General features: G+C 36.9%; 7 protein-coding genes across 9 annotated transcripts; 4 read left to right on the top strand and 3 right to left on the bottom strand.

Moving 5' to 3' along the window:
• The first annotated feature begins 2,910 nt into the window (after positions 1–2,910).
• LOC120282028 (polycomb group protein EMF2B) lies at positions 2,911–16,155 on the top strand. 3 transcript variants are annotated; one of them, XM_039288748.1, is made up of 22 exons: positions 2,911–3,023; positions 4,417–4,494; positions 4,692–4,845; positions 4,988–5,043; positions 5,847–5,961; positions 6,243–6,402; positions 6,499–6,567; positions 6,954–7,093; positions 7,937–7,996; positions 8,068–8,186; positions 9,194–9,258; positions 9,691–9,743; positions 9,850–9,903; positions 9,982–10,041; positions 11,275–11,321; positions 11,422–11,558; positions 11,702–11,987; positions 12,128–12,176; positions 14,318–14,401; positions 14,799–14,878; positions 15,533–15,622; positions 15,756–16,155. In XM_039288748.1, the coding sequence occupies exons 2-22, from the start codon at positions 4,460–4,462 to the stop codon at positions 15,877–15,879; spliced, it is 2,037 nt and encodes a 678-aa protein (XP_039144682.1). In that variant the 5' UTR covers positions 2,911–3,023; positions 4,417–4,459; the 3' UTR covers positions 15,880–16,155. The 3 variants fall into 3 exon arrangements, with proteins under 3 accessions (XP_039144682.1, XP_039144683.1, XP_039144681.1); XM_039288749.1 differs by having other exon boundaries at positions 4,350–4,494; positions 11,425–11,558; XM_039288747.1 differs by having other exon boundaries at positions 4,350–4,494.
• A 537-nt stretch (positions 16,156–16,692) lies between these two features.
• LOC120282081 (CASP-like protein 2A1) lies at positions 16,693–17,886 on the top strand. Its single transcript, XM_039288814.1, has 2 exons — positions 16,693–17,014; positions 17,183–17,886. The coding sequence occupies exons 1-2, from the start codon at positions 16,806–16,808 to the stop codon at positions 17,574–17,576; spliced, it is 603 nt and encodes a 200-aa protein (XP_039144748.1). The 5' UTR covers positions 16,693–16,805; the 3' UTR covers positions 17,577–17,886.
• A 151-nt stretch (positions 17,887–18,037) lies between these two features.
• On the bottom strand, positions 18,038–24,322 carry LOC120282080 (vacuolar protein sorting-associated protein 27). Its single transcript, XM_039288813.1, has 10 exons — positions 24,093–24,322; positions 23,234–23,290; positions 23,047–23,114; positions 21,760–21,961; positions 21,568–21,683; positions 21,271–21,346; positions 21,082–21,141; positions 20,955–21,005; positions 20,428–20,506; positions 18,038–18,311 (listed from the first exon to the last, which is right to left on the bottom strand). The coding sequence occupies exons 1-10, from the start codon at positions 24,171–24,173 to the stop codon at positions 18,238–18,240; spliced, it is 864 nt and encodes a 287-aa protein (XP_039144747.1). The 5' UTR covers positions 24,174–24,322; the 3' UTR covers positions 18,038–18,237.
• A 21,681-nt stretch (positions 24,323–46,003) lies between these two features.
• On the top strand, positions 46,004–48,828 carry LOC120282653 (protein TIFY 3-like). Its single transcript, XM_039289490.1, has 5 exons — positions 46,004–46,323; positions 46,887–46,983; positions 47,091–47,367; positions 47,675–47,732; positions 48,499–48,828. The coding sequence occupies exons 1-5, from the start codon at positions 46,172–46,174 to the stop codon at positions 48,587–48,589; spliced, it is 675 nt and encodes a 224-aa protein (XP_039145424.1). The 5' UTR covers positions 46,004–46,171; the 3' UTR covers positions 48,590–48,828.
• Positions 48,829–49,215: 387 nt separating this feature from the next.
• On the bottom strand, positions 49,216–51,462 carry LOC120282655 (protein FATTY ACID EXPORT 2, chloroplastic). The gene is given in 4 exon segments (XM_039289491.1): positions 49,216–49,601; positions 49,687–49,792; positions 49,794–49,822; positions 51,260–51,462. Coding segments are annotated over 4 exon segments (339 nt in total). The 5' UTR covers positions 51,321–51,462; the 3' UTR covers positions 49,216–49,458.
• Positions 51,463–53,095: 1,633 nt separating this feature from the next.
• LOC120282652 lies at positions 53,096–54,711 on the top strand. The gene is made up of 2 exons (XM_039289489.1): positions 53,096–53,881; positions 54,016–54,711. Exons 1-2 carry the CDS (start codon positions 53,278–53,280, stop codon positions 54,102–54,104), a joined length of 693 nt encoding a protein of 230 aa, XP_039145423.1. The 5' UTR covers positions 53,096–53,277; the 3' UTR covers positions 54,105–54,711.
• A 139-nt stretch (positions 54,712–54,850) lies between these two features.
• On the bottom strand, positions 54,851–59,499 carry LOC120282144. The gene is made up of 12 exons (XM_039288896.1): positions 59,053–59,499; positions 58,734–58,808; positions 57,895–58,011; positions 57,606–57,800; positions 57,385–57,504; positions 56,780–57,275; positions 56,636–56,675; positions 56,389–56,488; positions 56,110–56,169; positions 55,932–56,024; positions 55,714–55,833; positions 54,851–55,458 (listed from the first exon to the last, which is right to left on the bottom strand). The coding sequence occupies exons 1-12, from the start codon at positions 59,185–59,187 to the stop codon at positions 55,126–55,128; spliced, it is 1,884 nt and encodes a 627-aa protein (XP_039144830.1). The 5' UTR covers positions 59,188–59,499; the 3' UTR covers positions 54,851–55,125.
• Between the last annotated feature and the right edge of the window lie 4,114 nt (positions 59,500–63,613).

Genomic DNA, 63,613 nt, shown 5'->3' with positions numbered 1-63,613 from the left:
TTATATCTTGGAACCCTTGTGGCGCTTGTGGATTGTATATATCTTAAACTCTTTTATCTGATTATGTTGTTAATGCTTCCCCTGCATTTCTTTGAGCTTCATTATCTTGTATATTTCATTTAGTATCGTTGTTCAAGGGATTTTGTTAGCTTTAATGCGACTCGAGGGTAGAGTGGTGGGGGTATCCCTCCTCGGGTTGTCACGACGGTTGTCGCATCCCAAGGCCCGCTGGTCGGGGAGTGACATCACAATTAGAAGTAAGTATATGATTTATTTGAAAATCATATGAAAACATACTTTGTTTGGTATGTATGCCCCACTCTCTTTTGCCTTTTTAAGCCTAGCTCTCTTTTGCCATGGCGTTTCTCTTGTGATAGCAACCTTACATCCTCTTATATTATGGTCAGCTTCGTGACAATTTCCACATAAGACATTATTACTAGCCCTTGAAACCTTATATGGGTTTTTTGGTTCATTTTGGATTTTTTTTTTTTCTATTCCTTCTAGGTCTACATGGGGGCTTCTTCACAATACATGGGTGAATGTCTGGTAAAACAAAATTTTCCATGCATTTTGGCTGGGAACTAGTTGTATGGAATGCTTGTACACCTCTAAGTAAGTTGACTTGGTGAAGAAGTGATGCACATATGACTATGGCTTCTTCTTTGTTATTGTGGATTGTAGCTATGGCATGTTTGCATGGAATTCCTGTGAGCTCCCACATCCTACATATGCATGTTCTTTCTGCCAATCTCACAACTGATGTTGTATCATATAAAAATCAACCTCATAAACTCCTTGACCATCAGAAACAATTTCTGCTTTGTAACTTAATTTTTTCTAGCATGTCTTTATAGTTGGGGCAAATGTTACCCTGATAATTTTTCATGCCAATTAGCTTCACATAAAACCTTTGCATCAATTTCTTCCTAATCCATTCAAACATTCTCAAAATTGGTAAGCTCCTTGCCTTTCTAATATGAGAATTAAAAGGCTCACATATGATATTTTGTAGAGCATCTAACTTAGTGTGGGTTGAGAAATGACATCTTGCCCAAGTTCGTGTATCATGTTGCATACACCATCTATAGGCATTTTCATCCTTTTCCTTCATTCCTACCATATGTATCTCAAAATGCTTCTTAGTTCCAGCAGATGCAGCTGCCCACATCAACTTTTTATACTCAAATCCCTTAAATTTTTGTTTCCAGTTCTCATACATGTGTTTACCATAAAATCTATGCTCCACTGTGGGCATTAACTCCTTGAATGTTTGTATCAATCCCTAAAAATCATATCAAATCACATGTCAGTAGATGCAAGAATTTATGTAACTCAAGTTAAATGCAAGAATATACTTAATTCAAACCTTTAGTTGGTTGGATATGAAAACCCAACCTAGGTCTTTTGGCGTGCTAAAATCTTCACACAACAAACTGAGCAATCATGACCATGATTCCTTGCATTCATCATCAACACAAGCAATTGCAAGGGATAACATGTTTTCATTGCCATCTTTGCCTATGGCATATAACATACGACCCCAAACTATTGTCTTAAAAAACAACCATCTAGATAGATCAATGGCCTTAAGCCAGAAAAATAACTCAGCTTATGACCTCCAAGTCTCATGTACATATATTGGAATACAATTAATTCCCTAGGCAACATTGGTTTGCCATCAGTTGGCCTTCTTCCAGTCCTTTCCCTCTCCTCTAGAGTTGCATGGAAAACGAGATTTATTAACTCAATTTGGTTTCTGGAAATCTTCTAAGTGTGCGCATGATAGGACTCTAATTGTCTCACGTAACGTCTGATAGAGTTAGTAAATCTCTAAAGGATATGATAAACCACCGTGACTGGTGCATAGAACATGTATGTTCCTTGATAACTGGCGCTTGTCTCTTTTGTGAATAATAATAATAATAATAACATTAATTATATATTTTCTCAACACCATATGGTAAGTATCTATTAATTTTGTAATACCACTATGTTGTGTGCCAAGATTTTTGCTCTAACATAGTCATGTATTTATTTAGTTACAACATAAAGGTAGATTTAAAAGGTAAATATATTTTGAGTGGGTACAGTATAATGACTAATTTTCACTTTGAACATCAAACTTTAACTTATATCATTTCAGTTAGTCAACATCAATTTGGTTTTACTAGAGGGCACCAAGAGATTTATGGAAGAAATTTGATGATATTATTACTGGAATTGCCTTGTTAGCACAATTTACAATACTATTTGCTGATGTGTACATGCCACATCATTAACGATGCCCATGTTGTCACTTATTATGTATGTGGGGACATCTTTAATTTGCATAATCGGTGGCTATATTGATATCGTTAATGATATGACATGTACTTGTCAACAAATGACTTCGTGAAATTGTTATTGAAGAGGCAATCCTGGTAGCAACATCATCCACTTTCTCCTAGAAATCTCCTGCAACTGTCAAACTAAATTGAAATTAGATAACCAAAATGATACATATAAATTAAAGTTTGAGGTTCAAAATAAAAATTGGCATTTACCGTAGCTTTAAACTTCAAAAACTCCTTTTTCTCCTCAGAAATGACACAAATTAAGAAACTTAAATTTTATGAGTTGTTCAAAATTGCGAGGCACATGATTCGTTGCATGTGATGTGTCGTGTAATATCTAGGTACATTCACAAATTACATTTGACAAATATATATCTCTATATGATAGAATATTTAAATATTTTAATGAATGGTAATTTGAAAATAGGCCCGTTTGAAGAGAGAGCGTGTAAACGAGGGTAGTCTCTCTGGTGGCGTGCAACTTGTAAATAAGGGTCGAAGATCCTTTTTCAGAAAAGCCCATTCTTCTTTTAGAGCCCTAACCCTGTCATAGTTGGAACACCGCCCGCCCCCCGCGTCTCGCTTATGTTCTGATTCCTCGGTGGTGACGCTTGGGGAGATCGGGGACCGCGTCTGATCAGCTCCACGGCCTGCGACCTTGCTGCCAGCCCTCCTCAATAGTTTCCGGTGAGCCTTCAATGCTTTATTGCTGTAGACTGTTTGGAAACCCTTGGTGCTCATCATTCTGTTTGCCAAATTCCAGTCTGATTATTCATCAGATTCGTTTTTTTTTTCATTCTTTTAAATATATCGTTGAGTGTTTTTGCTTTGATGTTAGTGAGCTTCCTGGATGTCATTCTCCCAATTCTCGGTGCTGTTGTTCTTTTTAAGTCGTGATTTGCATTTTGCGGATTGGAGTATTGTTGGGAAATAATTCCTCTATGGAAGGAGATTTCTTCCTTCTCCTATTAATCTCGTTGAGTTAGATGGCGAGAAAACGTCCATGTATATGTGCCTTGTTTTGCGGATCTGAACTCCTAAACATTAGGGTTTCATCCAAATATTGTTGCTACTCGCCCGCCCTAGTTTTAGACTAACCACTGGAGACTATTTAATAAGCTACACATCTGTTGTGTGTATTGTTTATTCTTGGGTATGACTTGTTCATGCTTGGGTATGACTAGTTAGTCTGCAATGATCTCAACTCCTTCGATGGGGGATAAACTATCATTGTCACGCCACAAGTTTCTCACTGCTGGTTTGAAATGTGGGTTTTGATGGGAGAAATTCTTGGCTACACTTAGTGCATTGCACCACAACCACGGTATGTGTGCCACATGCTGGTTCATACGTACCTTTGTTATCAAGTGGTGCTCATTCAATGGCTTGTGCAATAGACCAGGTGGAGGTAAGACTTACTTAGCATACTTGCCATATGACTCTGCAAACCGAAGATCAAAATCCTTTCTCTAAATAAGGTGTGGTTTTGACGCTACATATTCCCAAAACCTAACTTTGGTAATCACCATTGCATACTTCATTTTCAACAGCTGTTGAGCCTCTGAGATAATTTGTATCTACAAGTCAAAATAGATCAATTTTGATGCAGTACTTGATAAACATGACGTCTGATTAATCGGGTCTTTGAGTCTAATTTGCATAATGCAATATCTAGAGATAGATTACCAGATATAACATACAAATATTTATCTATGCTTGATGGTTACAAATGCAGATATAACGTTAACCATGAACGTTCATGTGGAATGGCACTATATTCCCTTCCATTGAGGGATAAATTCAATAGTTGGTATTGGGCTGTTGTGTTTGTACCCATTAGAATTATTCTAGTAACATTGTCTTGCTAAATGCCCAAGATTGCATCTGTAGATTATTATTTGTTGTAATGTAGATTTTCTGTTTTTATTATAGTGTTACTAAAAACATAACATTATCATTTATCATCTTACCTTTTCATCATGTGTAGTGATTTATGTTTGTGGCTTTGTACAGCTGGAATTCACACATAGGGAATGCCATTCTTATATCTTAATGGAAACTCTTCAACATTCTTAATCAGGTGATAACTATGAAAACATATATTTGCACAAACTCAATACAGAATGCCAGGTCTGCCTCTCCCAGCTTGTGAAACTACGTAAGTTTTTACCTAAATATGTCATTCCCCTTCTATTTTTTTTTTTCTTTTTCTATGTACTTCTGTTGATTGCTTTTAGAATGTTATTTTTCCATTCTGTTGATATTCCATTGGTATAAATTTTATGGCTTATAACAAGAAGTAACAGCTCTCATATTGTGATGAGTGTGCTTATGTCATGCATGACCCGGTCACAGTTGCAGCCAGTCTAGGACAGCAGATCACATGTGCCTTCAGCATGCACGGGTGCGTTTAAGTGAGGAAGAAGCATTAGTAGCAGAAGAAAGTCTATCCATTTATTGTAAACCAGTTGAACTCTACAATATCCTTCAGCGTCGAGCTATACAAAATGTAAAGTTTTAGTCAAACATTTCCACTATTCAATGTCCTATGCAATACTTTTTGGAATAATTTGTTTTTTTTTTGTGCATTTTCTGTTTTTTCAGCAAAAATTGTTATTCTTAACAGAAATCGTGGTTTTTTTCTGTTACAGCCATCATTTCTCCAAAGATGTTTGAGTTACAAGATACAGGCAAAGAGAAAAAGAAGGTTTTATGCTTATTCTGCCATTCATTTTTTCTTCTGAAGTTGTTGAAGTGTGCTCATTGTGCTCAGTATTCATGTTTCTAACTCGCATATTTGCATAATATGCTACATCCTGCACTTACATCCTTTTCTTTCATCAGAAAATTTACATAGAGGAATGAAAAGCTATTTACATAGAATAATGGGAAAGCTCTTTTTCTTAGTGTGGGTTGCATAAACTTGTGAATATTCCAAACTCTTTATTGGTGATCAATCTGAAATTTCATTTGTTTTTGGTTTAGGCTTGCAGCCTTTTATCTGTCATTATGCTTGGTGCATTCCTTATTTCCTTCTAAATGTAAATTTCTCTTTTGAATTTAGAAGGCAGGTGCTTGTTAGTGGTTCTACACAGTGTGATGTTTGTAGAACATCTAAATTTAACATATTGAAGCGATGCAAGATGGTTTAAATGAAAAATGAAAATTTTCCTATTTGAGCAGTTTTACTGTCCACTGCCCCTAGATAGGTGGTGCAAGCATAGTATGGAATTTCTACCTTAAGATATTACATGCTATATAACAGAAGTACATTATGTTTTCAGCCCTTCCAGTATCTCTATTAAATAAGGTACCACCAATTTTCTTCAGATATTATAGCACAGAAAGATCTTTCTGTTTTGGCTTCTATGTTTTAATGCTAGAGCCAGTTTCATGCTTACACAATACTCTTTGTAGATTAGTATTTTAAGCTTCATCTTTCTTCCTTGTGTTTCTTATGAATTTGAATTATAATTTTGACAGCCTGATGGAGTCCTTTTGCATATGCAGGATCCGGATTAGTGTTTCATTCCCTGGGAATGTGAACAGTGAAGTACAACCGCAAAATTTATTTCCTCTTTATGTTCTATTAGCTCAACCTGATTCTGATACCAATAACTTGGAGGTATGGCATGCATCTGGTCTGTCTATCTATTACTTCTCTATCTTTCTGATAAATTAAATTCTTTAGTTGGACCAGATGGATTATTATTAAAATCTTCAAAAGATGGAGGCTGAATATGCCTCGAGTTTTGTGACTAGATTTGAAATAGTCGATACTTATGACTATTGAATTACTCATTTCACTTGTACCAAATTTGGCACAATTTGTTTTTAGACTCCAATTTGAAATGCTTATTCCATCTATTGGTGTGACCATATCATCGCTGATGTGATGGCATACAGCATTCTGCAGTTTATCGGCTCAATCGGGCTTGTTTATTGACAAGTTCCAATGAATTTGGGAAGAGAGACCAGGCAGAAGCAAGTTTTGTTATCCCTGAAATTAAGAAACTATCAGCTGATAGTCGACTTGGCAGTCTCACCCTCATTTTTATTTTTTGTGGTATGCTGGTTTTTTAATGACATTCATTTTGATTCAGCTTTGTTAAATCTGATTATTAATTCTTGATCCCTTTAACGCTCTTTCTATATATTTCAGGGGAACTGGAAGGTGCTTCTGTTGTGAATCATCTGTTGAAGGATAATGGTGCATTATCTTCTTGTGCAAGTAGGACAAGTTTATTTTTTGAATAGTGGTTTTACTATATGTGTGAGTATTGGATATAGGTGAACTATATGCATGAAAGTGTGAATAATTGTGATTACATCCTCTTCTCTCTCTCTTTGTTTCTTTTTCAATTATATTTTTTTTATCCTTTTGACTTAATTCGATAAAAATTTACTTATGCATATGTATTTGTTTCTTTTTCTACAAGTTTGACATTATTTGCTAAATAACTGGAGAATTTTCTGTGCATATGGTCTCGTTCATGAAACCTTATGTTGGGTGGGTTCATCTATTGCTGTTGCTGTTGCTGTTGATACATAATTATCTGTTGCTGAATGTCTGGGTGTTTGTTTTCAGAAGGCTTACTGGTTTTCTTTTCCTGCCAGCAAAACTTGAAGGAGATTGCTTTTGGGGCAAGCTGCAGATTGAATCACTCTGTTCATCGCTCGAGAAATGTGTGAGCTTGAGTTTGGGACATAGAATTGAGATGCTTTCACCCATCAGCATGCAGACCAGCATTCTCATGGTATGCTGCACATGATTGTATCTTAGTCCAATTTGCTTGTATGGTTTTATAATGTGTGAGGAGCATAGCTGCATGCTCTTTCTTAAAACCGATTATGTACTACTTGTCATCGCTGAAAAACTACAATCATTCAAGGGACTAATGACTCAAGCACCTATATTCATCTTTTAAGTCTACTTTATCTTTTATTTCATTATAATATTCTAAAATCTGTTCAATTGCTTGAATTTCTGTCTTATATAACTTAAGTCTTGGTTTTTAAATGGTACATTTATGTTAATAAAATTTTAATTTCTTTATTAGAGTAAGTTATTTTTTTTTTGGGGAAAAGATCTTCTGTGGAAGTGAATTTTTGCTCTTTTATATTACTATATCTTTTATATTTGTCCAACAGATGACAAGGGTGTCTTACCAGTTCTGTTTTCACTTTAAGAAAGTAATGCTCAAGATTAAGGATTGCAAGCACAAATTTTTCTCCAAAGTTGTTAATGCTGCAGATAATTGTGTGATGCTCTAATGGATGTGACTATGAGCAATATAAGTTTATAACCAAAGTCTTAGTTAAGGAAAATGATCAAATTTATAAAGTAACATGAAAATTTGCTGGGACTGATGATTGGTTAATTGCATATATCCACTCAATATGAGGTTTCTATATTGACTTAGTTTAGTTGCATAATGACTGTTCTTCAAAAGTTCTGAATTATTCTGATGTACAAGCTATGTTGATCCTATCCCTCAATTACTACATCTCCACAGGAGTAGGTGTATAACAAATTAGTGAACATGAGGACTATTCTAGAAGCGCATTACTAACATGTTTGCAACTGTGATTTCTTGCAGCCTACACTTTTGGACCGTGGTAGCCGTCTCTCTTTTCAAACTCATGCTTCTGATTCCATGGTGAGTTGATAGCTTTACCTTTTTGTTGTGTGTATGGTTCTTTTACTAAGTTTGTAATTTTACCATCAAAGAGTTCATATCAAGTGCAAGTGAGTATATGCGCACAAGAGATTGGAGCAAGACAAAGATCCCCTTATGATTCATACACATACAATGATGTTCCTGTATCTTCATTACCTCATATCATGCGGTGAGAAAAGTACTCTTTTTTCGAATATTTCTCATTGTTAAACTCGATATTTGCAATTCGTTGCATGTGGTCCATTGTATAAATCTTCACTACTAATGTTAATGTTTTGTGAGGTGACCTCTTCTTGTTGTTGAATGTAATGCTTTGTCATAGAAAAGATTCCAGATATCGTGTTCACCTTTCATCTTCAATTTTCTACATTGGGTGAAGACTAGGTTTTTATTTTAGAAACCTTCGATGGTTGATGATTTTTCAGAGAGAAGTTACTATCTGGCTATATATTGTCCATCTTTATCTAGACAAACAAATTGCCAAAATTTTCTTAAACCTGAGCTGTGGTGGCTACTCTATACAAAAATTAAATATCTATAACATAACCTGAATGGATTTGTTGATTTTGAATTCCTATTTTAATGTTTAAACCACTGATTACCTACTTGCTACCTTGAAACATATGATGATGAATATCTTTTTGAACTTGATTTCTTGACCTAAGGTTTTGAATGATCAATCTATTGGCCTGTTAGGTTGGTGAGTGCTTCACGCACTCACACTGACCTTTCAAAGTTCTAGTCTGTTAGTGTTTGACTCCTGTTGGGAAGTATCTCTAGCTATATATTTGGTGGGATGAAATGGATTTAAAATATTGAGCCTCTTGCCATTGCCATATGTAAACTTTTGGTTAAAATTGATATTAAGACCAGCAGGGTTTCCAGTGTTGGCTAGACACACTGAAAAATAGCCCTTTATATAGCAACTCTAGCAATTGTTCATAAAGAGGATTTTAAAAAAAAAAAAAAAACAGTTGGCGTTTATTGGCTACACCACCCTCACCTGCCAACCTCCAGATTGCTTCACTGAGACTATATGCCGCATCCTTGTTGGCCTTTAGATCTAAGGAGGGGTTTCACTGCCAACTGTATATGAATATTAGTTATTTCATTGAACTTTTCTTGTCTGATGAATGTTTTTGTTGCCTATTTTATTTTGTGCCTACTCTTGTTTAGATTGCGAACAGGGAATGTGCTCTTCAACTATAGGTACTACAACAATACATTACAGAAGACCGAAGGTACTTACTCCCTCGTTTTATTTATTTTCCCGTTTTGATGCCTCGGCTAACCTTTAGGGACTTGTATCAAGTATGTTCCATTATTTAGTGTCTGGGAACTTGCGAATGAATTATCAAAATGGTTTTACATACAGATCAAAGGGAGCCTGTCTAGATGGTTAACTATTTTGCACCCAACTATTTTGCACCCTTTTGTATCAATGCCTTTGTGATGTGCATTGGTATGGTTTAAGGTGAGGTCAATGGTAGGCATTCCTCTAGCTTGATAATTAGTAAGTCATCTGAGCTAGAGTGCAGCTGGGTTGTTGGATCGCACAAGTAGGATCTACTTATGGCAGGATTGTTAATCATACTACATGATGTGTCATTTATGCATAAGTCATATTTTTTCTTTCCAAATCCTGACATAACAGTGGCTTGGAAACACTACAGTTACGGAGGACTTCTCTTGCCCCTTTTGTTTGGTGCAATGTGCAAGTTTCAAGGTAGATTTTCTCCACTGTTCATTCGCCTCACTCATTGATTTACCAACATGTTTGCTTATAATCATGCAAATGCTTGTCTAAAAAAATTGTTTTCTGTGGGTTTTAGGGTCTCAGATATCACCTGATCTCCACACATGACCTATTCAATTTTGAGTTTTGGGTTGGTATTAGAACATTCAGTCCCATTTAACCTTTCTAAACATTGGGTGTGTGAATTAACTCATGTGGACCTGTCCAGGTAACTGAAGAATATCAAGCTGTAAATGTTTCTGTGAGGACAGATACCTGGAGAATGGAGGTATTTATATCATCTTTGAGAAATTCTTTGTTCTCCAATTATGTCTGCAGAAAATTAATTTAGCGGTTGAGCAGGAAGTATGTACAGTTATGAAATTTTACGTCTTTCTTTTCTTATGCATCCATGTTTGCATTCATCCAAGAGTGAAATGGGTGTTGTAGAGTTCAATTTGGGTCAGCTTTGCATTTGAACTCCAAATAAGTTTGATAAGGTGGTTGGAATATATTTAGTATCTAGATAGATATATGTGGTGAGTTTATTTTGATAATAATATTCCAACACAAACCAAATTAAATCAACGTCTGGTCATCTGAATTTAGCTTCAGCTCTTTGTATCTGACCAAATTCATTTGGTTTGAGGAAAGATAGGTGAAGTTTTAGGAAGGATTACTTGTAGTTGTTGATAATTTGAATGTTGTGCTGATGGGTAGAGAAGAATTGGTTGGGTTTGAAAGATGCTAGCAAGGATAGTTCAATACTTCATGGTAACATATCCTTGAAGGAAAGTCATTAAAAGTAAATCTGCCACATTGCAGATGAGTCATGCACCGGATTTCTGTTGGGAAGGCATCTGGTGCCTGGTAATAGGCTTTGGACTATGGCCTAATAAGTTATATAAAACCCTAATTGAAAGTGTTTCATGGGAGTAAAGAAGGAACAAGTTCTAAACCTTATTGAAAATAAATTTATATAGGGCATGTCTGATATCAGATCAATCTGAACAAGTTGATGTAGAAGGGAATCTTGATCAAAGTGGCATAGGAGCTGTCTGATTTGGAACAAAGGATGGGAGTTAAAGCGAAGACTATGTATGTGTTTAGATGCCCCTTTATTAATATAATCTACTGTTTAGGGTTTAGGGTTTAGGGTCAATATAATCTACTGTTTGTTGATGGCCATAATGGTCCTATAAAGTAGAAAGTTGTGTTAGATCAGAATGGGTATATAATACCTAGAACAAGAGTTCAACAACACATTTCAATTTATATTGGACGAAACTCATTTTTAGCTTGAGTATGAAGGATGTGATGTTTTATACATTGTGTAAGTAATTACTGGTAGATCTACATTCCTGTATATCACCTGCCCCCAGTAGTATGGCTATGTGCAAGATGTTATCCGAATGCTTTTTGAAGATTTGGCAATTTATCATGGTAACTTTTTTGGATAACTGTTAAGTTATATAGTTGTTACTCATCCATAGGTTGAAATTTGACTGTTGTTACCTTTCAGGTTGCATCAGATGATGTTGATCCACGGCTTCAGACATTTATCTACTGGTAATCTTTCGACGCCTTTCTGTTATTATTCATACTTCTTTTTGTGTGCATTATTCACAATTATTATACATTTTGCAACTGAAGCTTTAAATTGTTCCAGCAGGACAAAGTCTAAGCGGCGTAGAAAATTGGAACACGGTCAGAATATAAACCATGTGCACCCCCATGTTATGGAGTCCAATTCTCCTGTAACAGCCCATGAAGACTCTTATGAAGGCTGTATGCGCAAAGATGCTGGTATGGGTTAATCATTGCTGTTTACATGCCTTGCAGATTTTAAGTTCCAATGGGATGAACATTATGTTTCTTTTTGTTTGTTGGTCTCCATAGACTTCCAAAGTTTCTTTCAATTGAGGTTAAAACATCACTGCTATTATCAGGTTCTTGCCCAGTTGAAGAGAAGCTTCCCAGAGCCCATTTTGGTGAAAATCATTTGCTGATTTCCAGACATAAATCTGAAAGTTGTTCAGAGAATCATGGTCCTGGAGAATGCGGTGGGCCTGTCACGTCAAGCTTTGATACTGTTGGTTTCTGTGCTGCAACAGCCCAATTGTCTACTAGTAATGATTGTTCTCAGCCATTATCAGGGAGTAATCTGATGCCACCAACAATGCTTCAATTTGCAAAAACAAGAAAGTTGTCCATTGAACGGGCTGATCCCAGAAAGTGAGTTTGCAGATTGCTAGTCTTATCCCTCATTATATTTTGGTTGTATCCTTGCATGATATTGAAATGGTACCAGCCAACTTTAGTCTAACTTCTAAAGTTTCTTTGGTCTTATTTTGACTAATCCTTCCATTTCTCAGCCGTGCACTGCTTCAAAAACGCCAGTTCTTTCATTCCCACAGAGCTCAGGTAATGCCTAGTTCGTTTTAGATAACCTCCTTATTTATGTATTACCTTTTTACTGGTCATAGTTTTTACATTTCATACTGATTGAATAATTTGGATGATTGAAGTAAAAACCATCAAAGTCAACCCATCTACACAGATTTTTTGTTAATTTTAGAATATGTACCTTCTAAACAACTAGTTTTGGTTTTAACAAATCTTGGTACAATGAGAGTCTTGAGAACTTCCAGGATTGCATTCTTATTGAGTGAAATGTTCTTTCTTTTACATACTGGTCAATAAAGTACTGGGAAGTTTTGGAAAAGAAACGAAGTTGAGTTTTTTGTAGAAATTACCTTTCTGTTTTTCGTAGTCAGGATTTATGGAAAAAAACTTCGAGAAATTCTAGTCCTTTGAGCCCAATTTAGATCTAGATCATATGAGCTCTACCCCTAAATTTTGAAAATGACATTTTCTTTCTCCATTCTTTTCAATTATCTAATTTATCGGAGATCCAATATGTATGCAAATGTATCATTTTTTCCCAAGATATACAGACATCCCTATGTAATATTATGCCTGCCATAGCGGGCACCCTTCACCAAGAATGGTTTTTGCCTGGACCAAGTAACGCTGAAATTGTAGTCTTATGCCAAGTGCATTGCACCAAAACCTTTATATATGTGCTATGTGGTAAGGAGGTAATAGCATAATGGTTCAGATTGATCTTTCTTGTCACATGTTAGATATTTAATGGTTTGGAAGAGCACAACTAGTGTATCCAAGACATTCTCGTCCAATGAACTTAGCTGCTGGATAAACAGCACGTGGCAATGTGATACAGTTAAGCCATTCATCTTAAATCTCATTGCTGTGTAGCTTATACAATTGCTTCAGTCCATTAGGCCCAATCTTGGCAAGAATTTTTTTTCTTCACCCACCAGCCATCTAGTGTCAGTTATTGGTTTATTCGCATGAATTATGAAGATGGAACTAATGGTTTAGCATGTGGTGTTTGTAAGTTATTTACCTTAGGCTCCTACGGAAGTTATTTTTGAACAGATTTTTGTTTCATTGACGCTTGATTTTATCTTTTTGGGATTTTCCACAAGTGACATTTTCTTCATACACAGGTTATGTGTCATGTTATTTTCTTTTGTATCTTACATGATATTAAAGCATGTCTAGCTAAGATAAACTAGCACATATTAAGGGGGCATATTAGTGTAACTAATAATCCTTGTTCAGTAATTTAGTAAATATGGATTTAAATATATAACTATGGGTCTCTCATCCTATCAAATTAAGCATTTGGTTTGAATTGGATACATATCAAAATAATATATTTGGATTGTGTCTAACATGGTATAAATGTTTGGTTAATTGGTTTGTTTGCAACATCTACACCAATAACGATAAGTCATTAGTGCCAACTATTTAAGGTTGGCTTAATGAATATTTCCCTTTCATGTTCTATCAAAAGCCAAATGACTAGATAAGCCAAGATCAGACATAACATATTGAACAGTTTCTGCTAAACGCTTTTTAGGTCTACCTTTTCTTCTATGATCCTCCACTTGATGAGCTTCCACCTATAAGGGCATCTACCGATCATCTAAGGATATATCCATACCATCTAAATCGATTCTCTCTTAACTGGTTAGTAATAGGTGTCACTCCTATCTATTTTCAATAAATTCATTCTTTAATTAGGCCTTCCTAGTAATGTCCAACGTCCATCTCAACATTCTCATCTTAGCCACGATCATTCTTTGAGTATTTTATTTCTTAGCCATCCAACACTCTCATCCATACGTTATAGCTGGCCTAACAACCGAAAGAACTTTGTTTGTCTGCGAGATGGTTAGTTAAAAATAGACTAGCAAGTATCAAGGGCATAGTACATTGGAGTAGTAAGCATGTGTTTTTCATCCTATTAGCTTAGGTTTTTGGATTAAGGTTTAGAAAATATATTGGTTTGTATGATGTGCATCATGTTGTTTTTGTTCTTTGGCATAATGTGTCCTTTTGAGATGCTCTTTTTAGGGTAACTTAATTTTATCACTGCTTTTTTTTCTCTCTATTGACACAAGTTTTGAATGGAGCAACTTTAGAATGGAGCATGACAGAAATTTTTTAAATGCATTTTCTTCTCATCTTTGAAGCCAATGGCATTGGAGCAAGTATTTTCAGATCGTGATAGTGAAGATGAGGTAGATGATGATATTGCAGATTTTGAAGATAGAAAGGTATGTGTGATGATTTTTCGATGTGATTCTTTTCTTCGTTGAAGTGGCCTGCAATAAATAACTATTAGATTAATGCATGTTTTTAGAGGATTGCTGCTGGTCCAGAGGGCCAGCATGTAGGGATGGCAATGGGATGGTTTCAGAGTGCCTCCCCCGTCCCCGACCCAACTCAGAAAACATCTGAATTTTTGAGTTCTGGTGGATCTCCAAGGGGTGGGGCAAAATTGCCATCCCTACTAGTTTGTGGTCAGGAAAGCTCATTTTATCTGGAGTTTATTTTCTAAACTTTTATAGTGAAAGCCAGAGTAGGTCGATAAAATTGTTGTTAAAAAAAACATTTATTTCATTTGTTGGTTGATAAAATTGACTTTTTCTATACATTGAAAATATGGTGCAGATGCTTGATGATTTTGTGGATGTGACAAAAGATGAGAAACAAATAATGCATCTCTGGAATTCATTTGTGAGAAAGCAAAGGTCAGTGTACATTATCGTACTGTTCAAAAATCTTGTTGTCGGTTCTATTTGTTGGGGGACCATTCAACAAAAAGTTGTGGATAAGCACATTTTAAGTTATTGATTTTTGAAAAATTATCTTACCTAAGTGCCTAAATCTGGTATTATCCATCATAATGATGCAAGTTGTAGTTATACTTTTATTTGACACCTAATTGTTGTAATGGTTATGGGCATTTGGGGGCTCAAGACCTTTTGTTTTGAGGAATATGGACTGGTCCTATAGATTGGATACGATGCTCTGGAAGTCTGCTTCCAAATAAGTAATATAAAACCATTCTGTTTTAGGTTTGCCTCCTGGTTAATGCAACTTATTTACTCTATTGCCCTGTTTTCTCAAACTTCTACTATTCGCTTATTAGTTATAAGTGTGGTGATCATTTGATAACTTAATCAAGTAACTCGTGGTTGATTTAATGCACTTAGGTAACTCTATGCTTGAGATTTTTATAGATTTTGTTATTTGTTTTAGACCACTAAATGGTCGATGTGGTAGTAATGGCTGAGGTTCTGGTTAAGAGTACTGGATTTAATTATTAGGCTGACTATGGGCATGCCAGATTACATTATTATTTTAGGTTGAGAAGAGAATTAACCAAATTTTGCTTTTTACAGAGTATTGGCAGATGGTCACATTCCTTGGGCATGCGAGGCGTTCTCCCGGCTTCATGGAAAGGACCTCGTTCAAAAACCTGCTCTAGTATGGTATGACAAATTTTTGAACTTTTGAACTTATGCGTTTGCTGCCTGCCTGCCAATAGTGTGTTTTGATCAGTAATCTGGCTGACCTTGACCAGTGCCCAAAAACCAAGCTTTGATTCTTTGATGGATTGAACAGGTGTTGGAGGTTATTTATGGTAAAACTGTGGAACCATAGCCTCTTGGATGCACGGAGCATGAACAATTGTAACATAGTTCTTGAAAGATACCAGAATGAGAGATCAGATCCTCCTCAAGAGTAAGGTCAGGATCATCTGCCTAAAGGTGGTTGTCACTAAGCTTTACCAAATTTGATGATGCCGTCCATCAGTTGCAGTTCTCACTCAGCGGCGTGCTTTTGTTCCTTTTGTTTTTGATATTTCTATTCTAATCCATTCTTTACGATTTTGATTAAAGGTCATGAGAAGGGGTCAGAGATGTGTACTTGAGCCGCATATGTGAATGACTGAACTGATATAATGAACGCAAATTTATCATTGAAACTAAAGCATTGATTAATTTTGATATGAATGACTTGAATCGACTACCTTGGTCTTGGAAGTAACCTTGGGGGTTGGTTGTGGTGGTGGTGGTGGTGGTGGTGCACCTTGGAAATGATACATATATGTATGGTGTATTTATATAGCTTTTAAATAGAAACTCTTAGTTATTATTTAATTTAAAAAAATAAAAAAGTAGTTATGTGGTATAGGCGGCGTATTTGGACTGGTGAGTGGATCAGATCTCGTATGTAAATATTTGCCTGTGCGGTGAGGCAAGTCTCAAGAGGAGATGAGCAGAAATTTAAAAAGGATATATTTGCACTCACAGTCAGTCACAGTCCCTCCCGAGGGCACGGTTAATCAGCCACATGCCCTTGCCATCATCCCTTACGTGGACGATACAGAGCCGATGAGGACGGCTTATCGAGACATGAATGAACACATGCAGCCAGCGTGCGACGACGATAGGCACTAAAGCATGGCTGTCTCTCTCCACATTAAATTCTGTATCCCTAACCTAACTCAACTACCAGCCTTTTTCCGACGATAAATGCGGGTGGATGGGCGATGGTGAGGGTCAGGCCTACCACTATTATTATTATTTCATTTGAGAGGTGGCCATATCCCTGTCCTGAATCCTCAACTCCAACATCGCCGGAGGAGGAGGTTGCAGGGAGCAGAGGGCGATGATGAAGAGCGAGGACAAACCGAGGAACGATACGGGTGTGGATGAAGGAGAAGTGATGGGTAGCTTGAGTAACACAATGAGGACAGCTGAGACCCTGCTGCGCGTGGTGCCCATCGGCCTGTGTCTCGCGGCGCTCCTGGTCATGCTCAAGAACACCCAAGAGAATGATTACGGCTCCGTTTCCTACTCCAACCTCGGCGCTTTCACGTAAGTAATTATAATGATGATGAGAATAATAATAGTAGTAGTAGTAGTGACTAGTGAGAAATGAAAATGATTCTTCTTCCTATCCTATATATATATAATATGCTGACCATGTGTGTTGATGATGATGAATCGATGATGGTGGTGGATCATGAATTAAATGGTGTCCAGGTATCTGGTGTACGCCAATGGCATCTGCGCGGGCTACTCATTCCTTTCGGCGTTCTATACGGCGGTGCCCCGTCCAAGCACCATGTCACGCGCTTGGACCATCTTCTTCTTAGATCAGATACTGACATACGTGATATTGGCGGCGGGGACGGTGTCGGCGGAGATCATGTACCTAGCGTACAACGGAGACAAGGATGTGACATGGAGCAAACAGTGCGGGGTGTTCAACGGGTTCTGCAAGAGGGCCACAGCCTCCATTACCATCACCTTCGCTTCCGTTGCCTGCTATATCCTGCTCTCCCTTCTCTCCTCTTACAGGCTCTTCAGCTCCTTTGACGCCCCCATCCCATTCCTCAGCAGCAAGGCCGTCGAGATCGCTGCCTTCCCTCGTTAATTAATTAGCTAAACTGGTTCCCATACCATTCGCACGCCATATGCGTTATGCGTGCTTGCTCACAACCCTCACATCATAATTAGAGAGGACTACTTAGAAAGAGCCTATCTCTCAGCTCTGCTCTGCTTCTTGTGCTTCTATTGTATGTATGTATGTATGTATGCGCGTACCTAATGTATGGAGGATGTATGACCAATTCCCTTGGAACACGAAGAACGTTGCAAGGTGAATATGATCAAAGAAGCATGATACATGTAATAAACATCTTTGATCACATTCCCAAAGTTATGGTTGCTATGCTCTTCTCCTCCGTTGATAAATAGTTGATTAAACCCGAATTCTGTCGAACAAATAGAATATTAACACCATTGCAATTTAGATCATTTGATTGTCTTTTGTTTCTGTGGTCGTCGTTTATCAATGGCTAATCGATCAGCGCCACCGGTCCAGGCACGAGAGCATCAATCAAACGCTTTTTATTAATATGAGAAAATTGAAGTCTCAGCGTTCTGACAATTTCTCATTTTCACAAACATCATCAACTCAAAACGAGAAAGTACATGGAACACTAGTAAAATATTTAGAGAATAGGTGTACGTAATGAAGTATATATAAGAACGGGATTCAGTATGACGAAAAATGGCCTGGCCTGTTCGTCTGTTCATGCGCCTTCTTGCAACTTGGTGCGCATCTTATATTGAAGCATGGCAGGAGCACAGTCAAGAGGTGTTTCCCCTGATAATAGTGAGGGTAATCAAACACAAATACATGGTTAGAAAATAGGAGTTATATTCCGGAAGGAGAAAATTAATTCACAGCTTCAGCAAAACCTTCTCTCTGTTACTTGATTAATTTATCATACAGCTTCCTACCTCTAGATATGCTATAGAAGTTTATTTTTTAAATTATTGAGCTTGACATATCAGGGAATGCCATGTTAAAATGATTGATACAGTCCTAATGGGGAACAAAACCCTTTATTAACAATACAAAAATACTTTGTATGCCAATTAAATTAACTTTTCATCAAAAAGGTATTTACAAAAAAAATCCAAATAATTTGCCAATTCTGAATTAACATATTCAAACATAATAGGCATAACTAATTCAGTGAAGCAGAGAAGCACTGGTAAAAACAAAAATCCTTCAACCAAGCTTAATAGAAAACACTTTTTCATAAGCATATGACTACAACACTATGGAACTTTACCTCATCATGCTACTGCTGCAGTTGATACGGGTGCCACTATGCAACCTCTGCTTTTGCTACTACATTACTATAGCATACCACTCACTACAATACCACGATTGCTACACTACGGCTTCTATGGCACTATTACACCAGCACAATTGCCATACTTCCACAACTGATGTCAATACCTATTACTAACTGTTTACTGCTGTTACTACCATCCATTGCTATCCTACATAGCTATTATGCTAAACTACCACTACACCTCTATCATACTACCATCTATTACTATACAATATTACTACTACTGTTACCATCACTACTATCACAGGCCAAAGATTCTAGGAGGAGCTCCCATTGAAAAATATTTAGAGGGTCATACTACCAAACTATAAGATATGTTCCAATTTATTAATTTTGATTTAAATTATACAATTATCTTGTATTATTTTGAAACAATATTTTCCAAAAGGAGCTCCTCTTGGAGTCTTATCCACTATTTATACTATTACTGTACTACTATCTATCGCGGTTGCCACGACCACTCCTACTATAGAGTTGTTATTATTGAATAGTGCGAATAAAGGGCATGCATGCCCACAGTTGCTATATTCTAGGCTTTGCCGTTTAATTGGAGCTGTTGTTAGTTTCTAGGATTGGTTGCCAGATTTTGGGATATCAAACCTTTAGAAGTTCCCTCCTCCCCATGTCATCTTTTGTCCATTCATTTTCGTCAGTTATGATTTCAAAATTCTCTATCTTATTTCCAAACTTTCACACTTCCAAGACTGCCATATATTTTAATATTTTCCCACAGCCCCCATAGATGATGAAAATCCTCCCCAGGTCTAGCCATGTTAAAGATCAAGTGGTCATCTCTGCTTTTCAATGATTGCATAAATACTCTATTTAGAAAAGTTACCATCTGTCCTTTTATATTTGACCTGCTTTGATCATGGTCTTATGCCAAAGTGGCTTAACTGGCATAACAGACATCTTCAATAACATAACATCTAAATTAGATCGTCCAAATTTTGGTAACTTATGGGGCTCACATATATAAGCCTAGGAACCAACTTCTGTTCTCCATTGAAGATCATCGTAAAATTTATTCGTGGGTAGCATATCTCAATAACTTCTAGTACCACCTATCTTAAGCTCTTTGTTTGAGTCAAATATGTTAAAACTTTGAATCTGAAAAATACACATGAAGGTGCTAGCTCTTTCATTATGAGGATAGTACTGCAAATTACCTAATATTGTATATTTTTCAGTCCAACATTTTGCTGAACTGACCTGGACAGTAAATTTGAAGGTGCAATATGGCTTTTACGCCTTGATCATAGTGCATGACTGTATTCACCCCATATGTTGAGGCGAAAACTTTATCAGTAAAGTACAACAGGTAAAAGATCCGTCTTCATGTATTCATTTTCATGAAAAGAAATTACAACAAAATTTTATTTCAACAGCAATAGCATTTCCAAACTGGATAGTCAAATCAATCAACCACTAGAATAATTTATTCTTCTCCAACTCAAATGGATAAACAGTAGTATGCCAAGTCCGCAGTTGTCTTCTAGTAAAACTATGATCTTTTATTAAATAAAAAGCAAATAAGGTATAATGCAGTAGAAGGCACAGAGATGTAAGAGTTACCTTGAGCATTCTTACATTCAACACTTGCTCCATGGTCCATTAGAACAAATGCAATCTCAGTCTGATTAAAAAGTGTGGCCTGCATCAATTTACATTCAGATTAATACAAGACAATACAAAAACCCATAAAAATTATAACCAACTGACAATAAAACAGTTGTACATTTACTTTATATGATTACATATGACAAATTGATCTACGTAAAATGGACCTTCAGATAAATTATATGGAATAGTATGAAACTGTCTTAACACATGTCAAATTGTATACACATCATTTTCAATCCAATGTTTAGGCTCTAGAAGAAAAATCTCTTTCAGAAAATCTCAACAGAAAGAAGTACCCATCTCAGTCATCAACTAAGAAGTTGAGATGTTATCAGACCTACCCTGTACAGCATTCTCAATTAAAGATGTCTATAATGAGTAGCAAAGCCATTGCCTTCATTCCAACACTAGTACCGATTCTAAATTACTAATAGTCAAAGTCAGATCAAGTTCCTTAAAGCAACATGGGTATCACATACCAAATGCAGCAATGTCAATCCTTGCTTGTCACAATAATTTGCATCCACTCCCTGTTTCAAGATAGGAAAACACTACTTTGTTAAAACAACCAGTACAAAGAATGCATCTGAGAAAGGAATCAGATACCTTGGCCAGAAGGTTTTTCACTGCAGGTGTATCACCATTCTTAATGGCCTCTCTTAAACCCTGCGAGGGTGTGAAAGTTTTACCTATCATAAATGCATTTTTATAACCAAAACAGTAAAATATCCTCTTCCTTCAGATACCATTTTGTTAAATACATGTTATGTCATATGGTTGACAACAAGAAAGTACCTCTCCACTGATATCATAATCTCTATGAGCTTCATCCAAGATACTTTGTGAGGCTTGCCCTAGATTTAAAAATGGACTGCAAAGAAAATATCGAAGTCACAAGAAAGATTTCAGTTATGGTGCCTCATGATCATATGTTGAAAAGCTCATGATACTATTTAATAAAAAGCTCAGCTTATTGGAAAAATAATCACGTATTCATATACAAAAACCCCATCCTTGCAAAATTGAATTCCATTTTAAATGCGTGCTTCCGTCATGGAGGAATCATAGTTATACTATATTATTCTAACTAACCTTGGTTTGCTGTTTGAAGTAGAAGCAGTCTTCTTCAATGCAGAATCTGACTGGGTACCAGTTGACTTCTTCAGCCTTGGGTTTGGTTGAACATTTGATATGGTAACGTGTTTTGTCTTGCATGATAAGTTTTAAGCTTTCAGGCCAAATAATATGAAATCAAAGCCAAGATTAAGAAAAATCGGACTATACTTCCAAAGCAGCAGAATCTGGGACGGAAACACATATACATAAAGGCATTCCACATTTGCATTCAGCAGCATTTATAACAGGTTTATCAGAAAAAGCAGGTTGAGGATTCGAATCAACAGCCTCATCAATATCTAATCTTGAGAAAGAATCCACTGCAGCATTAATATTGTCTGGAGAAGCCTGACCAACATCATTTGGGGACCTAAAATAGAGATTTGAGAGTTGCAGCCTTTGATATGGTATTAAAATATATATATATATATATAAAAGAATTTTGACTTATAGAATAAAAGTGAAACCATATACATATGGTCATCAAAGAAGATTTCAAAGGCAAAGTTGGAGACACCTTAATAGGTTAGAAATAAAAATAAGCATGAATACAGCAATAGAATCATATATGATGTTTCTAGCATGCAGTGACACATTGCACAGAAGCTGATCAGAGGGGGTACCCACTAAAAAGAAAGTTCAAGTCCAACAAGAGTTACTCACGCATACATAAGCCCCCAAAAAAAAAAATTGCAAATATCACAAAAATTTAAGAAAGGACAGCAGAAAAAGGTTTTGACATATCAAACAAGGAAAAAGAAGAAAGCAATCTTCTCTGTGATTTTACAGAAACTTCAACTGCAGGATAGCCCTGCTGAGAGACCCAGGTAAGACATTTAAAACAAATAAAATGCAAACCTCGCAAAATCATCTAAATTTATATTTGATGGAATTGCAACTGTTCTCAGTGATCAAACAATAATTAGAAATAAATCTTTTGTAATAGAAGAAATTTGAAAAAAAGGTCCCTTGATAGCCAGAGAAATTGACCAATGGGTAAGAAGAGTAGCAAAATAAAGAAGAATGGAATTACTATCACGTCTAACTTAACTATTGATACTACATTAAGTAGGGGTGTGATACTACTTAGTAACATATTACCTAATTCATGCAAAACCAACACCAACTACCAATCTATTATCCTGCTAATGGAATTATTTCTAGTACTGGAAAGCCTGACTAAGGTGAAGAAATTAAGGAAAAACAGCACTATTTGCTAAGCTTGAAGATGAGTGTGGAAAGATGACATAGTTAATTTATATCCATAGGAGACTAGATGCAAAAGCTTATTTGTATATATAAAGTCAACACAAGTTATGAAAATCAAACAGAGACATGCAGTTGCGTTATGATAGCCTATTTTGCTGAAACATTGTCATAGAGATCCATGAATATCTCTTCAGATAAAATCAAGCACTGAAGAAGCCTGTAATGCAAAAGAAAATAAAGAATTACCTGGAAGAATTGTTGAAACAATCAGAGCACACTCTAACACTTGAATGGATGCCAAACTTTGGTAATGCCTAGGAAATTACTTGCCATCTTAGCATAAACAGCCAAAAGATAAATAAAACAAAATATGATTTTCAAAAAAAAAAATTTAATTAACCAAAGAAAAAAAAAACAAAATGAGAGTGACTACCATATAATTTGATGAATGCTCGTGACACAATGTCCTCCCACAACTTCGGCAATGATGCTATATAAAAACAAAGAAATGTGAGCATAGAATATGAAATCTAACCCAATAAAACAAAAAATAAAGGTCTTAAAATGCTATGCATAAGCATAGTGATTCCTTTTTGTGAAAAAATAACAAATAAATTAAAAACCAAGTCCAAGACATGGAATATGTTTTGATGCTTAGCCGGATTCCAAAAAATGCTTACGCTTGATAGATATAATGAATTTATGTCATAATGGTCTCCCCAACAGGAAAACATGTTATTGTCCATCAATCTTCACAGCACCAATATATGGCATTTTTAACAAGCTCGTGTATAAAAGGCCAGGAATTTTCCCATTCTCTTTCTTATCTCATAACATCAATAACACTTAATATAAGCAGCTGCAGGACCAAATATCACAAAACTAATCTGGCACGCAACAGACTTGAAAATATGTGTGTGTGTTTTTCCGAACGCCCGTCTAGTTCCCATGCTCCAGATGTAAGTCAATTGGTAAAGAACAGCCAATTATTGAATTAAGTTCATTACATTCTACCTAGAGACCATATTGTAAGGCCTCTGAGGTGCACCAAAAGAACTTGCCAAAAACTGCTCTTTTGGAACTTTGGTTGATTGCGGATAATGAAAAAAAAAAATCAATTCTTTTAACAAATCCGATTGGAGGATAAGCAGATCCGTCAATAAATCAAACCATGATGTGCATGTTTGGCCTAAAATTCCCAAGGGAACTAAGAAATCTAAACAATTACGATGAAAATAACTCGCTAATATCCATAAGAAGAAGAAAGAAAGAAAGAGAGAGGTGTATCTGACCCGTCGCCTAAAAGTGGTGAAGCTGCACTTGCAGATATCGCAACGGGGGGCCTCCTGGAACACCGGCGGGGTCTCAGACATCTCGGTTTCTTCTTCTCCTCGTTTTCTCTCTTTCTCCTTTCTCTCGATGAAGAAGATGGATAGCTCGCTGATCGCTCTCCCGCGAGGAGATTGATGCAAGCGTCGCGCAGTTGGGCGTGGGCGATCGATTGAAGGAAGGAGCCCCCCGGCCTGTGGTGTATTAAATTATTAATTCCAATTTACCATTATTATTATTATTATTATTATTATTATTTGTTATTTTGCTATTTTTTTGACCCTTTGACTGAAGAGAGGGAAACGCATACCAATTCGTATAAGCGTTTCCCCTCACTTGCTAATTGCTATTAATTAAATATTAATTAAGATGGAGTTAATGTTGGATCTTCATTGGATCCCCTTCTAAATTCTACTCAATCTATTTAATCGTGTTACATTGTGTACCAAATAACCCAAATGAGAAAAATAATAATAATAATAATAATAATAATAATAATAATAATAATAATTAATAATTAAATAAATAAAGATAGCCTTATTCGGAGAGACCTGGACTTTTGTAGTAAGCATATCATGTGGACTTTGGCTTAATCAACTATGGGGGCGTTTGGTTGAATGTAGTTGAAAATGCAGTGGATTTGTATTTACAAATCCTTGGATTTGATAATTCAGGAGAGTCAAATCCAGGTGTTTGCTAGATTTATTCTGTAATCCTGGGATCACGAATATTGTCGTTGGGTTGAAGGGATTTATGAAATTTTGGATTTGAAAACATGTAGTCCGATTTGATATAATAATTAATATATACATTATAAAATATACATTTAATTTTAAGTAAATATGAATTTAAATTTAAAAATATTATTAGTAATTAATATAATTGATATAAACTTAATTTATTATAATAAAAATATAATATATTAATTATTTATTAAAAAAATAAGTAATATAATATAATAAATCAATTATATACTATATTACTAATATTAATTACATTATAATTATATTTTATTTAATATTTTTTTATAAAAATATAATTATAGTGTAATTAATATCATGAATAATTAACATAATTAATATATATTTAATTTATTATAATAAAATATCATATATTAATTATTTTTATATTTAATATTTTATAAAATATAATCAGTGTAATTAATATCATGAGTAATTAATATAATTAATATATACTTAATTTATTATAATAAATATAATTTATTAAATTAATTAATATAATATAATATATCAATTATATATTATATTACTAATATCAATTACACTGTAATTATATTATATTTCATATTTTATAAAATATAATTATAGTGTAATTAATATTATGAGTAATTAAAATAATTAATATATACTTAATTTGTTATAATAAATATAATTTATTAATAATTTATTAAAATAGTTAATATAATATAATATAATATATCAATTATATATTATATTACTAATATTAATTACACTATAATTATATTATATTTAATATTTTATAAAATATAATTATAGTGTAATTAAAATTATGAGTAATTAATATAATAAATATGAATTCAAATTTTAAATATTATAAAGTAATTAATATATACTGTGCATGAGGGATTCATCGGACGATTTTTGGAATTCGATCATTTCTACGAATTTCATAATCCCACGACTTTTCGGATTTGAAATACAAAGTAAATTCAAATCCTTTGAAACAAACAAAAGATTTCTCAAATCCAAGGATTTTCAAATCCTTTGACTTTCAAATCCACTCAAACAAACACCCCCTATATCTATAGCTGTGAATGCAGAGAAAATTAGGCAAAAATAAATAAATAAATAAATAAAAGGAATCCATCCATTAGAGTAGATAGACTCATGCATCAAAATGATTTGTCCAATTGAACATTTATTAATCCAAGCTTGAAAGTTAATTTTTTTTTCCGTATATATATAGATATATAGATATAATGCACGAGAGTGAGGCATTTTGATTCCAACCACTTCCAAAGAAATGAACATACTAGTACGACATTAGGTTTCCATGAAGAATTAAAAACTATACATCAGTTAAAGAGTAAGCTTCCTGGTAATTGAATGGCCTTTACATGGAGATGCTTTCTGATTGTAATGCCATCAATTTCATTGCCTGATTCCGACCAGAAAGGAGTACAAGACTCTGCAAAACTTTGGCCCCATTTACATAGCAGATCATCAACATGAACCCCTGCATATTTATTATGTTTTAATTCTCGCAGCCAAAATTAGTGGGTTTAATGACTATTCCTCATTAGTGGGTTTAATGATTTATTAGATTAATTATAATGAAGTAATTAAGCGGCATTTCTTTCCTTACAAACAAACATGAAACTAAGAATTAGAGTTGCTTGCTTCAATATCATAAAAAAGATGCAAACTATTCCCAGAGTGGCTTGTTCAAGTTTCTTTTATATATATATATATATATATAGGTGCAATAAATCTCAAGAAGATACCCTTTTCCTAAATGGGAAAAATATGAAAACAAATATAGAATGTTTACTGTTCCTGCAATATGGTTTGTTAATGCGAACAGTTACATGTCAACAATTATTCATGATATCACCTTACAAACATACCCATAAAGTTACATTTACTACTTATCTCCGTAACCAAATTTTATCTCTTCAGGCATAATTCAGAAAAAGAAAAATAAAATACTAACATTATTAAGTGCGCTTTGCTTGAAATTTGAAAATGGACCTTTGTACCGCGATGAAACAGTTGAATGTTTGTTCTTAATTGAGTAACAAGACACTGATCTTAATAATCACATGTGGACATTTCCTAAGGTCGTGCTGTGGTTGTCATCAGTCGGTGGCTCGTTGTTTCTTTAATTATCACATGTTTCGCCAAATTTAAGATTTAAATCCGGAGTAGGAGATGCGCTCGCTCATTCTCAAAAAATATCACTCCAGATGATAACTTTAAGCTAGGTTGGGCAGACATGGGTAGACCACATGGGTAGCTAATAAATGCAGACACTTATTATACATATTAGATTGTAATTTACTGATTTATTAAAATAATAGATATTATTATTTAATTAATTATTCACTAATAATTAATAATTAATATTATAAAAAATATTAATAATTAAATAAAAAATTACGAATTATTTATCCATTATTAGTTTAATAATAATATGTAGTCTTATTACTAAATTTTCAAAGATTGCAACTATTATCTTGTTATGTAAGCTTAATAATAATTTCTAAAAAAATTAAATTATTTATATAATTAAATAAACAAGGAAAACAAACACAGGTGGTCACCTCATCGTATTTATTCTCATATAATACCTTGATTTATTTTTTATAATTATACCTGACTATCTGATATCTTCACCAAAAGGCAAAACTTTTTAAATTAAAATTTGTAAAAACTACTAAAATATTTCTTTCGTTTTTTTTTCAAAGTTATAGTTTTTTTTTTAACAAAATAATCCATCTAGCTACTCTCATTTCAATCCTAACATAAAATAAAATAAGATAAAATGAAATAAAACAAAATAATACAAATATGAATCAATTGAAGAAATATTAAAGGATTAGTTTGTTTTACATACTACTTTTCAGTTTCTATCACATAATTCTATCCAATGCCAATATTAAAGGATAAGTTTCCTTTACAAATATGAATCAGTTGAAAAAATATTAAATGATAAGTTCCCTTTACAAATATGAATCAGTTGAAGAAATATTAAAGAATAAAATCTCTTTACATCCTACTTTTCAATCTCCATCACATAATTCTGTCTAATGCCAATATTAAAAGATAAGTTCCCTTTACAAATATGAATCAGTTGAAAAAATATTAAAGAATTAGTTCCCTTTACAAATATGAATCAATTGAAGAAATATTAAAAGATTAGTTCCCTTTACATACTACTTTCCAGTTTCCATCATGTAATTATGTCCAATGCTAATATTAAATTCCAAAATCAAGTGAGGTTAAGCGTAAAAAAGAATCATATGTACTATCTTTAAACAATCGGGAATAATACAACACCCTGCTTAACGTCCCTCGCCAACCTCATGCAACCATTCCCCTATCCCCAATCTTCTTCCTAAGAATTCTTAATCAACCAGTACTTTTGCCCATTAGACTGTTTCCCGTAATCAACAATAGTAACTGTATACTTAGGAATAAAAGTTAAAATCTCTGCCACAACTACAAATCCCAGAACCTTCTCGTAGGCACAATCTGATAGCCACTAATATGGGCTACACGTGTGAGGCTGTTTTCCATTTCTTACAGGTATCCTGAGTTCCTGTATAAGGATAATTATCATCGGAGGTCAAGCCACCATTATTTATGATGTATTCAAATGCACTAGTCATCAAGCCGCCCTTGTATCCACTACTCCCCATGTCACAATCCATGAGCTGTTGTGTGGACAAGGAAACCAAGAGAACCCGTGCTGAGTTTATAGGCTCTCTCCATAGCCCCTATTGCATAAAAAGACCAACATAAATCTATACACAAAACAGAATCAATTGAGGATGTATGAGAAAAATTAAAAGAAATTTTCATGAGATGTAATACATTGTATTAAACATATTAATTATATATTTTGTTGAATATCTATAATAAATTTTTATTTGATACCTTATTTAGTACCTCTATTATAGTCAATTTGTCCTTTCAGCCCCCCTATTATCGAAGACCCTAATGTTGGGCAGATCACTTCTAAAATAATAATAATTTTTTAATTTAAATTTATGAAAACTATTTAAATATTTCCTTTTTTTTTCAAAGTTATAGTTTTTTTTTTACAAAATAATCCATCTAGCTGCTCTCACTTTAATGTTACCATAAAATAAAATAAAACAAAATAATACAAATATGAATAAATATTTAAAAAATTAGTTCCCTTTACATACTACTTTCCATTTTCCATCACATAATTCTGTGTTTGGATGCACAATCTGATAGTCACTAATATGGGCTGGTGTGTGTGGCTGTTTTCCTTTTGTTGTAGGTACCCTGAGTTCCTGTATAAGGATAATTATCTTTGGAGGTCAGGCCACCATTTTTTGTGATATATTCGAATGTATTAGTCATCAAGCCTCCTTTGCATCCACGGCTCCCCGTGTCACAATCCACGAGTTGTTGTGTGGATAAGGAAACCAAGCGACTCGTGTTGAGCTTAAAGACTCCCTCCACAGCCCCTACCGTAAAAAAAAGCCTAATATGAATATATACACATAAAACATAATCAGTTAAGGATGTATGAGAAAAATTAAAAGAAATTTTCTAGAACATCCATAATTAATATTTGGTTTAATACCTTATTTAGTCCATCTATTATAGTCAATATGTCCTTTTAATCCCCTATTATAATTTGTCCATAGACAACAGTTTTTTCCTGCCCAAGACTCTAACGTGGCACATATCATTTCTAAAATAATAATAAAAAAGACATTGAATTAAATAAGATATTCATCTCATATTATTATGGGAAAATTACTCTTTACCCCTCGTGAATTTCAAAAATTCCCAAACAACCCCTCTAATTTTGGCAAACCACAGACAACCCTTCCGTTATTGTTCAATTTCCCTTTTACCCCCTACCGTTCACTTCAAATGCGACCATGTTATGAAATTCCATTTTTTGCTCTTGAAAATAGTGGGGAAAAAACGCCACTCACATCATGTCCAACCTTTATACATACAATTTTGCATTTTTTTATTGCCTTTTGTCAAACAAAGTTTAGAAGGCTCATCACATCTTCTTCTTCTTCTTTTTCTTATTATCCTCATTTGGCTTGTTATATTTGAAGTCTGCCGGTTTTTTGATAAGATGAGAATTTCTTCGATTCGAGGGCTATTGTTCACGGTGCTGACTTCTTTGGGAATTGGTGTTAGCTTAGCTGAGATACGTGAGCGATTGGGTCTTGATGTTCCCCGTGTCAGGGTGAAGTTTATCACACCCGATGGATATAAAACGGTTTGTCCAATAGAAAATGAGGTTGACTTCCAACGGATGTGCCATTGTCGATCTTGTCGAGACAAACGTTGTGCCATTGTCGAATCCTACTGAAAACGAGTTTTTCTCATTGTAAGATTCTTCTTTTTTATGTTTATCTAGTTATATAAGTTAATTACCGTTTAACGTTGCTTGTCTCTATTTAAATACATTATTTTCATATTTAACAATTGTCTTCTTCGTTTAATTTATTTGTCAATATTTAACTATTTGCATTACCATTTAAATAGTAATGTATCATTTAAACATTTTATGTCTCTGCTTAAAATATTTTTTTCCGTTTAAATTGAAGTGTTGCCAGGTGGCCAATGGCAAATTTATGGTATCCCGTGCACAAGAATTAATGATGGCATTAAATTCTTTCTCGTTAATGAGAAAAGCTCGGTCCCCAGTGCGTTTCAATTTTTTTTCTCGGATCTAAAGCGTCAACCGGCTTACGGACTTCACACCATAAATGAGAAGGAAGACCACTTCCCCTGAACACCCACTCCTCCTCGTCCTCTGCTTCTTCTCGGATGAGTTACATCTTCATGTGTTCAGGATATTCGTTTAAAGGATGTGTCATGATAATCTTCTTCTAGAGAATCAATCATACAACAAGTTAAACTTTCTTTTCCTGTTCAAATCAGAAAGCCCGCCTAATTGCCTGAATGCGGAGGATGACGAGCAAGCAATTAAGCGGGCATTTTGACTTGATCAGGACAAGAAAGTTTTCACGCATTGCTTGATTGCGGAGGATTCTCCGGAGAGGGTGACCATGACACATACTTTAAAACGAAATTGATATTTATTACTTCAGAATTGTTCTCATCGTTTAAAAAATTTTCCTCAGTGTGCAAATATTATTGTCTATGTTTAACTCATAGGATCTTCGCTTCGTTCAGACCACAAGTTAAACTATCTATTCTTGACCAGGTCGAAATGCCCGCGTAATTGCCTTAATGTGTGGATTCTCCAGCGGAGGAGGACGGGCGTTTCGACTTGGTCAAGAAAAGAAAGTTTAACTATCTTTTCACTTATTGCTTGATTGCGGAGGATTCTCCAGAGGAGGATGACCATGACACATTGATTATATTTAAACTGTTTAACTGCTTTTTTTAACTGTTTGTGTTCTACATTGTACAGGTTCAAGTTGATGTGCATGTTATGCAACCGTCGTGAGCATTTGAAGGTACAAATACTTGTTGAGGAAAGCCGAAATCTTAATAGACGAACTAGGATAGACTCGCAAGTGTCCGATGTCTGTGAAGATATTGTAAATGTTGTGGATGTTGTAAATGTTGTAAATATTTTATTTGAAATGAAACAAACGTATCTGAGTGTGAACTTTTGATATTTAATCAGAGACCATTTTAAATGTTTAAATATTTTAAATGAAATAAACTTATATGAGTGTCAACTTTTGATATTTAAACATTTTTAGAAATAAAAAAGGGCATTGTAAACAAACAAAATGTTAAACAAAATCACCTTACTACTTAAACAGTGACAACAGTGTTTAAACAAAAAATAAATATGTTTAAATAGTGACAACGGTTTAAACAAAAAAATAAATATGTTTAAACGATATACAAATTATTTAAACAGTGAACCGATAGTTTAAAGAATATATATAATTGTTTAAACATAAAAAGGTTGACGTTTAAACATAGACCCATGAGGTACCTAAGAGGATTGATTGAATGTCTGTAACACAATGTTTTGGAAAAATATCCATCTTCAACACGATGTCGCAGAAAGTATTCAATTTAAACAATCACACATTTTAAAACAGTTAAATCAAAATATTTAAACGATTTACATATTGGTTTAAATGACATAATGTCAGTAACAACATTCAATTTAAACAGTGAACAAGCAAGCAGCTCAAGTGTTCTCTTCATGGAGGCTCTGTCAGTGAATACAATGTCAGTAACAACATTCAATTTAAACAATAACATATATTGTTAAACAATCAAATGATAATATTTAAACGGTTTGCATATTTGTTTAAACTATATAAAAGAGTTTTAAATAGTGAACCAATATGTTAAACACTGAATCATATTTGTTAAACATTAAAGATTGATATTTAAACAGAGAGAGTCATGATAAGTGGAGTACTTTCCTTCGAGCGATGATAGGTTGGCTTCTATCGTCCCTTGCTTACTTCCCGCCGCTTCTCGCTTGCAGTCGACCGGTCGCTTGTAAGGACTTCACACTGCAGCATCTTCCTTACAAGCGAAAAAAAATACCGTCCAGTCACATCATGTCTGACTTTATGCATACAGTTGTGTACTTTTTTGTGAAACACATTTTAGAAGGCTCTTTACATCATCTACTTCTTCTTCTTCTTCTTTTTCTTCTTCTTCTTCTTCTCATTTGGTTTGTTCGATTTGAGTTTAGTAGTTATATTATGGATAGTTTTTGTGGTATTGCTAGATACAACGGGGAGGGAAGAGTGCCAATGTTCATGGCGCTGACTTCTTGGGAGTCGGTGTTAGCTGAGATATGTGAGCGATGGGGTCTCGATGTTTCCCATGTGAGGGTGAAGTTTAACACACCCGACGGTATAAACGGCTTGTCCAATAGAAAATGATGTCGACTTCCAGCGGATGTGTCACGTTCACTTGATCTTCAAATGCTCTATAGTCGATCTTGTTGTGGAGAAAGACGATATGACATTGTCGAATCCTACTGAAAATGAGTTTTTCTCGTTGTAAGATTATTCTCTTTTATGTTTATCTAGTTGTATAAGTTCATTACGGTTTAACTTTGATAGGCTCTGTTTAAATATATTCTGTTTGCATTTAAATTTTATCTTCATCGTGTAACTATTTGACTTAACGTTTAAATTATGATTTTATCATTTAAGCACATTATGTCTCTGTTTAACTTATGAATGGTTTCGTTTAAACTGAAGTGTTGGCAGGAATTCGGATTCTGCGAGCGCTCCTGGTCAACCCCATGGCGAACCTGACGGTGTGGGATCCCTTCCTTCCTCGTCAGATCATTCTGAAGTGTTGTCGTTAGATATCAGACAATGATTTGAAGGCGTTGAACATTTCAGGGACGCACTTCTAAATTTTGCAATCAAACGGAATTTCGATTTCAAATTCATAAAGAACGAGAAACACCGGGTGACTGTGGAATGCGCTGCCGTTGGTTGTCAATGGCGCCTTCATGCATCAAAAAAATATAATAAAAATACTTTCAGAATAAAGACAATGAACCCGTCACACACTAGCGGTGGTGGAGTGGGATTGGCCTCACACATGAAAGCGTCCAAAAAATGGGTAAGCGCAAGGGTGATTCAGAAACTCAAAGACCGGCCCTTGTACAAAGCCATCGACAATCAGAAGGACATGCTGCGGGAACATGGTGTCCGCATTCTATACAAGCAGGCTTGGTTGGGAAAAGAGCATGCTCGGGTGGTGCTCGATGGCAGCGACATCTCCGGCTACGATTTATTGCATTGGTACGTGGATAAGGTGGTTGAGACAAACCCCGACAGCATTGCGATTGTGGAAAGAGACGGGCGGTTTAAACGTGCATTCTTTTCTTTCAGAGCGTGTATTGTCGGATTCAAGAAGGCTTGCAGGCCGCTACTGTTTGTCGATGGTACCCACCTCCTTGGAAAGTATCGGGGTACTCTACTGGGTGCTACAGGAAAAGATGAAAACAATAGTTTCTTCCAAGTCGCCTTCGGTATTGTCGACAATGAGACCGATGCAAATTGGACTTGGTTCATATCCAAGTTAGGTGATGCTTTATACGAGGAAGGAGATTATCATGAGATAATTACATTCGTCTCGGATAGGTCCAAGGGCCTTGTGAACGCTATTGCGAGAGTCTTCCTTTCTTCCCCACATGCATACCTTCTTCGACACTTGGAGGCCAATTTCATGAAAGCCAACGTCAGACTAGGGAAGACATTGAGAGAGGAGTGCTGGTCTATATACTTTCGTATTACGTGGGCATCCACGACTAAAGATTTCGATGATACCGTGAATGAACTGCAGGCCACATCACCTGAAGCCCATCACTGGTTGATTAATAAATCGGATATGGCACATTGGTCGAATTATTTGTTCAGAGGCGAACGTTGGGGTGAGATGTATTCAAATGTCGCAAGGTCGTTCAATGCTTGGATCAAAGAAGCTCGGCATTTACCGGTAACGAAGATGGTCGACTCCATAAGGTATTCGAATGTTCATTTTCACTTAAGAATTCGTATTATCCTTTAAAATAGTTTATAAATATTCAAATATATTTTTCTGTGTTTAACCATCTACATCATTGTTTAATTTATCATAATACTGTTTAATAAAGTGTGTTTATTTTTAACAATCAATGTCTTCGCTTAACCTTGTTTGAGATTTGTGTTGTATGCTGTATAGGTTCAAGTTGATGAGCATGTTATGCAACCGCCGTGAGCAAGCGAACAAATGGGAGACCTACTTGTACCCGGACATACATTCGAAGGTGGAGATACTTATTGAGGATAGCCGAAGTCTTCGTGTTGGTCGTTGTATCGATGATCGTTATGAAGTAATTGACCAGTGCAGCTACTCTGTAGATCTTACCATCAGAACATGCTCAAGTCGCAGGTGGCAAGTTTATGGTATCCCGTGCAAACACGCTTGTGCTGCAATAATATAGACAGACACCAACGTTCATCGATTTATTAGCGACTACTTCACCGTTGACAATTACAAACTGGTGTATAAGGAAGCTATATTCCCCATACCCGACGATGACAAGCCTACGGAAGGAAATCATGAACTGCGTCTGCGACTGCTTATAACGAGAAGGCAACTTGGGCGTCCTAGGCGAAAGAGGATCGAGTCACAAGCATATGAGGTCCACGAGTTATGTTGCAGCCGCTGCTACGGCTCCGGTCGCAATCGCAGATCTTGCAATGAAATTGTCGCCAACTAGCCATTGTAAAACAGTTGATTTTTAAAAAGAAACAAACTTAATTGTGTGCCAACTTTTCATTTTTAAACAGAGAAAACCTTATTCTTACAGTTAACACATGTATTTAAATAGAGACATTGTTATTTTAAACGGTAAATAGTTATTTTCACAAGTGACTAGTTCTCTTAAACTGTAACATGAATATTTAAACATTGACATTGACAATTAAACAATGAAACTTAAAATTAAACAATGAAAGTGTAAGTTAAACAATGATACTGGAAAGTTAAAAAAAGAGTCAAGTATATAAATATAGATACATGTAAATTTACATTGACAAAATTTGTCATGTTATTCGAAAACAATGAATTGAATTTAAACTGGTTTACATTTGAAACTAAGATAACATATTCTATGAACCCATTTTCGAACACTCTCCTTTGGCAGTGATGTCGGCTGCCCTCCCCTCCTTAGGTATGCGGGAAACATACTTTAATCGCAGATAAGGGACGTCTGTCTGCGGTAGCTGTAGCTTCTCATCTACAAGTAACTGCTCGATAAACCGCATCACATAGACGGCGCAGTGGACACTTCCTTGTTTTTGCCGTGGAGTTTTAGTGTCGTAAACAAGTAGGTATTTTGCGGTCGCCGACTAGCCGAACTCCATGTCCATACAAAGGCCGAATAGGTTCCGCTGTGGAGGTATACATGTTGATATTAGAATATGGTTATTTACCAAACACTATTACTCAAACACAAATTATTAAAGCACTTACCATTTCTAGCTCGTCTTTATCTTATTCCTTGCTTTGGCATGAAGAATAATGCCTGTATTCTTGTTTGTTATTATCAAGGACGACGACATAGAAGTGGTCATTCATAATTATCGGGAGAATGACAATTTCAACATCATGCAAGTTGCGCGCGCATCTCCGATCATAGCCATAGTGGTATCATGTGCGTCTTCCTGCATTGACATAAACAAATCCAGTGGTTGTGTGATGGAGGCGCGTTTCTTATAACGATATGGCACTATCCTCAGCGAATTTTGGATTATACATACGAAAGCATTCATCACATCATCTGCGACCATCTCCTTCCCCTCAAGCAGATCAAATAGCTTGGACCGTATGGTGCTGACATAGTCATTCTTCCATACGACAGTGCTATGGTTAAACGATAACAGAGATACGTAAACAATATTGTAAATATTTAACTGATACATCAACCGTTTAAATTTTATATTGAATATTTAAACGTTAACTATATAAATTAAGTGGTAACATATAATAGTTTAAATTCTATCTGGAATAGTTAAACGTTAAATATATTACTTAAAGGGTAACTTGTAATAGTTTAAACAATACCATAAAAACATCAAACTTACTTGTCCATAGGGCAGTTGAGGAAGATCCTTATCAACTCCTGTTCGTTCTTGTTGAGGCACGATTGGCCAACGTATTTTTTCTTCTTCTGAATAAAGACTTTCCAAACTTTTTCTAATTTTTGATTGGCATTGATCTTCTCTCTCGTCGCCATTTCGGCGGCATTCCCTTGACCCTCGTCAACAGCTGTTTTAGGATCATCATGCGACACTGTTGTTGATGGTTGTCGGTGTTTAGCACCAGCATCATCTTCCTTCGATGCGGGCATAACGGCAGCATCAAGCGGAGACATATCCTTACATGCTTCTTGTTGTTGTGCGATTGTGTCTGCCTTCGATGCGGCACTGTCGGCCGTTGGTTCCACCGTGACTATGATTTCGTTGACAATAGAGTCAACGACTTTCTCAACCGTGGCCACGACAACAACATCAATGGGAGACACAATGTTAGCTAGTTCTTGTTCTTCAGGAATTGTGTCCATCTTTGATGTCGTACTGTCAGCCGCCCGTTCCATTGGGTTCATGATTTTGTTAACAACAGAGTCATTGATCTTATCAACCGCGGCAATGGCAACATCATCTGCGATCTCCTCCATTGTGACGGCCATGTCATTAACGGTAACACCATCAGCCGCCGATGGTGCTGCTATTATTTCATCATCAGCCGGCGGTGGAGACAGAGGCATTATTATTTTCCTCTTTTTCACAAGCCTCTTCGAATGAGGCCGTTTTCGAATGGCCTCCCGATGATGTCGTTGTCATCGAATTCTGAGCCGCGTTCGTCCTGGGTGCTTCATTTGTTTGGAGGGACGGCGTAGTCGATTGTGACCGGCCTTCCAATGCCTCAACCCGAGCGACAAGCCGAGGAAAGTTGGTCATCATTATCCGGAAAGCCTGTAGAAGAGTTGCAGTGATATTCTCGCCTAGTGTCGTCGGGGGCGCTGCCACGGTCGAGGGGTCGCCACGATCGGCGGACTGTTGATGTCGTCATCGATGGGGGTGTTGTAATCTGGCGGGGTAGTGGAGGGCTTCTCCGGCGTCGAGGAATGCGTGCGCGTTTTGGGCTGAGAGTAGGAGAACGGCGTTAAGCGCGCATGGAATAGGTTACCCTCTCATCTTGCCTTCAAGCAAGTGGTTCCGAAGCAATAGCATCCAACCAACGGTTGGCCCGAACAAATATACCTTCATCAGCATTCGCCGAAACCATCTCAGGAAACTAACATGAGTAAACCAAATAATTTAGCGAAATTATTCAGTTTAAACAATAAAAACTATAGTTAAAAATTGAACTTATATATTTAAACATTATAACATAAACGTAAACAGAGAACAAAAGTTTTAAACATTGAAGAATACTTTTTAAATGGTAAATGAACAAAGTTAAACGGTAAATAATATGTTTAAACATTAACGTCTACTGTTAAACACATTGTTCATGATTTATTACCTCTTTTCCTTCGAGAGATGACAAACTGGTTTCTATCGTCGCTTGCTTCCGGTAAGTATTTTCACCGTAGTACAGCATCCTTGGGATCTTGCAGAAACGGACTTTCTTTTCGGTTCCGGTCAGCTCGTAAAACCAGATGTTAAGCGCGACCGTGCAACCCTTGATGTACCATGTGTTGGTCTTCTTCCCCGCGCATCTAACTTGCACTCGAGCGCCTTCTTGTGGAATGTCCTCCATAAGCCACTTGTGCGTCGCCTGCGCCCATGCGTATCGTCCCATGCCAGATAGATCATCGACATAATCAACGATCCAGTTAGGAACCGAGTAGGAGGTATTTAGGAAGAGGATTGTACCCATGAAGTACACCATCAGTAGTTTCACAAAATTTTTTTCTTCTCCCCTCTGTCCAATGAGTTGCTGAAGAGTGCTCCCGATAGTGCGGCTATCGTACCTTTACAACAGAGAATCAAGAAGGGCCCGCTCTTGGAATACAACTTCCAACTCAGTAAATGCTGCAAACGGTATCCTTCGGATGATCTCCCAATATCGAGGGATCATGTGAACTTTCAATTCAGCCACGGTCTCCACTACCGGTGTCAAGTAGCATCACCCATTAACTAGATTGACCGCCATAATCACAAGCCTGTGACAAAAACAGCCCATTCAGCCAGCTGTATTCACAAATTGTTAAGCGGAAATATAAGTTGTTAAACGGTAAACTCTCAATTCTTAAACAGTGATATCACTTGTTAAACAGAGACTATATTATTAAATAGGGATGCAAATATTTAAACGAAGACGACAAAACTTAAACGGTAAAAGCTCATTTTTTAAACAGAGACCTCATTTGTACAATTGCAACCATATCAATTGAAAGGGGAAACGTACATTATAAACATTACACAAATCACAACAATCAAAAAACTATTTCTTTAAACAGGCTTCAATGTCTTCCAATAAAAACAAAATCATTAAAACAAAACCGAAAAATGTTTCTTTGTAACAGAATAGTTAACATAAAACCATAATCAATACCTTAGATTGCAAACTGATGAATTGCCGAATACTTGCGCGGGACTTCTCCTTCGAGACACCAGCGGGAAGGAAAAAACTGAATTTTACAGAGGATGTGCCGCAAAAATGGCTGGAGATGCGAGTTGAGAGCAGACAAGCAAACGACTCAAATGGCTGTAGCCCTAAGAAACACCCCCACCCCCCCAAAACTTTCTCTCACACCGCTGAAATGGCTGCAGCCACGACTTCTCGTGCAAGGGCATTTTTGTCCATAAAATTTAAAAATCACTCTGTTAACCACCGTTACATACTTTGAGGATTTCAAAATTATGGAGTGTAAAAGGAAATGGGTTTCGGGGATTGTAAAATTATGGGAGTTTTTTTGGCAATATGGCAAACTTAGGGGGTTTTTTTTTGGCAATTTCCACTATTATTATACTCAGTGTTTTATTATTATTATTATTTTAGAAGTGATTTGCAGTAGCAGACAAAAAAAACTGCCATTTAACGGAGAGACTGATATTTCTCAAACATGAAAGATAGAAGAATTTACAAACGATAAATTATAATAAAAAAAACTAAAACGACAAATTTATGGACTAAATAAATTATTAAATCTTAATATTTTGAGGTGATCAACTTTTTTATTATCACATGCATTGGGTGGAGTTTATCACATTCGCTTTGTCTCTTTAGTCTTTAAAGGAGTGAGTGCTCCTTCAACCCTCCAATTCACAAATTCAGATAAATGACCGTCACTCAGCAAACCTATTTCTTGATATTGTTCAAAGTTACATTGAAGAGGTTTTTTTTGTGACACACAAGCTCTGCTCTGCTCTCTGCTTCTTAGTTTCTCTTCAGTCGTTCCCCTCTTGCCATGGCAAGCGGGGACCGGTAGTCGGCCCCCCCTTCTTCCCCCCCTCCCCGGTAGCCCAAGTCCTGGGCCCAAATTGCTTCCTCCCTCTGTCTTTCAACAGATAACCCCCCTGCATAATGCTCAAATGCTCACTAAACTGAAGGAATCCACCACTGATTTCGTCCGAATTGAAGGAGACGCTATGTGCAGGGCCAGAATGAAGTTCCAGTATGTGCTCTATGGGAAGCTTTTTAGGAAATCCCCTCCTTTCGCTGAGGTGCAAACTGACCTTACTGCCAAATGGAGCACCTTTGGAGAAGTTAGTATCTTCGATCTCCCTAACGGCTTTCTTCTAATCAGGTGTTCCACCCATAAAACTATGCAAAAGCTCCTTACCGACGTCCCTTGGTCCGTCAACAGCATTATACTTCAGCTTTCGCCCTGGAAACCCTTCTTCGAACCTATCTTCGCCAAGCTTAACACCGCCGTTATTTGGTTATAACTCCATAATCTTCCTGTGGAGTTCTGGGAGGGAGAAACCCTGGAAACTATAGCCGGCCAGTTCTGTACTTTGATCAAGGTGGACGACTTCACCACGTCCCTTAGTAGGTCCAAATATGCTCGAATTTGTGTTGAAATTGACCTATCTAAACCGCTCTGCCGCGGTTTCTGGATTGGGGATAATATACACAGAGTTTTTGTTGTTGTTTAATATGAGCGCTTAACGACGTTCTGTTACTCGTGTGAACTGATCGATCATGGAAGCAACACTTGGCCGCAGTCTTCGAGTTCCGGAGCCGCTAAAACCAACTTGCCCCACCCTCGGTGGAAGGTAGGGCTCGGTTCTAGCCAGGTATCGGACCTCCAAGATCAGCGCATGGATGATGTTGATCCTCCGGTCGGTCTCTTGTCGGAGAATCTGGCTGAAGCGGTGCTCCCCGCCACTGATTCAGATTTTGGCCCTTGGCTTCTGGTGTCTCGCCAGCGTGGCAGCACCCGTGGTCACGGCAGTGGCCCTCGTGGCCCACACGTGACCCACGATGCAGCAGCTGCACTGAGTCCCGTTGCAGACATGTCCCAAGGCTCTGACATGCGCAGTCTATGTGGCGGAAGGAGAGCCGCTGCTCGTGGGCGGCCACCTCCATCTCCTGTCACGTCTCCTGTTAGTGGAGTAGCCGCCCACTCCCCCACTCAGTACACCTGTGGTAACCCACCCGTTATCTCTCACCCTCCCACCGTTCCCACAGTTGTTTGTGAGTCCCAAGGCTTTAACCCACTGTCCCTTAGTGCTTTGCCTCCCATCCCCTCCAACCAAAATCCCACTCCGCACGTCTCCCCAAACATAGAGCCCAGTTTGTCCCTTTCTCTCACCCTGACTCTAATCCCCATTCTGACATCGTTGAGAGAGTCTCTAATGTTCTCGATGAAGAGGATATGGTTGATGATGAGAGACAGGAAGAGGAGTCCTCTGAAGAAGATGAAGATGATGAGATGTCTGATGAAATCCCCTCTGATACTTGTCCAGATGATAACATGACCCTCTACCAATTTCAGATGGAGGCTCGTCGAGAAACCCTTGTGCGGAAAAGCTCTAGCATACACAGTACTTCCCCAAAGAAGGGGAGAGTGGAAGCCGATGATCCCCACTCTTAATTTGTTTCTACTCTCCTTCTCCAGGAAGTGTTCTTCGTACTCATCTGTTATCATGACTGTTATGAATACGTTTAAAATCTTATGCTGGAACTGCAGAGGTATCTTTGCTGGAGATACTTTTTCTCGAGTGTTTCGTCTTATCAAAACCCATAAACCTACTATTGTTTGTCTTATAGAATCCAGGGCCAACGCTGAGCGGGTTGATCATTTTTACAGGAAAATATCCAAGGATTGGACTGGGCTGCGATTCTTTCGGATGGCTTCTCCGGAAGAATCATTGTGTTCTGGCTCAAGACCATCGGAACTGTCACCCCCTTGGCTGCGTCTCGACGCACCCTTTATCTCATTATCTCTCACAACACCTCTAAAACCTTCCTCATCTCTACCATTTACAACTCCACTCGGATTAGATCTCAATGTATTCTTTGGCATGAACTCTCTAAACTGGCTTCCTTACAGGTCCCATGGCTCGTTCTCGGGGATTTCAATTCCATTCTTCATAGATCCGACCATGTGGGGGCCCGTTTGCTTATTATGACCGAAAAGCCCGGTTCTTCAACGATTTTATTGCAAATAATAACCTGATTGATCTCAACCACTCTGGGCCTCAATATACCTGGTGTAATAACCAGTTGGGGTTAGCTCGGTATTGGGCTAGACTTGATAAATGCTTGGTTAACCTTTCTTGGGATGATTTTTTCAAGATTAATAAGCTTACTCATCTTCCACGACTGTTTTATGATCATTCACCCCTCCTTCTGGCTTCTTCCACTTCCTCTGTCTCCTCTAAATTTATTTTCCGATTTAATAACAACTGATTCGATTTTGTAGGTTATCACGATGCCGTCCGGGATGCCTAGCTTATACTCCCTCATGGCAACCCTATGCAAGGCCTTTCTCAACTCCTTTCGTGTGCCCGTTCTAATATCTGCGCATGGCGCCGTCGGGGAGTCAATAATATTGAGTCAGATATGAACCGTATTGAAGTTGATATTAGTAACCTGGAGAACTCTGGTTTTAATCTTATTTCTCAAACCCTTCTAATGGAACATTACACTACTCTTTCTCATTTGCAGCACCAGAACAGTAACTTATGGGCTCAGTGATCTCGCATGCTGTGGGTCAAAGACGGCGACAAAAATACCATTTTATTTCATGCTATGACTCGTATCCGTGGTCATACTAACTACATTTCTCAGGTTAACGACTCTTTTGGACACTGCTGCCATGATCAAGCGAGTATCGAAAGGGCCTTTCTCACCTTCTATAAAAACCTTTGGCGAGAGACTAATGAGTCTACGGTCAGTCCCCTCGTTTCCTATCCTAGTAATCTCCCTTGCATTACTGACGCTGATGCGGCCTCTCTTACTCGGGAGATTACTAAGGATGAAGTTTTTCAAACTATTTTGGACATGCCCACTGGTAAGGCCCCTGGCCCTAACGGTTTTACTGTTGAGTTTTATCGTAACTTTTGTCATGTTATTGGTGACTATTTGTTCTCGGCCATCCATTTTTTCTTTGCCAATTCCCTGATTCCCTCTTCGTGGGGCAAAACTTTTATCACCCTTATTCCTAAGATGGATAGGCCTAGAACCGTTTCTGATTTTAGCCTAATTTCGCTTTGCAATGCCAATTATAAAATCATCTCCAAGCTTCTGGCCAATCGGCTGCAGCTGGTTCTCCCTAAATTGATAGGTCGAGAGCAAGCTGGCTTTGTGGCTGGTCGGAACTTGTTTGATAACATTATTGTTGCGCAGGAGATTGTTCACACTTTAGAAACTGATTTTAAAAACCCCCGGAGGATGTTAATTAAACTGGACATCGTAAAAGCCTATGATACTGTTAATTGGAGTGCAATTCTTGCGGTTATCTCCCGTATGAATTTTCCTTCTCGTTGGATAACCTGGATTTCTACCTGTCTGCACTCTAGTTCTTTTTCCATTCTGGTCAACGGTTCCAATTCCCCTTGGTTCTCTTCATTCAGAGGTGTCTGCCAAGGAGATCCCATTTCCTCTCATCTTTTCATTTTGGTGACCCAAGTTCTTACTTCTATGCTCAATAATGGTCTAGAGACTGGATCAATCCCCGGATTTAACACTAATCTCAATCACAATTTCAATCACCTCATGTTCGCCAATGATTTAATTCTTGTTACTCAAGCCTCTAGGAGTGCCGCCCGTAACATTAATCAGTGTCTTATGGTTTACGGTGTCCTAACCGGGCAGCGTCCTAATTTATCTAAATCCTAGATCTTCTTTCCAACTTGGTGCAACAAGCATATCTCCTCCCGCATCTGTGCCATCTTAAACCTTAACCAAGCCACCTTTCTTTTTAAATACCTTGGTATTTTGATTTCCCCTAAAGCGTCTACTTTGCCTCCACCTTTAAGCCCATGATTGATAAAATTAGGTCTTTTTGTGCGCTCGATGGAGCAATTTTTTTATCTTTCACTTTCTGCTAAAAAGCTACTTTAATTAACTCTTCCCTTCTTTTCCATCCCTATCTTTACTACGTCGGTCTACACAAGTCTTGAATCTGTTCTTTTGAACGATGGCAAAACTGAGGGGGCATCGGAATCAGGAATTTATCTCTTGCTAAATCCTCTCTTTTGGCTAAGCATGTTTTTGCTCTTTTAAATAGAAAAGATGTTATCTGGGGTGATGTTTTAAATCATAAATATGGTAATGTGAATTTTTTGAGGTCTTTGGCCCTGTGAATTGCTCTCGGTTTTTCGGGTGCATCCACAAAAGTTGCCAGAACATATTAAACCCTTACATCGCATTAATCATATCAATCCCGAATCCACTTCCTTTTACGTGGGATCCTTGGTGCTTTGAAATTCCTCTTGCACTTAAGCCAACTTTCATTAATATGGAGCTTGATGTTACCTGTCTTTGCTTTTCTGATATTATTATCGATGGTAGATGGAGCGAGCCTTGTCTGGTATATGTGTTTGGCCCTAATTTTAATTTCAGGACTTATGCTCTACATCTATTGTTCACAATTCCAATAACCGCTGGATTTGGAATCCCCCTTCCAAACGACAGAAAGTTTCTTCCACGTCTCATCGGCATCTAAACCATGGTTCGCCTCGGAGGAGACTCGGCCCTGGTTAGCGAGATGCTCGGAATCTCAATATAGCCCCGCGCTCCAAACATTTTTGTGGACAATGTTTCATGGCCGCTTTGTCTACTAAAAACTTCTTGTTTCATTTTGAATCTTGGGCACGATGATCCTTGCAGCTTGTGCGGTTTATACCTTGAAACCATTGAACACCTTTTCAATTACTGTTCTATTGCTCAACAGGTTTGGTCTTTCCTCAGCCTAAAACTTAACACCTATATATACTTTGCTAACGGCTTCGCCTCCGGTAATTGGATCTCTGTGGATTCATATTCCATTCATATTAAATCTGCCATTGCCGCAACTGCTTGGTTGCTCTGGAAATCTCGGTGTGATCTCATCTTCCGCAATACTCGTATCAACCTCCCCACAATTGTTCGTAGAGCTTTGGCTCATGTGCAGGAGTTCGCGTCTTGCAATCGTTGTCCTCTCTGCAGAAGGATTATTTTGAACAACTTCACCAGTTCTGACAACTTCATCCTTTTCTCGCACGCCAATTCCAACCTGACTACCAAGGTTTGCTCCGTGGGATTTTTCATTACTAGCTCTAACTATACTATCTTCCTTGCAGGTTGTTGTTCTTAACCCATAGCTGCTGCGTCGTTGGACGACCTCTCTGCCCTCAAAACTACCCTCCAAGCTGCCTCTGATCACCGCCTGCGTATTCAACATATCTTCGTTCATACTTCTTCAGTTTCCGAGACAATCACTAATCCAGATCCTGTCGTCTCTTGGCGTTTCAACACTCAAATATCTAATATCAGAAGACTGATGAATGATCATGACTGCCCTGCTGTTCATCGGATTCCTTCCCACTGGATGCTCCCGGCTGTCCATTTAGCCACCCTCGGTCTTAACTTCTCCGCCCTCAACCTTTTTCTTTTTGGGCACGACCTGCCTTATTGGATAATGAATGCTTTCAAACAGTTTGGATTTATTTTGTAGTTTTTTCAGCTTTTGAAACCCTTTGTTTTCTGAGTTCTTTTTCTTTGCTTTATTCTCTCTGCAGTGTTGCTCTTCTTAGATTTAAATAAATAGCCCAAGTGGTTCTTCTCAAAAAAATAAAATAAAAATAAATTACATTGAAGAGACACCAGTCAAAATTGTGAAAAAGCAAGACATTGACATGAGAGAGAGAGAGAGAGAGAGAGAGGCGGTGAGCCAAGTGAGGGAGTGTTGTACAAAAAAGCAAGGTGCAGTTCGTCTGCCAATATTATTTAGTATATATATATATTTATTAATAAATATTTAGGGTTCTAATAATGGTTGTGTATATAATTAAGAATATAAATATCTTTATAATTGGGTGAGGAGAGAGAGGTGAGTATATAATAATAATAATAAGAATAATATAATATAATAATATGAGTGGTTGGGAAAAAGAAACACGTGACTGAAATGAAAAGAGGCATCTGATTGGATGAGGGCCCTTCACCCTCCGAGGGTTTTTTTTTTTTTTGGTATGAACGAACATATTTGGGCAATTAAGAAAAGAGAGGAAAGTTGTGAATATCGGATGGGTGCTTCCTTGCTTCTTTCTTCATTCCAAACATATTATATATAAGCCCTTCTTCTTCTTCTTCTTCTCCTTCTTCTGCTTCCTATTCTTCCTCTCCTTCATTTGATTGAGGGGAAAAACGAAGAGATGGATCTTCTGAATTCCTCTCTGAAGAACGAGGAGAGTCAGGGTCAAGCGGAGGAGGCTAAAATTAAAGAAGCTTCTCAGCAGCCGCAGCAGGACAAGCCCAAGGACCAGCCAACGCCTGATCTTTCTTCACCAGACACCACCAACAACAGGTGTGCTATATGCTATTTTGCTTTTTCATGTTTTTGTGTTTTTGTGGTTTTTTTTAAATAGTTGGTTTTATGCCTAATACTATGCTCAATTTTTTTTTCCTCTCTTTGCAAAATTCCCTCCGGTTCTTTATGTTTGATAAATTTGATGGATGAATAAATTCACAAGGGTCTTTAATTCAGTCAATATCTAATTCCTAGCTTTGGGATTTTGACTGTATAATTTATCAAAATTCTTGGATCTCGGAGATGTGCTCACAAAATTAAGTGTTTCTCTTCCTCCCTTAGTCCTATGTGCGTGCCTATGTGTGTGGGTCTTGTACGCTACACTACAAACACCTACTTCTTTTATTTAACGACAAAACAGTATATAAACAAGAACAAGAACAAGAATGGTTTTAAGGTTGGATAGACAACTGCCTACTTTTACAGGGCGGTGCACAAGTAAATCTTGTTTGTTCTTAGATTGATGGTTTACATGAATTATAATAATCAGCTCTTACAATAACCGTCCTGATGATTCTGATTTTGATTTTGATTGAACTCTAATGGTTGATCATTTGGAGGTTGGGGAATGCGCCATCAAGCGTTGCTCCAGCGCATCAGCTCACCATCTTCTACGCTGGATCTGTCAGCGTCTTTGATGCAGTTCCGCCTGAGAAGGTAACTTTTAACTCATACATCAAATTCATTTTTTTTTTTGGCTTAATTGCTTGTTTACTTTAGTCCTGATCTGTTTACCTGCAATATATACATATATATCTTAACAGGCACAAGCAATTATGCTTATTGCTGCCGCGGCCGCTGCAGCATCTGCTTCTTTGAATAGCAAGAACAATGGCCAGCAGCAGCAGCAACAGACACAGCAGTCTCCTCCGATGCTGAATGCACCTGCTGCAGCAACAACTGCTGCTGCAACAGCTGCATCCTCGCCGGCTCTCACAAGATGCCTGTCCTTCCAAAGCTCATCCACTGCAGCGGGAGCCTTGTCACCACCACCACAGCTGCTTGCTAACCCAACTAGCAACCTCTGCAAGCTGCAAGCTGGTAAACAACCCTACCCTTCATCAGCAGAATTTAGACAAAAAAAAATTCTAAAAAAAGTGATATATTAATATAAAATACAAGCATGTAGTATGAATCAAAGTTAATGCTCATTTTACATGTCGTTGATCTCAAAACAACTTATCTATGATAGAACGAGAAACTCTATTTAGAATTACACATCGATTCATATTGTGACCAGCTTGATTACATTTGTACATGCATATATATTTTTTATTTTATATATATTGGAAGTTTAAAAATAGTGGAAAATATTTTTTCTTTAAGTCTTTTGTGCTTGTTTGATCAGAGCTACCAACTGCAAGGAGGAATTCACTCCAACGTTTCTTGGAGAAACGCAGAGACAGGTATTTAATATTTAGTATTCACCATTTTCTTCCCCTATTTGTTAATTATTAGTTATTAGAATTAATTAACTGAGATTAATTTGGAAACAAATTATGAACCAGGAAATAGTTAATTAGTGGTATAGGTTGAGCACCCTCTTTAGAAGCTCATGTGGTATATATAGCTATTTATATATAAATTGATTTTATTAATAAACATGAAAAGAATATGTTTCCATTCCCACTGCGTCTCTGTATTTAACATGCTTATAGTTTAATGGAAATTTCAAATTTGAAATTAAGAAGTTTTTAAGACACGAGAAACTTTGCTGTTAAACAGAAAAGGGTGAGGTACAAAGATTCCTCGCTACTGTTAGAAACTTGGAGGTAGTGGACCTAACGTGCCCACCTACAAAGTAGGGCAAATGTTGTCGGCCATGGTTTGGGACCCCTGGGCTTCGGATCCATGGGCTTCAAAAGGCGCATGGATGGATGGATGTGGTACATCCTTTCTTTTCATGCATGATATACAAGTTGGGATTGATTGATGACCTTTCACCGACTCATCAGTCATTAACTTATTTTATTTCTTAATCAACACAACAGTTATTCATCATCCTCATCCAATCCTATTTTAATATATATATAATACATCCATAAAAGGCCGAGTCAAAGGGCTCGCTGGTGGATCATTATAGGTTTGGTTTGCTTTGTACCACCATTCTTGTTTACATCGAGGAAGGCCAGATAGGGAATCCCATGAATGGTTGTTGTTGTTCTATGGCAGGTTGGTGAGCAAAGCGCCATATACTGCAACAAAAACCACTTCAGATGGCCTGGAAGCAGCACAGCTGGAGGTCAAGTCTCAGCTCAGCTGAGTTTCCCTCTGTGATGCAATTAGCTGCTGTTTTATTATAATATATGTATCTTCACATTGATGTTTAAGTGTAACATACACTGCTTATGTTAGACTGGGACTTCTACTAAGGACTCCTGTATTATTTATTATGTTTGTTAGACTGGGACTTCTACTAAGGACTCCTGTATTATTTATTATGTTTGTTAACACTCAAACAATTAGACTGGTTATGTTATCCTTCCTACCACTTAATCATCACTTTTGTATTGTTCTTTTTAACCTTTTACAATTTATCTCGCTTTCAAGAATTATGCTTAGGAGCCAGGCCAGGACTATGATGAGCAAGGAATAATGTTTGGTTTTCAGATGCTGTTAGCCTAAAATAAGCAAGCTTCAATGGACACATAACAAACCAAACAATTATTTACATAAAAACAAAAGCATCCTCCAGAAAATACGTCAAAACAAGGGCTCGTCAGCAGAAACAAAATGGTAACCTAGCTAGGTCTGTGAAATAAATCATGAGTTTACTTTTCCCCATTAAATGAAACATAAACAGCTCACTATGCCTACACCGTGTCTAAACCCCCATTGAATGGCAGCAAAAAAGGATATGGAAAACACAGAAAAAAAGCATCCTTCAAATGATTCTCAATACATATTCCCAGACCTCATCTCATTCATTAATAGTATATAAGCTGGTATGTGGCAAATTATAAGCATTGCACACAGTTAACATAAAAAAAGAAAAAAAAAAAAAAGAAGATGAAACAGTCATTTGCTGGTTTGTCTTCAAGGTGTCCATATAAACTACTCAAACAAGGGAAAAAGTAACCTCAGAGATTCTCACAAGAACAAGCATTTGGTAGCAAGCCTTCTGTCAGCTCATTAGGCATGGAGACCTCGAAGAATTCCATGCAAGTAACCACCGACCATTACAAAAGACACTAGAGACACGACACCTGCTGGAAATATCTTCCCAGACTTCCTAAAGCGAGAACCCATAACTGCTAGAAGTGCAGCAGATAAACCTGAAAAGTAAATCAAAATTATCACGATAATTCAAATAACACAGCAAGAGTTTAATGACTGAAGGCGCAGAACATGAGTCATAACCTAAACCCAAAGCTGATGCAAAAGCTGGCCTTATAGGAAGTTGAGTGTGAACATAATACAGTAGAAGGGCAGACAATCCTCCAGCAGCTAATGACTTCTGGCTGCCACTTTTTGATGTATCCCATAATCCCACCGACTGTTAGGCCATTAGTTAAATCAGGTTCATACCAGATGCTAATAAAAAAATAACAATAATATTAATAATAATTAATCAGGTGAAGCTGTTAAATTAATCAATAATGTCACATACATTCCAAAACATATTCAACATCATCATCTGTGGGAATACAAAAGATGAAAAGATCAGTTCAAGCATATGAAGTTCTAGGAAATGGAGATTATCAATAATTTTGAAGCCCATCAAAGTGCCACACACATATGCAATGATTTTCATTGGGAACCACTAGGTGGACACCTTTGATAATAATTGTAAGGTTGCGCACTAATGGTTGCAGCCGCAAAGGAGTGCACAGTCACAATCTTGTACTAAAGACTACAAATTAACAGTCACAGTTCGCAACAGTTAAGACAATAGTATAACTCAAAACATAGGGGTCCTTGGCAGGTTATATTAAGCGATAGGAATGTCTGTGCCGCTAGTAGTGGTAGATACCAGTAGTGATACCACTAGTGTTAGTATTACAGTAATGGTAGGTGCAATGGTAATAATGCAACAAGTAGTAAATTGTGTACTCTTTAAGAGAATGAGAACAAACTTACTTGAGACCTATAAGGCATAAAAATAAATTGCAGAAGGGGAAAAAAAGAAGAAACAAGTGAAACAATACAATTTATAAAACAAAAAGATAAACAAGGTGGGAAGAATGGCAGCAATCAAATGAACATCATAGAAAATATCTTGAAAAAAATGCAGCCTTCAGGTGAAGTAGCCATAGATTGAGCACAACAAACTTTGACCCGAAACTGGATTTGGGAACAGCAAATGACAATTATGTAGAAAGCCTTCAAACAGTTGGGTGAGCAGAATGGCCTATATAAATCACATGCGATTTAAAAGCACAAACGCCCGATGCTATTCACCCAGTATAAGCACTCTGACTCACCCATTATTGCAGAACATGGTGCCCTTTCAAAGGAAACCACAGAAATTTATGATCCTTGTTTCATTGGCAGTAGTGAAGGGCCAAAATGATAGAACCTCATAGTATCTCAATCAGTTCCCCTAAAAAATCTTTCTAAATAAATTCCAAAAATGCCACCCACTTCACAACCCAATCACATCTATTGCAGGCACAAAACTATTGTCGCTAATTTTCCTCCTGAACTAACTGCACTGTCTATCGCCGCAAATTGCAGAAGCAAGTAGCCAGTGAGTGATCCCAACTAATTTCAGCAGATAGAGAAATCTACCCAAAAGAAAAGGAAAAGGGAAATAGTGATGCCATTCCCATGCTCATATGAACTACGCTCTGGAATGGAATGATCACACTTCCATGAGATAAATTCAGATAAATTCAGATATATTTCGCATTTTATTGACGATTGATTTGAAAAAGGTAAGAAAGCATCAAGGAAAAGCGACTAAAAGAAGAAGAGTGAAGCGAATGATTACCTCCGACAAGGGCGGCATAGCCGAGAGTGAGCTTCTGAGACATGGACATCCCACCTCCCATCTTCTTCTCGTCTCTGTCCTCGGATCCCCCTTCGCCGTTACCTTTGCTTTCGTCTTTGCCGCGACCTCCACCTCCACCGTTTCCGCTGCCACCGTCGTCCCCTCCTCCTCCTCCGCTAACGTTGATATCTTTCAATTCGATCTCCTCACCGGTTAGGTCAGTCGGCGGAGCATCGGAGGAGCCGGAGAAAGCTGAGATAGATCGGGATCGGGATCGGGATCGGGATCGGGATCGGGGTGGAGAAGAGGAGATGATGCGGAGAATGGGGACACAGGATGAAGAAGATCTGAAGGATGGAAAGCTGAGGCGAAAGGAGGAAGGGGCGTCGTATAGGCAAAAGAATGGATGGCCTTGGCCTGGCCCTGGAGAGAAGGAGTGAAGACGGAGGAGATTCCAGAAGCAGGGAGGAACTGGAAGCCATCTCTTTCGTGATTTTTAAACTTTTTACTTAAAAATGTGTTGTTAATTCCCTCCATTCGATTGCCTAGCTGTTGGTACTGACCGCTACTTTTACCTACGCCCGTAGCCACACTGCCCCGCTACTAAACAACAAGGGCTTCTTTCGTAAACTCACTCGTTTTTTTATTTATCTATTTATTTATTGGATAGGACGAAGATGGAAATCATCATGTAAGTCGTCGTTATGTTTTTATATTTGTTAACATGTATAGCATCTACTCTATTTTTCGTTGAATATGTCAACAACTGTAAAACGAAAATCCTGAAAACAAATTCCTATTTGTTTATGTATTACGATTTTATTGTAATAAATGGTTCCATTGGATTGGATGATAAAAGGAGAAATTTCTTTTGACGATTTTATTTAATTTTATTGAATTTGACATGAGGATGGGTGTAGTGTAGATCAATTTATTTTTTTGTTGGTTGGTGAAAAGAATATTTAAAAAAATTACTGAAAAAAATTATTTTTTTAAAAAGACACTAGTAGATATAAAAGTGAACCAAGTTGGCAACTGGCACGAGAGAGCTAGCTAGCAAGGGAATATAGGCTTATAATTGTGTCCGCATGCATTTGAATGCGTGCGTGCAATTATAGAGATATATCCACTGCACACAAGACGTGGTGCATCAGATCAGATGCATCCATCTTCACTCCGGTGTCACGATCACGTTGTTTTGGCTTTTCCTCTTATCCGTTTCCTAACGGTAATCACGGACGTTATGGAGAGCAACCCCTCTGCATGCATGCCGTTGCCTGTTACTATATATATATGTATATAATATTTTAAGGTTTTATCTCATTTTTTTTGTTTAGTGACATTGTTTTGCCATACAATTATTATGTGCGGAATACTTCATATCAAAGTTGGCGTAATCGATTGGTACAGAGGAAGCATGTTTTTTGTTTTTTAGGCCAAGTGAGAGATGAACGGAGGCATGACAATTGATAAATATATTTCAAAAGCTTATAATATTGGTACCAGTATCTCAGTAAATTAGGCAAGATTGATGCATGAATTTAATTTAATTTAATTTAATTTAAAAGAGAAAGGAAAATGAAATGTATGAGCATGACAGGCCCGGGAAGGCGCAAACGGGGGGCTTCGCGGCACAAGCGGGTTAACTTGCCAAGTTTAGCATGGCCAGTTTTAAATCCCAACCCCTTAATCTTCCACCCCCTATTCCCTGAATAGCTATCTATCAACCCCCTCCATCCTTTCTTCTATTTTAATCCTCAATAATACCTCTCCTCTTCCTATACTTTTCTGTTTCATCTCTATTTCCTTCCTTCTCCTTAATTGCTATCAATTTGCTCTTTTTCTCCATCCTCCCTGCGGCCGCTGGCTTCCTCCTGCGGCCGCCATAACTCATGCCCTGAGGGCTGAGTTTTAGGAATCAACAGGAGGAGAGGAGGAGGAGGAAGAGGAGAGGAAGAAAAGAAGGGTAGAGGATCTCATCTATATATATAGATATATTATACAGAGGATCAGTGATTATGAAGAACGAAGAGGGAGAGCTTGCAATGTTATCCTCAGAGAGCGATATAGAGGTGGAGGAAGAACTGCCGGAGATCTTGGAGGAGGAACCAACACCCCGAAGCCCGGCGGCCACCATCATTGGAATGCCTCTCTCAGGAAACAGCAGCAGTAGGAAGAGGTTGCTGATGAAGCAGCTGTCAATGAGGGAGACCTCAAGGGAGGCCAAGTGGGAGAAGCGAAGGCGCCAGATATTGCAGAGGAGGAAGATGATGGTTATGATGGAGGAAGTTCATGAAGCTGACTCCGAAGTCGTCATGGATAGGGACGGAGGGCACGCCAAGCTCCGAAGCCTTACGGACGAGGACCTGGACGAGCTGAGAGGCTCCATCGAACTGGGCTTCGGGTTTGAAGAGGAGAACGGTGGGCACAGTCTCTGCGACACTCTTCCGGCCCTAGATCTCTACTTCGCAGTCAACAGGCAGTTTTCCGACTCCAAGCTCCAGTATTCACCAAGCCCCACCGCCACCTCCTCGTCTTCCACTCTCTGTGGCACGCCCAGCCCAAGAAGCCCCCAGCACCGCCACTCCACCTCCTCTGATTCTTGGACAATCTTCAGCCCCGGTTCGTGCATTTGCATGAATGCATGCATGCATTCCCTCACGCACACACTACAGCTAACAATGGCGTGCACATATAATATGACGATGATGATTATTATTATTATTATAATTGTTATTTTTATTACTTTCAAACAGGGGATAATCCGCAGCACGTGAAGACCAAACTGAGGCACTGGGCACAGGCGGTGGCTTGCTCCGTTAGGCAATGCAGGCATTCCAGCTGATCCCCTTTAACACCCTGTCCCATTGTGACATCACTGACATGCAAACCGATATTAACTAATGCCCATTTAACTTGCTTTTCAGCCCCACTCTTACTCATGTCTATCTGTATGTAAATAGTCACATCATCCTACATTTTCACAAGTTTTCTATCCGTTCCCTTTTCTCTTCTTCTTCTTCTTCTTCTTCTTTGTCCGTGGTCAAGTAAGAGAGGTTAATAACGAGAGCCAGAGTGGAGTCATATCCGTTGTCTACGATTAAGAAGAATGGAGGCCATGCCATGTCATGTCATATGGGGGAGGAACCAGTTTTGGGTTTTGGTAGGCAGTCTGATGGTTATTAATGCTCATCTGCAGCAGCAGCAGCTTGTGTTGGGACTAGTCTTCTTTGTCCGTCTTGTTTGACATCAATGCAGATATGTTCTTCTCTTGTCTTGTTTGCTATTCTTTTCTTTTATTTGCGGCCTTCCATTGATTTTAATTAGCTTGTATTAAGGAACGCGCTCCTGTACTAAAACATCCTTCAAAGGTTTAATCTCCGGTTATGATGTTTTAGCTCAAGTCTTCAAGGATAACTGAAACAATATCACCGCAAGTGCAGCAGGATCAGCGTGGATTATTTTTCTGTTTTTGTATTATTATTCTCAGAAAGAACAAAAATTGCCAGGATCCATTTCACACAATGAGCAAATAATTTTATAGTTGTGAAAAAAATCAAGAGAATATAATAATGATGATGCATCCAAAGCTAAAGCAATGCAAATCACAATCTCATCAGCCACATCTTTTATGTATGATCAATGAGAATGCCGCTTGAATAAATTGGCTGAATCTTCTCAAAACATGAAGTTCAACTCGGAAACCCTTCCCTCAAACACAACCAAGTGCATTCTCTGTGGTCAAGATATTATTGTCGCAAAAGCTCCCTGTGTGATCCCTTTCTGTGGAATATACAGCTTATATACAAGGTGGCAACCCTCCTCTAGCCAATGCTTACACATACTCCTGCTTGACTGACAGCATCTCAAGAACAACTCTGCAACGTACTCTTGCCATCAGGCAGGAACAAGTAACGAAACCTGGTATCAAAGGGAATGATACTGAAACTTCGAACACCTAAGAGTCTCTGTTTCCACTGTGAGGCAGAATCACGAACAACAGTGACTTGATCAGGGGAAAGGTAGCGACAGATCCAGTCAACCAGCAGGGAATCCTCCACAATGTCTTTGGCAAAGCAGTAGACTAATTTTGGTACTAGCAGTTTACCTTTGTTATTAATACCTATATAAGCTCGCATATAGTCTCTCATTGAGTTTTGAAGCTCTTCTCGGACATTTTCAGCAGTAAAGACTCTTACCTGAGAGAAAATGATTGAAACTGTCAAATACAAGAGAAGTAAAATCAAAATAGACAGAATGTATAAATTTATCTTCAAAACACATTTCCTTTCTCTCGATGAAAGCATATTTTGGCTTAGCCAACTTCTGTTGGTAAATACTTTTGTGCCAAAGTTTACAAAGATAAACTAAAAGAAAAGACTATCAATCAAGTAAAATTTTCAAATTCACTCCAGAACTTCATGCTTGATGCTTCTCTCGTGAATCAGACTTACCGCAGGTGAGGAGTACATCCCACAACTGAGGGCAAATACCACAAGCGGTTCTGAGCTATCAATTGAATACCTTTTGTGCTCCTCAGATATTTTGAACTTGTGAAGTGCCAAAATCAGCGCCTGAAATAAGCAACACACATAAAAAGCGGATTAATAATAATAATAATAATAACAATAATAACAACAATAATAACAATAATAATAAATGGAAAGTGTACTATTTGTGGCCGATAAGCTGGGGGTTTCATCTTCAGAATAACAAATTCTATTTCAGCAGCACTGAAAGAGCAGCCTCCAATAGTATAAGACACCTGCAGGCAATCATGCTTGATAAATCTAATATATACCCTCAAAGCAGAGTACAATTCAATGAAATACAAGGTCAATGGATCATACCTTCTGCATTAGCGAAAAGAGCTTCATGTCACTCTTAGGTACTCCATATGCTAGATAAGCCTAACATAATTGATTCAACATGAGTTTCCATACAAATCCGTGAAAGGTATCAATAATATAATGACAACATAACTATTCTATCATGACCGATGCTTTTGTGATTACAATATGAAAGCATCACTAGAAGGATATTAAGGAAAAAAAAATTAAATTAAATTAAATTAAATTAAATTAAATTAAATTAAATTAAATTATAGATGTTGATATACTTCAACTCACGTGCATGATCAGAGTATTATATAAGTTGATCCAAAATGCTAGCCTCTCATTGGCGCTCATGCAACTTGGATTTACTTTGGCTAGTTGCTCCACAAGAAACCTGACATTTGGCATAGGCAGATGTGAGTTGGTCATGAATTCTTTAGTAAATAAGCTGTCCCAATTCAATGTCTTAATTTGGTTACACTATGGACCATAGCTCATTTGTTGCAAATAAACTGGTAGAAAATAAGTAAGAACGTCTCACCAAAGGCGTGGAATCCAATAATACTTTAAGAAATAAAAGCCTGATACCATTTAATGGAATTAACTCAAAAAAACTAAGCCACTAAGGTTTCACATTAAAAAGCTGAATACTCCAACATAATTCGGTGCAAGTGCAGTACCTCACCTGAATCCTTTTTAAAAGCCTCTGCAGCATATTCAAGTTGCGTCTTCCCTACACACATCCATGATACCTCAGCTGCTAAACTATAGCTTCCAGCATTTTTCCAGCTCATCTTTCCACTAACTTGATAGGGATCAAATGTTTTTTGTGGAGTCCATGTCTCACGAATCTCGTTCATCTTGAATCCTGGACTGCAAACTGATGAAGCCATTTCAGATGAATCTGAGGAAGATACCAGTGAAGTAGGAAGGTTTGCAATTGGTGAATATGGGGAAGGTATACATTCTGGAGCAGATGTTGCCATAAAAGGGATAGGTGATGATGACTTTGATAAGCAAAGAAAAACATTCCTCATGCATCGCACCATTTCTTCCGAAAGTCGATTGGGATTCTGCCACAGGTTTGTTAAGAAGCTCTGTTTCAATTCTGTCAAACCAGTTTGCTGAGGGGGGACATCCATCATATTTCTTCCAGTTTCCACACCACATGGTACAGGCAACTGAAGAACAAACAAAAGAATTAGTTGTAGAGTCATGCCTCCTAGCCTTCACAATAATATGACCATGAAAGCTACAAAAATGAGAACATAATTATTCATACAACCATACATTACAATCTGAGTTGGTTGTTATTTCCTGTGGATGCCGACAAGCAGCACATATATCCGATTCAGTGGATTGAAGCATTTGAGACTCGTTAAACTTTGAGTGTTGCAAAGAAGAGAGGTGCTGTGAAATACAATAACGATAAGAAAGACATCACTACGATAGTGCCAGAAATCCAAGAAATGGCAAGTGAAGAGAAGGTGTAAACAGGGAAAGAAAGGCACCTCTTCCCATGTATAGCCAGGAAGGCCGGACTCTGGTGGTTTTGGTGATACCACCGGTAAAATATTAAGACTATTCTCAGCAAGGTGTCGCTCAGTCCTCTCACGACTAAGTCTAAATTGTAAAAGAACCAACTCTTCTTCAAGCTTTGACACTGTGAACTCTAGTGCAGCTATGTTAGCAAGGAGCTCCTGAGCCTGAGCATTTTTCCACAAGTGTAAGTTGATAGAACAACAGTGGTGTGCAAACAAGAAAACTGATCACTAGTCATCAGACAGACATGAAGATCACCTTATTTGGAAGATTTGAAGGAGAGTTCACCATGGGCAAGGTTTTCTTCCCGACAGCATCGGCTAAAACAACATGCAAATCGAACTCTTGTTGCAGCTGCATTTGCAACTTTTGAACCTGTAAATGATAATGAGGAGCAAACTATAAGAATCTAGTGAATGCTAAATGACCGATGCATCAAAATTATTCCAAAAAACAATTAAACATCACACAACCAAAACACAAACATGACATCAGAGAGACTACTCCAAAATGGAAAAATAAAACAAAAATCATACCAGGTTGCTGGTGAAAATAGTTCATAGAACACATATGATGGGCCTTGCCTCTTTAATGGTGTATAAATTCAAAATTTTTGAGAGTAATAGTTCCAATTAGCAAATACACAATTTACACGTAGGCAATTTGATTGGACCACAAATAACATCAAATTGAACGGTGAGCAGGTCTGTGGCATGTACTAATTCCTTCTATCTGAAAATGCAATATGCCCATTTTCACTTTCTTTTCCCGAAAGAACATACAAGCATTAAGCAAGTATCCATGCTTTACTCATAATGGGAAATTCCAAACAGGTATGAAAGCAAATAGGAGTGTGAGAAAATGATAATGTATCTGCACAAAAGCTACCATTAGACCTCAATCCCACAAACAAGCTTCATCCTAGCACAGGCATGGAGTTATACTGTCATATATTTTTCAAAACATTACCTCACAATAATAAATTCTCAAGTATACTCACTGCATTAACCTGTCTATGTAATGAATACAAGCTGCCGGTGTTGAAAAAAAAAGTTCCACTAGGTATACGGAATGGAGAGCAAAGCAGAGCAGGTTACCTCTTGTTCAAGCTGGCATCTATAGCGACACATGTTGCCATCCTTCCCCTTTCTGTCATCACTATTTCTGCCATCCTGAAATAAACTAAGAAAAATGAGAAGAGAAATTCATACAGGATAGTTTGGATTAGTCCCAGGACATAAATCAGCGGGTAAGATCCACAAAGATGAGATTTATATAGAAGCAAAGCAAGCAGAATTACTCAATGGAACTCAAGAGATGGAAGGATGGAAGGAAGGCACTGGAAATTTAATTTAATTTAATTTAATTAACAGCAAGAAAAACAGAAACTTGGTTGGGACTTGGGAGGAGACTGACCTCGAAACCAGAGCAGGTGGCGGATCCATCAGAGGAGGATGCCAGGTCAGACCCTCCCTTGCCGGCCTTGTGCGTTGCTCTCAGAGTAGAGTTTCCTCTGATGCCAATACTGTCCAACAAACCCCAAAAAGCCATAGAAAACAGTGAGAGAAACAGAGGAAGAGACAAGTCCAGCGTCCCGAAGATGAAGCAAGAGGAAGTCCGAAGAAGAAGACACCAGCAGCAGCATTAGAGTGAGGTGGCAAACAATCTGAAACGAAATGATTGTGTGAAGCTGTGAAGGCTATGAAACTAGTATGAAATGTAGCAGTGATTGTAGTGAAGTGAGAGAATCAACAAAGCAAGGTCTCTCTCTCTCTCTCTCTCTCTCTCTCTCTTTTGTGGGTTCTGGGGATTTCTGCAGACACAGGTTTTGCCTTTATTCCCCCACCACCACCACCCTCTCTCTCTTTCTTTCTTTCTTTCTCTAAAGTAGACTACCACTACATACATCAACAACAGACATACAGGTTCAGTACAGTGTGAGAAAGACCAATATTTCAATCAAGCAACTAAATCAAGTTCTATTTTTTTTAATTCCCTTTTTACCTTTTTATTGCAAAAAAATACACCTGGTCATTAAGATCTGACAATTTCCTCTCCTTGTTATCATTTGATCTTTATAGGAGTAGTATCTAAATTCCAACTGTGATCCACTGCCCAAAAAAAAGGGTGTCTTTGTAGACGTGTTAAATCAAGTCATACATTACAAGGTGCTCGATCCATAAATTTATGAAGAATATATATTCTTCTCAATTATTTCTTTATTTTATCATTTTCTTATCAAAAAGTTCTTGGCAATGTTGGCATTAACAACACTAAACCAAATAAACAAATAAATTAATTAATAAAAGGGCATTATTACATTATTAGGAGTATTATATACTGAAGAGTAGTAGTCCATTCAAGAAGGAGTAGCGACATCATTTAATATAGCTACTACTTGATCTCCACGTTTCAACAAGCTGCCATTTGGGATGGGGATATGTGCACATTAATCGCAACCAGCCCCACATCACCATAAAATCTATAAAATTATACTACTACTAATCTTGTTATACTCTTGTTAAATGCGCTCGTAGTCAATGTGAATAAATTTTTAATGCCAAATTTGAAAGAGTCCAACGCAAGAGAACCTCTCTTTACCCCGGCCCTTCGTATATATGTATGTATATCTGACTATTAAAAAAATATACTCCATATTTTTATACTCTTGTTTAAATGCACTCTTATTGATCTATCCAAGGATAACACTAAAATAAAGAAAGATTAGAGAGAATGGGTGTCGGCAGGGGTAGCTTTCATATCTCTAATTTTGCACCCAAAATCCATTAGAAGAGAAATTAGTTTCTCTTGTTTTCTTGCATACTTGTACTAACCTGTCACTCTCATGGATGCTAAGCAAGATAGGAACCCATGACCTTTTGTATAATTCCTTTCCTTCCCTTCCCTAAAGTTTGCAATGCAATGAATGATAAATATAGTAATTTATAAAATAATCAGAATGGAGTTAACAAGGGAGAATAATAATAATAATAATAATAATAACCATGATAATAATATGAAAAGCAGTTTATATACTCCAATTAAACAGAATAAAAAATGGAGAATGGAATAATTGAGTTTGCAAGCAATGAATGTGAATGGCATGGGATGGAGAGGCCTTCCACATTTATTACTCGGCACCAGTATCTGGACCCTGTGCACAGAAACATTTACTTCAATCTTCAAACTATCACCAACTTCTATGACTTTAACTCTAGACCGGCACCATATCATCCTTTTTTTATCATGACTTTGTTTTAAACATGCAAGAGTGGAATATATTAGCAAGAGTTCATGAGGACAGATTTCAGTAATCACTTGTGTATGTATTGCTATGTGTTGTTTTTTAATTAGTAGCTGTAGAGGACAACACAAAATCAATCCGGCGCAGGAGTAATTTTTATAGTAGGATTTATCATTGATTAGGTTGGTGACGTTGGTCAATGCCGTCCTGGAACATTAGATACATTTTCTTTCCTTTTTCTGGTTGGTTCTGTAGAAAAGAATGGATATCTGAAACTAGTGTGTGAAATATTTAGTGCTTGTTGTGCATCCCCATGACTTGTGCCGAGGAAAACAAGGACACCACCACACCAACCTGTCTTTTCCAGCTGTGTCACCATGTTCTGATAAATGACTAATTATTCACTCCTAAACCCAGTAATAACTAATATCTGCTGATGTTTCCAATGGATTCATGTGATTTAAATTGTCTGTACTAATTGAGACTTATATACTACTCGTAATAAACACAATGTATTAAGGATAACAAGATTGAGATTTGAGATCTCTCACCAGGCAAACAAGCGTGAATGGGGGGCCAGCCTATGCTCGCTCTATCTTGTTTATTGTGCATTTGATTGTTGTTTTCAATTTGCTGGGCCAATCTATGCACGCTCCGTTTAATTTGTAGCATAGAATGACTCAATGGTCAACACCACCTTGTGCCCAATAAAATGCAAAGTGAAGGTCAAGAATGCCACGTCATAGAGGAACGTAGAGTGTCCATGTACTGAATGAATTTTGAGAAATATTATTTTTCTACCTCAAATGAGTTTCTAAATCAAATATATATATATACTAGATTTATGTACCCGTGCTAACACTGCGGGTTATATATCATAATTATGTAATATGTAATCATATAATAGTTTTTTATATGTGTTTTGCAAAGGGAAATTTTTAATAACAACCTAACATGTGCTCTAAATATTGAATAACATAATATTTTGATAGAATTAAAATTCATTTTTACATGATTAACATATATAATAATAATAATAATAATAATAATAATAATAATAGCATATCTAATAATAACATACATAATAATGTTATGCATATATAAGGCAAAGAAATACAAAACACAACTTTTATTACATATTGACTATTATTAGACTTGCATTAAAATATTAAACACATAATATTTATACTAACTTAAGATTTATTTTAATAACTAAAGAAACTGGTTTTTTTGGACACATTCAGGAGAGGAATCATCTATTGAAGCATATCTTCTTTTCTGTCAATTTATATTACTTTCAGATTGTTTTGCTTCATTCAGTCTTATTTTGTCCTTCAGCTCGTCCAACTCATTGGTAACCATCACAAGGCTTTCCGATAATATTCCGTTAACATCTTTTAAATCTTCTAATTCATTTTTGACATCAGATAATTCCTTCTCATTCACATTTTTAAGATGCTTAATAACACATAACGCAACATTATTTTCAATTTTTTTTTTTGTATATGCTTCCGATCCGAGATCTTCATGAATTCCACAGCTATCTTCAAATCTGATTTTGCATACAAAATGTGGTGTGTGATCCGGACCATGACTTTCGGATGTATAAATTGCGGCTAATAATCCCATTTTTTGTTAAGTATCACCTTAAATTGTACAACAACAACAACATGCCCAGCAACCTCCATTTTCTCACCTATTATAATATTTAAAAAAACAGGTAAAAGTTTCAATTAATAAATTAATCTTACAAACATAGCAAATAAATAAATAAATAAATAAATAAATATATATATATTTCAATAAGCTAAACTTTATGAACAATTTAGTAGATGGACAGCTTTTTCATAGGCTGATTCTATATCAAGCTAATTAATATAACATAAAATAATAATTAAAAACAAATGTGAATTAAAAAGAATTTATCAATAGATTCTATTTTCTAAATATTTAATCCTCCAAAATATCGCAATTATTTTAGCATATACTATCAATATAAAATTTTACAATGAGCTAAACTTTATGAGTTATTTCTATTCCAAAAAATTATTGTCAATGTTGATAGGATAATGCATAGAGAATATATAATTTAAGAGAATATATAATTATTAGGCTTATTATCAATTTCAGTTCAATAATTAACTCTATTAAAACACAACCAGTTGAACAGTAATTATTGTTAGCATCAAATTTTTTTTTTTAAATATGAGAATATAACCACTACGGGTATAAAATCTTAAACTCAAACTTTATAAGTCTGCCCATCTCTAATCAATAAGATTAATTCTAAATTTACATTGTTTGTTTGCTTTAATTGTTATTATTTTTTTTAAAACTTTTCTAGATATCAAAAACATTAATATTATATATATGCACAATGAAAATCTTTGCATCTACCCATATTGAGGTTGCTAATGAAATGGCCAAATATATTAATAAAATGGACATCAAGAACAAATTGTAAGTATAAAATTTACTTTATTTTTTGAATGAAAGATAGCCTCAATTTATCAAGCTTAAGATTAAGTATGTGTATATGTATATATGTTATAATGTAATGACATCTTTATATAAGGGATGAAAGGGTTATTTCATGTTTTACTGTACCCACTGTCAAAAAGTCATCAACGACCAAAACCTAATTTGAAACCAACTATGTACCTCATTTTAAAATGTCAATAATAATGGCTCAACAATGCTAGTAAATCTGCCCAGCAAAAATCATCAAACATT

This window comes from Dioscorea cayenensis, chromosome 18 (genome assembly GCF_009730915.1).
Source record: "Dioscorea cayenensis subsp. rotundata cultivar TDr96_F1 chromosome 18, TDr96_F1_v2_PseudoChromosome.rev07_lg8_w22 25.fasta, whole genome shotgun sequence".
Taxonomy (NCBI): domain Eukaryota; kingdom Viridiplantae; phylum Streptophyta; class Magnoliopsida; order Dioscoreales; family Dioscoreaceae; genus Dioscorea; species Dioscorea cayenensis.
This window is presented reverse-complemented; position numbering and strand designations above follow the sequence as displayed.

Excerpts from the sequence above, each read along its gene's own strand:
- LOC120282028 (XM_039288748.1), top strand. The coding sequence starts at position 4,460 with ATGCCAGGTCTGCCTCTCCCAGCTTGTGAAACTAC. Across the intron at positions 8,187-9,193 it reads TCATTACCTCATATCATGCG|ATTGCGAACAGGGAATGTGC; the intron begins GTGAGAAAAGTA and ends ACTCTTGTTTAG. Across the intron at positions 9,744-9,849 it reads TGCAATGTGCAAGTTTCAAG|GGTCTCAGATATCACCTGAT; the intron begins GTAGATTTTCTC and ends TGTGGGTTTTAG.
- LOC120282081 (XM_039288814.1), top strand. The coding sequence starts at position 16,806 with ATGATGAAGAGCGAGGACAAACCGAGGAACGATACGGGTGTGGATGAA. Across the intron at positions 17,015-17,182 it reads TCCAACCTCGGCGCTTTCAC|GTATCTGGTGTACGCCAATG; the intron begins GTAAGTAATTAT and ends AATGGTGTCCAG.
- LOC120282080 (XM_039288813.1), bottom strand. The coding sequence starts at position 24,173 with ATGTCTGAGACCCCGCCGGTGTTCCAGGAGGCCCCCCGTTGCGATATC. Across the intron at positions 21,142-21,270 it reads ATTATGATATCAGTGGAGAG|GGTTTAAGAGAGGCCATTAA; the intron begins GTACTTTCTTGT and ends ACACCCTCGCAG. Across the intron at positions 21,006-21,081 it reads TGAAAAACCTTCTGGCCAAG|GGAGTGGATGCAAATTATTG; the intron begins GTATCTGATTCC and ends ATCTTGAAACAG.
- LOC120282653 (XM_039289490.1), top strand. The coding sequence starts at position 46,172 with ATGGATCTTCTGAATTCCTCTCTGAAGAACGAGGAGAGTCAGGGTCAA. Across the intron at positions 46,324-46,886 it reads CCAGACACCACCAACAACAG|GTTGGGGAATGCGCCATCAA; the intron begins GTGTGCTATATG and ends GATCATTTGGAG. Across the intron at positions 47,368-47,674 it reads CCTCTGCAAGCTGCAAGCTG|AGCTACCAACTGCAAGGAGG; the intron begins GTAAACAACCCT and ends TTGTTTGATCAG.
- LOC120282652 (XM_039289489.1), top strand. The coding sequence starts at position 53,278 with ATGAAGAACGAAGAGGGAGAGCTTGCAATGTTATCCTCAGAGAGCGAT. Across the intron at positions 53,882-54,015 it reads TTGGACAATCTTCAGCCCCG|GGGATAATCCGCAGCACGTG; the intron begins GTTCGTGCATTT and ends ACTTTCAAACAG.
- LOC120282144 (XM_039288896.1), bottom strand. The coding sequence starts at position 59,187 with ATGGCTTTTTGGGGTTTGTTGGACAGTATTGGCATCAGAGGAAACTCT. Across the intron at positions 57,801-57,894 it reads CTTCAAATCTTCCAAATAAG|GCTCAGGAGCTCCTTGCTAA; the intron begins GTGATCTTCATG and ends AAAAATGCTCAG. Across the intron at positions 55,834-55,931 it reads CAGCTTATCGGCCACAAATA|GCGCTGATTTTGGCACTTCA; the intron begins GTACACTTTCCA and ends TGCTTATTTCAG.